The sequence below is a fragment of the Phaenicophaeus curvirostris genome, chromosome 14, assembly GCF_032191515.1.
Source record: "Phaenicophaeus curvirostris isolate KB17595 chromosome 14, BPBGC_Pcur_1.0, whole genome shotgun sequence".
Lineage (NCBI taxonomy): Eukaryota > Metazoa > Chordata > Aves > Cuculiformes > Cuculidae > Phaenicophaeus > Phaenicophaeus curvirostris.
In genome coordinates this window covers 13,769,423-13,841,511 of record NC_091405.1, presented here as the reverse complement: position 1 = coordinate 13,841,511, position 72,089 = coordinate 13,769,423, and the positions used below count along the sequence as shown (strand labels likewise).

Sequence of the window (72,089 nt, the reverse complement as noted above, 5' to 3'; positions counted from 1 at the left end):
TTTTTGTACCTCAGTTAACACTAAATTAGATTTGATATGCTTTGTACATACCAACCAAAGAAAAACTCACAAATGACTATGCTTACTTGCACTTTTTTTTGGAAAAAAAACTATGACCAATTTAAACAATGACGTTATTTGATATCTCGTTAAAAGAATATACACAAATATGACCTTACGCTATCCATAGGACTCAACCCAAGCTCTTTAAGAACTGGAAAGATGTACATGTGAAAATACTTGTATACCTATTTTCAAACACTTTCTCCATTACTGTTAATGGCCAACAGTGATAGCAACATGCATTATTGTCTCTTCCGTGCAAATGCTAGGTTTTTTTGAGAGGAAAGAAATATTATCTTTAAATTGGAAAAGAAAGCTAGAGATAAGGATGGCAAAACCAATGTGTATTCTGTGTACGTGTCCTGCACTAACAATTAAGAAAAAGTATCTTTCTCTGACCCAGGGGATGTTAGTCAACCAGGAGGCTAAAAAGGGCAACGTTGGCAATATCTCACATTACTTGTTTATGCATAATTCTCTTAGATTTCATTAAATCCAGGACAAGATTAGTCCGGAAATTTCAGAATAACAATGAAACAAACGGTCTTGCCATATAACACAAAAGAAAACTTAGAAAGTCTGCCAGTCCCCTTGTGGGAATGGAGGATATAGCAACTTTTTTTTTTCATTCCATAAAACATGTCCCTTAAATATTTACTGGTCTTGTTCCTACATGTGGCCACATCCTGAGCAAAAGCCCTTTCCTCTCTACTGAAGTATGCTTAAGAACATTCAGTGCATATGTAATAAAAGCACTAAATTATTCAGATGTGAATTAGAAAAACAATTGTCTCTATTATAGCTGAATTTCAAACTACTGGAGTAAGATCAAGGGGGAAAGTTGTGGTTTGTTCCAGAGCACCACCCACGCAATTCTCTGAGTAGGTTACCAAACGGCAGTAAATCTAACCAGTAAAATGGAAAACAAAGCTGTCACATCTGATTAAATTCCCAGTGACTGAAGGGACAATGGACAAGAGGTTTTCTCCAAATTCTTAAGCTTTCAGAATAAATGCTGTGTAGATGTACAGCCACACACAGCCTAAACCTCTAATTTACAACTATTATTTTCTTTGGCTAGAAAATATCACATATGATTGAACAAACCAGAGGAATACTTGCAGGACTATTGTGCAGGAAAAAAGTTAAAGGGTCTCTTTCAAAGCAGGCACAGTTTATTTCTGCACTGCGAGCCTGAGATGAAATTTCAAGTTTTGCTACAGGTGTGAGAAGAAAACACCTAAACAATGCAGGTGAAACTGATGATGTTGAATGAAATATCAGCAAATATACTTTTAACTCTGAAAGACCAGACGATCAGCATTGGGTTTGATTTCGAAAAATATTTTCTTGCATCGAGAAGCACCGCCAGGGAAACGCGTCAAATTCCACCACTCCCACGAGGTCCCGATTTCTACCTGAATTATTTTATAGCCTGTAAAGGACCATACACGTGTATTTGCCTCACTTTTCTAACTTGATGATGAAGGATGCGCTTCCAAAACTGGCCAGTTCAGGCACTCAGAGGGGAAGAGAGGGAGGGGGAAGAGAGGGAGGGAGGGAGGGGGAAGGGAGGGGGGAAGGGAGGGGGGGAGGGAGGGGGGGAGGGAGGGGGGGAGAGAGGGGGGGAGAGAGGGGGGGAGAGAGGGGGGGAGAGAGGAAGGGAGGGAGGAAGGGAGGGAGGGAGGAAGAGAGGGAGGAAGAGAGGGAGGGAGGGGGAAGAGAGGGAGGGAGGGGGAAGAGAGGGAGGGAGGGAGGGGGGAGGAAGGGAGGGAGAAGAGAGGGAGGGAGGGAGGGAGAAGAGAGGGAGGGAGGGAGAAGAGAGGGAGGGAGGGAGGGAGAAGAGAGGGAGGGAGGGAGGGAGAAGAGAGGGAGGGAGGGAGGGAGAAGAGAGGGAGAAGAGAGGGAGGGAGGGAGGGAGGGAGGGAGAAGGGAAGGAGGGAGGGAGGGAGACAGAAGGGAAGAAGGGAGGGAGAAGGGAGGGAGGGGGGAGCGCGAGAGGAGGGGGCGCGCGGGGCCGCTCGCCCCCGGAAGCCGCCAGCCCCTCCCGCCCCCAGCGGCAGCCGCGCCGCCCTCCGCGCCGGCAGGTGGCGCTGTCGGCAGCGCCGGGCCCCGCGCGGGGCCGCTCTGGGCGGCAGCGGCGCGGCCTGGTCCGCCATGGGGAAGAAGCACAAGAAGCACAAGTCGGACAAGCACCCCTACGAGGGTGGGCGAGCGGGCGACGCGGTTCGGACGCCCCGGGGTTGAGGGGGGAGCGGGGGCGTCGGTGGCAGAAGCGGCTGCGGGGCCCGGGGAGAAAACGAGCCGCGGTTCCGTGGCGGCCCCGGTGCCCCTCGGGAGGGAGAGGCCGGGTCGCGCCGCGCTCACCCGGGTTTGTTCTCTGCTCCTCTAAGAGTACGTGGAGAAGCCGCTGAAGCTGGTGCTGAAAGTTGGAGGGAGCGAAGTTGCCGAGCTCTCCACTGGAACTGGAAATGCGGGGCTGGATTCCAGCGCGTACGATGACAAATCCGAACATGAAAAACACAAGGACAGAAAAAGGAAAAAGAGAAAGAAAGGGGAGAAACAAGTTCCCGGAGAAGAAAAGGAAAAAAGAAAGAGAAAAGTTAAGGTGCGTGTTGACGATAGTGCGTTTTAGAAAATAAAATGCTTCAGCTTTCTCTAATCTTCACATCAAAAAGCGAGCAGACGTGACTGTAGCTTAAATTGGAATAAATTCAAACTCGAGATATTAGTTTTGCCGATTTCTTTTCTCTCTGGGTGCTTTTATTACAAAAAGGTGAGTGAAGTCATCTGAAATTTCTCATCTGTCAAAAAGTATTGGAAAGTATAAGAGCACAGAAAATAAAGAGGAAGAAAAATTCTGCATCTAAGTAAATCCGTTTGTGTAAAACAGAAAGAATAGTTTACAAGTTCTTAACTAAAAAGAAAAAATGCATTTCCCTCCCATAGTTCATAACATAACACATTTGTTTGAAATACTACAAGTACCTCGGCACAAATTTTAAATTTCCTGCCTATTTTTTACTAGCTTTTCTAAAGCCTTCAAAAGTCATCCTAGCGGCTTCACTGGAGACAATTCTTCTGTCAGACAAGAGTAGAGAGTCATTCCTGTTGGGCTGTAAGTGGCAGGCTGTCACATTTTAAAATAAATAGTACCCTACAATACGTTGCATTGTATAGCTGGATTGCTTTACTGCCCAGCAGATGGAGCCGGTACACAAAGAATAGAAAGGTTTTAACTACTTGGGTTTTGTTTTGTTTTTTTTTAAACAGTATGAGGTTCTTTTGAAACAATCCAGAGATCGTTATGTACAGTAATACTAGTTTTGTAGGTTCCCTTAAGTTCCTGTAGCAATTTTTCTCTTTCTAGGAGGATAAAAGGAAACGAGACCGAGACCATGTGGACAGTGAAGGAGAGCAGGAGGTGAAGTGTCAGACTCCCGTCAGATTGGAATTGCCACCAGAGAAACCACTGACAAGTACCTTGTCAAAACAGGAAGGTAGAAAAAAAAATTCTCTTGCCAATTCTAGTTTTCTTCAGTTGACTGGCATTTTGTTGTTCTTTGTTTCTATAACAAGTGACAACACCTTTTGCCATCTGTGTTTATCCCCATCTCATACAGAAATTTGAAATTATGTTACTTTGTGCACAGAATGGTACCTGTGTCAGAGAGAGCAGAATTTAAGTCGGGCCAATGAGAAAAGCGGATCCTCTGCATATGTTGTGGCTTTTCCCCTGTATTCTTTTCATTTATGATTAATGCTTAAGTTAGATGAGTTTTTTTAAGTTGATTTCTAATGTCTTGGAAGTTTAGTACCTCTTGCAGTCAAGCTCTATCTCACACCCTTTCTCCTCCTGCTTCTTTTTGGTCTAGAAGTAGAGCAGACACCACTTCAGGAAGCTCTGAATCAACTCATGAGGCAGCTGCAGAGGTAAATGTCTGTGCTACAGGCTTTCCGAGCTATCAAATGAAAATAACATACATTAAGGGAAGAGGCATGTGAAAAGCTGAGTGAGAATATTATTGCTGAGTACTTTGTTAACAGGACTATTTTAGGAATTTAAGTACTGGTTTAAGAATGCATACTTATAACTTCTCTTTAGCTTAGGCTTCTTATGAACACCTGAAGTTTCAAAAAGTGCTTTTAAATATCTTTCAAAAGTCGTACACCTTTCCATTAAAGTGATGCTTTGTTTTTAAGATCGTTTTTTTCAGAGAAGTACAAGAGTTTGGAATGAACTTGACGAAGCTTCTTTCACCTCAAGTTCTCCTATTTTAGCATTATTTACTATAAAAAGGAATGTGTAGCAAAACGCTTTTCACTCTTCTATAGTAACTTGGAGCAAAAATCCACAAGTTATAAGTAAGCCTCAGGAAAAAGGCTCGAAACGCCAAGGGTCTCACCCAGTCTCATGCTGCAGAATTCAGTGAAAACAAAAAAAAACCAAAAAACAATGGCTCTGGAGGAAATATTCTTGCCAGCTTAACAGGTGTCTCTGATCTAAAGGAGAAAATACAAACTGTCTTTAGGTTTAATGCTGTTAGAAGCATCCAGGAACATCAGTGCATGCTGGAGATCACCAAAACTCTTTTCAGCACAGAACAAAATATTAACATTATATAACCTGAAAATGAGCATAACTATAAATACATTGCTTCTATCAAAACTTTTAGCAACAAGCATTCCCTCTGTTAATTTCAGAGTAAACAATGATTGACAAGATTGACAATTCTTACAACATTTGTTCCCTTTATTTTTCATTTACTTAATCATTATAAAATTAATTCTAGCTTTCAAAATGTCAAAACCTTAAAAAAAAAAATGAAGTGGGCTTGGATTTTTGGGTTTTTTTTAATTTTCTTGGGAACACAGGTAGTTACCAAAATATAGAACTAACTTCTAAAATACGATTGTAGTGCTTTTTTGGTATATGGATTTGCATATGGGTCTTTCCAGACTTCAGAAGTGAAAGATTGTGCTGACACAAGACATTTCTAGCTTTGTGTTTCTGATTAATTTTCAGCTTAGTCCTTTACTTTCTTTTTAATTCGAAGCTCAATATGTTCTTTGTTATAAGTTGAAACATAAAAAACCAGTCTTTTCATTTCTTAACAGAAAGGATCCAAGTTCTTTCTTTTCATTTCCTGTGACTGACTTTATTGCCCCTGGCTATTCCATGATCATTAAAAACCCAATGGATTTTAGTACCATGAAAGAGAAGATCAAGAACAATGAGTACCAGTCCATAGAAGAATTAAAGGTAATTCTGTAAAATTTATTTTGACTAGAGATGTGTTTTGCTTGACTGACTTGAACTCTGGTATTTTATGAGAATACAAAGATGCCAAAAGAACCAGTACTTCTGCCTGAAGAAATGTTTCCTGTTGAATTTTTGTGAGCAAACAGGTTCTGGAAATAAAAAAAAAAAGCTTCTGGTTTGTAAAAAGATAGTTCCAGGTTTTATGCAGTATTAAATAGAACCTGTCAGTTTGTCCTTCATCGTGTCATTTTAGATCTCTACTTAGAAATGCTAACATTCTCTTTTTTAATGTATTGCCTCTCAAAAACAAGAAGTCTGGTGAATTTATTGGCTTTGCCTGTCTGTTACCTCTTTAAAGGTTTAATAAAATAGATTTCTTTAGTTCATTAATTGAAACTGTTCCTTGAAGGTCTTTTTCCCTGATGCTCAAGACCTTGCATTTGCAACAAGGATTTTTAAATAATGTACTACACAATTTTAACTGTCATTCCAAAATTATGTCTATACAGGATAACTTCAAATTGATGTGTACTAATGCAATGATTTATAACAAACCAGATACCATTTACTACAAAGCCGCAAAAAAACTGCTTCACTCAGGGATGAAGATACTTAGCCAGGTAATAGAAAATACAAACCAAAATATTTTAAAAAGTATGCTGCTTCCTTTTTGCTCTCTCTTTCATTCAAGTTTTCTTACAGGGGTCTTAAGAAAACTAATAAAAATATGTTTAATATTTATCAAGTGCTTGCATATTAGAATTTAAACAGTACATTTTTTTAAGGCTTATGCTTTAGTGCTGCTACCAGGTCAGTTACTGAATATTTGCATTTAAAATTTCATTTTCTAAACTGCCTTTGTAATCACTAGTGTAAGAAAGAAAGAACTGAAATAAAATTTTTCTCAATGGGTGGGTTAGAAAAAGATGAATTCAAGTAGCAAATAAAAGGATCTTGGTGTGTTTTAGGAGAGAATTCAGAGCTTGAAACAAAGTATAGAATTCATGGCTGACCTGCAGAAGACAAGGAAGCAGAAGGACAAGACAGAACCGCAGCAAAGTGGGGAAGATGAAAATGGTCCTGGGAAAGACAAGGGAGAACCTATGGACTGTGACACCAAGGCTTTCAAGACACCTAGCAAAGAACACAAAAAGTGAAGTATTATCTCAGTAACAATTTCAGATATACCCTTTAAATGCTGCTGAAACTAGATGAATTTTAGGGACCAGTGGATATGCGTTTCTGTCTTTCTGGTGCTACGTATCCACTAACTCATCTTCATCTCAAGGGAGCAACATTTATATAAAGTATCCTTATATGCCAAAATAACTTTAGAATCTTTTATGATACCAGCAGTTTTTTAGGTAGGTAGCCCTGTACTGCTCGTCAATTCCATGCCTTCAGTTATTTTGTTTTAACATGTATCAGTAGTAGTGTTTTGGAGAAAGCTTGCAAACGTGACCTTGTAGACGTTTTGATACTAAGAACAATGTAGCCAATTTCAGGTACCTTTTGGCTCTCTTGCAGTAGTAGTTGTATTAGAAACATGCAAATAGACTCCTACAGAATGGATACTTAATATCGAGAAATACCACTTTCAACTTCTTAAACACTAGTGACTTTATTTTTGCAGATTTGAAATAGCAGATAGTGGAATTCAGAGTGTCCAAGACTTCCTTCTACAAAAAAATACCCTTGTTAGTTTTGTGGGAGTAACAACATATAATCTGGCAATGTGCTCAACTAGGACATTGGTATGGCTGAAGTAAGCAAAATGCAGAAACCTTTGCCGTGCCTAACATAAAAAAAGCATTTGCTGATATAAATCGTTGTCATGTATTTTCCCCATCTTTATTTAATACAGCACTCTTTTTTGTCAGTTTTTTTGTCCACAAAAACAATGTGCATTGTTGGCAAAAACAATTTCTTCACTGTATCCTTTCATGTTACTCAGCCAATTGGTGCCTATTAAAGCTCATAACTAAGTTGTGGGGGTTTTATTCACAGGAAGGACAAAGAAATACTAGAAGACAAATTGCGAAACAATAGCTTGGAAAGGGAACAAGAGCAGGTTGATCGTATTGTTAGAGAATCTGGAGGGAAGCTAACAAGACGACTTGCAAACAGCCAGGTAAATATCTATATATTGTGTAGCTCCTTTTATTTTCTCACTAACCAGGCTTGCTTAGTGTTTTATATTAGTTGAAACTCAGTGTTTTTATTAGTTACATGACTAATCATCTATGTAACATTGTAAAATTTTTAAAAGACATATCAGTTGACTGCATGCTGAATTTCATCAGCAGAACAAGTTCAGCTTAAATTTTCAGGAGTCTTACATAAACTAGTACAAAAAGATGAACAGTAGGAACCTCAAGAAGATAATTCAAATCTGACCTGAAAAAAAAAGCACCTTAGTTCTGAAACAGCCACGTGTCTTATCAAAGGTTGTTAATATAACAGGAGAAGAAACCCAATTTGGCACTTCTTAAGGCTCATTTAATTTACTATGCGGGAATATTAATATTTATCATAATTTCTTAATTCCTCGTGCCTATACCAATAATAAAGGTTTAGTGAAAATATAAACAGAGCAGCACTCACCTCTGAGTGTGAGTGACCTTTCCAAATCCTTTTCTGGTTCCTAGAGATAGAACTGTTTTATTGGATGTTTTTATTAGTCCAAGGACCATGAATTTCAATGAATATGTAAATTGAAATAGTCTGATCTTATTTTAGTGTGAATTTGAAAGAAGAAAACCAGATGGTACAACAACTCTGGGCCTTCTTAATCCAGTTGACCTTACTGCAGGAGGTAAGTTGGTACAGTGCAGGTAACAAGCTGCTTTCACCTACCTGGTCTGCTGCTCCTTTGCTGAGGCAGATAAGCAACTGCTGGCTAAACACCTACTGCCTCTTTACCCTCTGACAGAGATCTGGATTTAAAAAGCTGCAGCTGAGTGAGCAGGTACATGGGGACCAGTTGTGGCTGTTGTTAGGAGCCACCTGGAGGGAGCCCTCAGTGACTGTTGTTTCTCCCTCTTTGGTGTCAGCCGTTTGTGGGAGCTGCAAGAGAAATGTTTTGTTATTGGAAGAGACTACCTGCTATATGCTTGGGCGTGTTCCTGGTCTCCCCTTAAGTCTGGTCCCTATATGTAGTGCAGAGTCTGCTGATCCAAAAGGTCACAGGTGATCCAGAGTTGGCCACTGTGACCTGTCTAGGTCCCAAATCATTTTATCATATCAATGCTGTTGCTGTAGTGCCCCTAGCTAAAAGGCTGCAGGTGCCTGATATTTAACCACCGGCTCATCTCAGAGCAGAACTGACAAGGTCTAGAATAGACAGAAACCAAGCTGCAAACTTTCAAGCTGCAGATTTCTTCCTCCCTGCTATTTGTGCAGTAGGAAATTTCAAGAAGAATAAATCAAGCATGGCCTTTCACATCAAGGATCAGATCCTCATTAATGATGCAGCCTCTGGTAGGGGAGGACACAGGAAGAAGAATGATACTGAAAACTTAACGTTTAGGTTAGGTCATCTATACTTAACTGGATTCCTGTTTACGACTACACACACTCTTTAGTATGAGGGCATTTGGAGAGGAAAACGCCCTTTGAAAGTTGTTCCATTGTATTCTGAAGTTTCTGGCTATGAATATTAAATGAGTTTGGGCGTCTTCCTATGTCACTTAACTATGCTGTCATTTTTTCTGTGTTTTGATATATCCTGTTGTAGAACCAGGTTACTGCCCTGTAAAGCTGGGTATGACAGCTGGACGACTTCAGTCAGGAGTTAATACATTACAAGGATTCAAAGAAGATAAAAGAAACAAGGTTACTCCAGGCAAGTGCTGAATTTTTTTGTTTAAATATAAATCTTACCCCTTGTATAAACAAAATGTTGATCTCATTACTAGCACACAAATAGTTTGTAATTATTTTTTACATGATAAAGCACATTATTGCAGGTATCTATCACAAAACTGAATAGCACACCCCAAAGCCTGGCTTAATTTGCATGTACAAAAGAGGAGACGTATTTAACAAAATGCTTGTCTGTATTGAGAATAGGAACTATAGCAGATAAAGGTTTTTGCTAGCTTTGAAAGAACACAGAATTTTTTTATTGTGCTAAGGCGTACAATACTGTTAATAAAATATTTACAAATAAAAGTGCATTTGATAGAGAGGTTGCAGTGTGAACAGATGATATTCCATGAAAATTTGTTTTTACCATAAGAACGGTGTTCCTAAAAGTTGCTTTTGGGGGAGATTGTTTCACAACCCCTTTTCATTTTTATCTGATATGTGTATATCATAGGTAATAATTAGTACTGTTGTTCTGCATTAGTGACATACTTGAATTACGGACCCTACAGTTCTTACGCTCCAACGTACGATTCTACCTTTGCCAACATAAGCAAAGAAGATTCTGACTTAATCTATTCAACATATGGAGAAGACTCTAATCCTGGATCTTCCAGGTAATCAAACTAAGATCACAGATTTCACATTCAGAAGCTTTATGTGCAGCTCTGCAGAATGGGCCGTGTCTTTTCTCTTGAATGATGTCACTATTATTATTTTGTTTGTTTGTTTTAAGAAACAAATACTTTATTTAATAAGATAATTTGCCTGTAATGGGAAATTAGCCAAGACTGAAGGATTTTGATGCTGCTGGTACTTAAGAATATAGTCTAAAGCTTAAGTATGTTTATGACTAACTCTGAAGGACTCAAGTTGAAAGCCAAAAAAATTTTGAGTGGTACAAATGTTCATACAAACTGGATTTTTTTAACATTAACAAACTTAATTACTGCCCTGAGTGAGATGCATCTTTGTTATCATCAAATACTGACCAAACTACTATGGTAGTAGTGGGTGAGTTGAATCCAGAGATAGTGATTCTTGGTTTCATTCTTAAATTGTGTGGGTACTGCTTGATTTTAATATTATTCACTTCAGTAAAAATAATTAATTCTCTTTGGGTTTGTCTTTCTTGATTATAAAAAAATCCAGCATTAAAGTCTTTTTGTTTTATGAGAGTCAAAAAAAGACTAGAGATTCATATAATTTCATACAACACAGGAATACTTCACATTTGCACTGTACTTAAGTGCCTGTGCAAGTTTGCTCTCAGTTTGATGCAGCTGCCAGAGTCACTATGCTTTTCCTAGTTTTTCAGGTTTAGTTAGGAAGCTGAGTGGGTTCCTCATACAAAAGGCATGGATAAACTAAAGCAACCCACTCAAATTAAATTCTGTGCTACTTTTTGTGTTTTCTGTGCTGTACATATTGGTTTGACTTTGCTTGACTTTTTTCCATCGAACATTTGGTATGAAAATCCTTACCTTATCTGTTTCTTGATCTTCTAGCATTGATGATTTTTTGATGAAATCACAAGATTATCCCTTCTTAATGGCTGATAGTTTGCTTGATGTCCTAACTAAAGGAGGACATTCCAGAGCTCTTAGAGAACTTGAAACGGTAAGAGTGGATTTGTGAAGTGTCTGGTTTTGGTTTTAGCACACAAGCTATAAACCTAGAGAAAGATGATGCTGATCCTGTTGATGGGCTGCCTTTCAATTGGTAAAATTCAAAACTGATCTTTGTCTCCAGCCAATGGCTTTTCTGGAAAGGGATTGTTCTGGCTTGTTAATTAGTGACATGTGAAAATTAACAAAATACAGTATGTAGAGATAGAGTCTTGCACTATCTGCTCTTTCACTCCCATTGGCACTGGCCCCTGTTCCATTTAGTAAGAAATTACCAATAAGAATTTGTTTAGAAATGAGGTGATCGTGGACAGGGTTTCTATTTCCACAAATAGTTCATTGTGTTTCTAGCAGACACTGTCCAATTTAGAAGTTCTAACTAGTTTTTGCTTTTACTCACTGCAGTGCTTTTAAACTCAAATATGTGCTATGTAAAGGTACTAAACAGCTGCTCTTCAAATTCTTAGGGGATTTCAGTACCTGAATGTGCCAAACATCACTGGAATCAAAGGGACTGACAGGAGTTAACCTAACTGACAATCCATTAATTAGTCGAGAATGTCCACCAGACGGTTCCTGTTAACTAAAAGTCTTGATCTGAGTTTCACATCGAAGTTGTTTATTGAAATAAAGAGATCATAGCCTTTTACTAGTGAGTCAAACAGTAGCTAAATTAATATTAGAAATAGTTCATGGCTCAAAAATCAACCTTTAGCTCCAGCTCAGACTTTTGCTTAGCATTACTAGTTTAGCCCTATTCAAGCACACAATAGTGGCAGCCACAGTTGCAAGTATTAAGAAAAGTACAGTTATGTGTGGAAACACAACACATTTCAGCATCTAATAAACCATTTTTGTTTTTCTTCCTGCCTCTCTGATGTGACCTCACTGGGAGAAAGCACATGAACTTCACAAAGAGCAACAAAATGTGTGCTGTAAAAATGTGGCTTAGTAAACATTAGTATCTGAAGAAAGCCCTCAAAAAAAACAGCTACTTTGTAGCTTGGTTTACAGGGAAAGCTCATTATGACCTGGTGTATTTACTTCACTTACAAAACTGGGGTTTGTGAGGTTTTACTTTGAACTTGATGAAGAAACTGATGTCATCTTTAACATCCTTTCTCTGTTTAGCCAGTGGAAGAAGCAGAAGACCCAAATGAAAGAAGTGACGCAATAAAAGATGTAAAGGTACAATTTTTCTGTAACAATTAAATACTGCCTAACCCTGCAGTTATAAAACTGCCTACATCCATAGGGCCTGTGCAGCCCCACTTTGACAGCTGTAAACGTGCAATGTGAGACTCCTGAATCTCAAAACAAGTTAAAACATAATACAAGAGTATATGTCGAGAGAATTGGAAGAAAGTCCTTATATATTTTTGTTCGTGTTTGTTTAACCATGCATTAAATCATCTAGTTGCCAGCTGTCATTGTTTTATTCCTATCTTAGTCTGATTTTGTTTAACATGAACTTGTAATATAAGTATAAAAAAAGATATATAGCTATATGATATATGGCTGTCATTGAGAAGGCTTCTCAAATACCTTGTGACCCTAAAGGCACACAATGCATCTCTAAAATCTTTCTACTCTAACGTTGTTCAATTAGAAGCAGCACAGCAGTAGTGCCAGGGAAAGGGCTGCTTTCCTGAGGCCTTCAGCTGCAGCCAGGCCCCAGGCTGGTTTTCAGTTTTGGCCTTAGACCCAAGATAAACCCTGATTTAAGTTAGCACAAGGATTTTTTTATTTTTTTTTTTAATTGGGGTGCTGGTCTTACATTCCCGCATCATTTGCACATGCCCCCAGTGTTTGTGGCCAATGCCAATTTCTATTTGAACATGAAGTAGAACAGGAACCTGAGTAATGGTAGAATATCTAGCAGATTTGGTGGGTGTCTTTTCAGCTTTTGCTCTATACGTTCGATTTAGTTGTAGAGTAGATTAATTTTACCTAACTTTGTATTTTGATTTTCCCTAGACAATTTTGTTGTTTCAAGGCTGATGTAAATATTATCTAAATTACTACCTACTGCTTTTTTTTTTTTTGCTTTTTTTTTTTAGATTATGGAAATGGATATTGCTGCCAGGTTGGAGTCTGCTCATAACGACAGACTGACAGCACTAAAAGCAGTTACAAACTTTGGCCTGCCTGTTGAAGAGTTTGATTCAGAGGGTGAGTACTCTTGGTACTTGTACTTTTGATACGTCTGTAACTGTTTCAACTTCTCAATACTTCCACATAGCCAGCCTTTTTTATATAAAAATGTAAGTAAATATAATCTCTTACCAGATAGGATTTTATTTTCTTTGTTAAACAGAGGCTGAAATCTTCCAGAGGAAACTTGATGAAACGACAAAGCTTCTCAGAGAACTCCAGGATGCTCAGAATGAACGACTAAGTACAAAACCACCTCCTAATATGATTTGTCTTCTGGGTCCGTCTTACAGAGAGATGCACTTGGGTAAATACACTTTTTCTCATCATTCTTGCAGAACTGATTGAGTCCTAACTTGTATCAACTCCAAGAAAGACAAAAGTTTAACAGTTACAGTGCAGAATATGGGCACTGTCAGGCCTAGAAGATTAATTTTTTGTATGTATGTAAAGCCAGATGAAAGTTTTGAACAGTAATTACAAGTACTTCCTCTCTATTAATACATTTCCCCAGAACTGATTTTGAGCTTTCTCTGTGCCAGAGAGCAGACTATAGCCAAATGCCTCTAACTTTATTATTTTTACAATGTCTTTGAACAGGGGTTGCTTAAGCAGTACCAGGTTCTTAGCGTAAGGCTGGCTTTATTCTGGGCTTGAGCTAGTTATCAGTCTCTTTTATTATGCCAGTCATACAGTCTTAAAAGGACTGAGTACAGAGGGTGTCTGTCATGCAAGTAAAACTAAACTTGTGCAGTATCAGATACTGCATATGTGGTGTAAAATAACCACCTCCTTATGATAAATGCCTTATTATTGGAAAAATATTACCAAGTTGGTATTATACCAAGTCTAAACCAAACCGAATATTACCTTTCTTAAATGTACAGCTTCTTCCTTGAAGGAAAAAACACATATTTAGCAACAAGAACAGTCTCTAGTTTACATACAGAACTAAATCCTGAAAGCCAGCTACTGCAAACCCAGGTGCCCTGTGGGTGCCACTGGTTCACTCCCAGTAGCTCTACTAGGGGGCCCCAATGCCATTAGCTTACTTGTTAACTTTGGGTGTTTCTTGATGGCAGCAAACCTTGGTCAGCAGCTGTTTCGTTCCTCCTCTTCTTCTCAACAGTCTCGTACAGTTCCTGGTATGTCTGGCATGATTGCACACAGCACGATGAAACTCTTCTGTTGCAGGAACGCTATTTAACATAGTTCCACTTGTACTTTATTAAACTGTTTACAGGGTGAAGGGCTGATTTCAGTGCTTTTATGTGCACATATAGCGTATAAATACGTCCACTTATCTTTTCTAGCGGAGAAGGTAACCAATAACCTGAAAGAACTTGCACAACAAGTGACTCCAGGTGATATTGTTAGTACATATGGAATCAGGAAAGCAATGGGAATTTCAATTCCTTTACCCGATACAGAAGACAGCTGGGTGGATTTGACAGAGGGTGAGTATACAAAAATGTATTGTAGCATCTGTTCAACTAAAACAAAACCACAGCTGTAGATCATTAGACTGGCTTGTGGTAGAACTTGTAGTAACTCAGTTCCAGCTTTCAGTTCTTCTCCCCTTCTTAAATGCTCTTTCTAATGGAAAGTTGCTGTGCTTGGTTTCAGTCCAAAATTAACCTTTTGCATGTGGGGAACTTTGGCTCAACTACATAAAGCAATTTTTTTACCATTCACCTTAAGCACTGCCAAATTTTAAAGCTTGGCAATCCATTCAGTTTTTTAGTTTTTCCATTTAGTGTGAAGCTACAAGAGTAGAGTTAACTTCCTCCCTTGCTAAAACAAGACATTTTGCTTCCATCTTCTCCAAGTTCTGGCTGTGCACTCCTTTTGCTGTATTTGGCAGCCAGCTGTAGTGCTTTGTAAGGTGACAGCATCAGTTTGACTGGACTGATCCAGCCAAGAGTAACTACTGGATTTGCTGGATTAAGGAGTCCGGTCAGTGGAAAAATCCAAGTGCCAGACCCAGATCTCCCCCTTGTGGCACATAAACGGTAGGAGCATACGCAGAGCTTGTGTTTGTCCCATTTTTAAGGCAGGTAAGAATTTCCTTTCAAGAAACTTAATTCGCACAATTACCGTGTTTTTTTAAAAGTTTCAGCTGAGATGTTATTTAATGAAAAGAGCAGGATAACTTCAGGAACTTACCTTTTTAAGGAAACTGCTCAAGAAATCTCAATTTCAAAATTATTGAGCAATTTCTTTTTCACAGCACTGTACACGAGGCTGTGCAAACCAAACCCGCAGACAGCGTTTTCTTGGACTGTTAACAGAACACAAGTTCTGGACTATCTGCACAAAGAACAAGTTACTTTAGGAGCGTACCCTGTTGTAAATGCTTTTCTCTCACTTACCAGTTATTTGTGCTAATTGACCTGGCATCTGATGTAACCTTTCAGACTTCCAAGAACCTGAAAAGACCATCACCATCCCTGAAAATGAGTGTGGTCCAGTCACAGTCTGAAGCTGCCATTAAGTTTACAGCTGTTTGATTCTGTTTAAGAACCAGATAAACTTCCTTCAGGTACAGTCACCGAGCATGTGTACAGTGTGTGTTAAACTACTTTTTTTATTACATTTTGGAACTGATGACATTTGAAATCGAATGGTTTGTATTAGTTACTTCTGCTACACAAATGTATTAAGTTATTCTTTCTGCATTCCTTTTTACTTTAAAGCAACTCTGCAGCATTGAAGTTTTTTTTTTCCTAGATTGTTGAGTGTCTGGAAAGGTCAAAGCATTAAGTGAGAAACTTGCCTGTATATGGTGCAGGCACTCGCTTAAGTTTGTAAAAGCAAAGTATAGACTCTGTATCTAAATTCGGTTTGGGCATCATTCATATCTGAACATACAAGTTTCCCTTTGTAAAATTACTGTGTAACTCTTACAGTCAGGAGGAAGACAAATAAACTTTTTAAATAAAACTGATGTAGCCTGATTGAATTAACAAAAGATCAGCTTTGTGAGATTTTGAATGCGGATGAATCTTCTCTCTGAGAAACAACACCCTCTGCTCAGAAACATGTCAGAACAATAAAGTGGGACTAGCAAACCCACTGCTGCTGGTAAGTAAAAATACCCCATGAATATAGCATATTTACATAGACAGACGGTATTACTAAACCCTCTCTAGCTAATGAGTTTAGACTTACCTGAAAGGATACCGTAGTTAGAACACTCGCAGCATTTAAAGTCAATTCCCTCTTACCAAAACTGCAGACAAAGCAGGCTGATGACACAACTGTCTGGCACAGAGGAGAGTGCCAGCACCTTTGCAGTGTTGTATATGGAGCCTGCAACTCCTGGACGAGTAGATGTTTCCCTATTTCCCATCAGTCATTCCCACACAATCCCACAGTGCTATGCGTAGGTTCTACCACACGCATCCCTAAGTGTTTTTAAATGTTGCACCTTTTTTACCCCATGGTTCCAGCGTAGCCTTGGACTCAAGCAGGACGGTGTGCGGTGTTGCAGTTCCCTCGGATTAGCAATTGCTCACGTGTATTGGCACGGAATTGAACTAAGAGGTAATTTTAGAGGCAAAGCATAATCGTGAGTTCCACCTTCTATGCCCAGTCTTACAGCCAACATCATCCTCAAGCGCCCTTCCTTCCTCCTTTTTAAAAACAGCTGCAGAAGTGGGGTTTTAAATCAGTTTTAAACTTTCACAAGTCTTAAAATTCATTCCAAAAAGGGTGACCTGTCAGCTTAGATTTTTCTCCAGTAGTTTCAATTTTCCAAGAACAGTTCTTTTTTAAAAAATTCACTAAAATTTTTTTCACCATTCTAGGCAATGGCAGCTGAACTATTACTCCAGGAAGTGATTTTTTCTATTAATATTTCAGTCATTTTCATGCTACTAGAGTAGACACCATGCCAACCACCAGACTGGCCAACTCAGGATGGGTTTTTCAGGATGCCTTTACAGCAGCCCCTTGCCCACCACACACCTTTCATGGAGGGCAGCAGATGACCACAGATGACAGAAAAGAAAGTACTGAAATTATTCTCTAGCTCTTGAACTCATGATGTCCCTCTACACACTTTCCACTTACACAATTTTTAAAAAAACTGCAAATACCAAGCTCATGAGTAAAAATCCTCTCATTAACGCTATGGTGTATAAGAAATATGGCTCCTTTCCATGGAAATTCTCATCAAAATAACTACAAACCCAAACAAGTTTCAGGAAGTTTTTTTATTTAACAGTAAAACCAAAAGTTTGTTCTTTAAAATAGATTGCTAATTCAAGACGTTATTAGCTCTTCAAATTGGATACAGTGCCATTTTCTCAGTTTAAGAAAACAAAAATGCTTTAAGGAAGATTCTTCTACCAGGGTCATTTCCTCGATCTTAAAACCTCACAGTTCACTCACAACTGCTGAAAACAATTATTTAAATACAGTTGCTTCTTAAATGGAACAGTTCTTCACATTGTACAGTTCCAGCTCTGATGAGAAATGAGAAAGTCACCCTCAGATACAGTCCCCTTTTCACTGCAGTTTCTAACCTCTCCAGGCGTGCTTCGCACAGAACTCTGGCACCGAGTGAGTAGTGCAAGTGCGTGGTCGCCTTTTTAAACTGCAACAAAACTCTTCTTCCTCCAGTTAGGAAGCTACAGCTCTTGATACCGCTTCTGTAAACAAGGTTAAGTTGAAGTTATGCCAAAGCAAGTCCCTAGCCTGACAGGCAACATCATGTAAACAAAAGCATTTCAAAATGCTGTTACAGTCGGTGAATTTTCTTTCGTAGATGACTTGCATCTGCATTCTACCAGTTCTGTGAACACTTCAGAGCCAGCTCTACCTACAGGCATAATGCGCTTCTCAAAATACATTCAGGAGGCAGTGACTTCACCTAACATATGACATCAAAGGCTGCTGAGAGGAGCCTTTGACACACACATGGTCCTTATAGAACAATAAATAAATTCTCACAACAAATGCTTGCTGAGCATCTGTTACTACAAATACACAACATACAAGAGGAGCAAAAGCTGTTTGAAATTTTATTCAACTACAACACTGACCTTATACTGACAAGACACCAAGTATGAAACTTCCTTCTTCAGCAGAGTCCATACATGAGCCAGGCAACCTCACACTAAGGTTTTCCACTGTGCCATTTTCTGTTGGAGACTACAAACACAGGTTTGACCTACCCCATTAGCAAAGGCCATGAGCACAATTTTAATCCACAGTTGGACAATATTTAGATTTGTTCCTGTCTTGAAACATAGTCACTTCATCTTCTAAAGAAATTACACAGTAATTAGAAAGTGGCAGTGATGCACAGGACTGCTTGTTAAACACTTTTCCAGTATGCTTTAGTACTAACCCAGAAAGATGAGTAAATGCTGCCTTGTTTGTAGAAGAGAAAGGCTTAACAAAACAGATGTTGAACTCGTGGATCACCACGCTTGTAGTCATGCTGCTACATGTGGTGCATATCAGGGAGAGGGGGAATCCATCCTTAGTTATTATATACAATGGGCACAAGATGTTAGCCTTACAAAAAGCTACCACCCGCACCGACAGAAAGCGGAGATTGATTGCAGTAAGTAGAAAGATGCTCATTCAGCAAAAGCCATTAACAGCTTGAAAACGTTTCAGACTAACCTAACTTCCAGCATGTCCATTTCCATGATCATCTTACTTATGCTCAACACATACTTTCAATACTGAGGCTCTGCTGAAACATTTCCATGATAAATACTTTTTTCCATATATCCTTCTGTAACCTTCAAAACCAGTTTGTTTCATGAACTGCATTGCCTTTAAAAAGTACATAAACCAGCCAGTGGCTGCTCAAATCAAAGAAACAAGAACAGGAAAAAAAAAAAAACCAAACAGAATCTATACAGTTTCTAACACTTATCTCATTAGTTCCATTCTTCCATTTCCAAACAATTCAAAACTGTTGTGTTTTTCATTCTGTAAGTGCCTTTAGGAACGCAGGCAGCACGCAGAATTCCTGCCAGGTGCCAGTGACGCAAGCTGTGAGCAGAGCGGGTATGTTTGTTGAAATTTAAAGCCAGAATTTTAAAGACATTTTCCTATGTGATTGTATAAAATACGCAGGCAGATATTAAATACTGAGGCACAGAGATACAAAGGAGGACATATAATATAATGTAAACACTCTGAACTAGGTGGAAGATATTTCTGAACAGCTGTTGGCGACAAAAACATTAGCATAACACAAGGTTCTAACATGGAGGAGAGGACAATAAAGTGATCCAATGCTGTGCAATTAATATTTTTCCCCCACAGGAGCTCAGCACAATGATCATAGGATACATTTGAATTGACTTGTCTTCCTCTCCATTTTTTCAGCCATCTTCTGCTATGAAGTTTGTTTAGCACTTAAAGCAGGATATGCAGTGCCCTGAGTATCATCTCATGTGTCTGTGACAAACGCAATACTGTAAGCAGGTGTGTGTCCAAGAAGGAAGCAGAGGTGTGTTTTAACATGGTAACCACTTCGACAGTGCATCCACATATGTTGTTACTGGAGCTGTGAAGACTCCGACAGTGCAGGTAAGGAAATGAAATCACTGAATATTCTTGAGGGCAATTCCAGGTAAATCTGCAAATTATTTCAGGAAGAGGCAAGTCTTTTTCGGACCAGTGGTCAGGAGTTTTCTGGGAACATTTCAGAACATCTTTCAAAAGGAAAACCAACCAGTATTCTCTTTTCTTGAGATGTAGAAGAAATAGGAACAGTATGCATATGGTTTTAGAATAAAGTCCTTCACATAAGGAGGGAAATTCTACGTCTTCACAGAAGGGAGGCAGTTCTAAGTCTATTTTCATTAATTTCATCCTGGCCTCAGTTCAGTCCCATACCTTGGAATTTGGCAGTCTCGGTGCAAACAAAGTAAGTCCTCAGTTCTCCCTTGCCTTTGACCTTAATGAGTCCCCTGCATTCACACGAATATCCCAACTCCTGTAGTATTTTACTTGTTTCTTCTGTGACCTTTGTGTGAAAAGAATTAGAAACTCCTGTGAAATTCTTCTGATTATTCACATTTTTTTAAAAAAATCCATAACCAATTAGAAATAATTTCTTAGACAATCCAAGGCTGCTATGTTTACCTGGATTTTCCCGAGCTCGCCCGTGCTCTCCATTCGGCTGGCAACGTTGACAGTGTTGCCCCAGATATCATACTGAGGTTTCCGGGCACCAATCACGCCAGCAATCACAGGACCATGATTTATCCCTTAGTATAAACAAAAGCAGGTGTCATTACTGCCGTAGAAAGTTATGTGATCTCTTGCTTCATTGTTAGCCCTAAGTCTTGATCTTCAGGGGAAAAAAATCCCAAAAGCTAACCCTGCAACCCTTTCCTAGCCATCAGTATTCCTGCTGTTCAATAAATATTAGTACTGAGGTGCAGGAGATGTGAAGCGACTCATTCATTGTGAAATGGAAAATCCAAGAAAGAGATAGGGCAAATTTCATGCCAAAGCACAATTCTTCCTTTTCTGCTTTTAATATATAGAAATACACAGTTGTATAATGACAATACTGTCTTTAACAGGGTATTTCCATTTTCACCGATGCCCATGGTTTTCTCCAAACTCATCCAGCTGCAGCCTTGTACCCCAATGATTCAAAAAGCCCAGCCTGAAGGAGCTTGGCATATTTACAAAGCTGGCCTAGACAACGTTACCTGTAGCTATTCCGCATTCTGTAATCCAAACACAGTGTTCAGAAGGGCCCCACAGCACTCAGCAATCGACCCAAGACCTCTGCCTAATTTTTCATTGTTATGGAGCTGCAGAGTTTACATTCTTCACAAACTGAACCTACCAATACGTAAGCGGAAGTTGTTAAAGGAATGTCGGTTGATGCCATCCAGTTTACTCATCAAGGCAATTCCATATTCCACCATAATCCCAATGTGAGCATGCTGTCTTTCCTTATCCTACACAATTCAAAACAGAGTATTAGATCAAATTAAAACAGAAACTTATGTCAGTCTACAATTCCAAAGCAATACTATTAATGAGTAAAGTATATATTTATAAGGATGAAATGATTCACCCTTATAACTGTGCAGAACTGCATAGCTCAATAAACATTCAAATATTCAAAATGGATTTTTAAAACCACCTTAAATTTAATTGGAATGGCTAGGAGGCAACAAGCGTGATATGATTAAATTTTATAATTACTTTTTGTCTGTCCTTTCGGATTCCTGATTTTACATGTTTTGTATATATTGCATATGTGCATCTAATGTCATACACAAACCTGTCGAAGTGAATGTGAGAATGAGTACAAAATTGATTTTAATTCTTCTGGGTGACAAACAGTTTCAGACTCGGATGTAACGTGGTACATAAGGATTGTGTTTTTATGCCAGTTCTCAGGTGACACAAAAAGCTTATGGTCCAGTTCTGAGATGGCCTTTTCTTTGGCTGCCTTTCTCTGACTCCCCTGTGATTAGGGCTGTGCTGTCATGCATCTGACATGTTAAGCTACTAGAATCAAAGATTGAAGATATAAAAATTTTGCTGGGGTTACAGACTTAATAACTGCCTAGGAAAAAATGGAACTAGGAGATAAGCCATGAATTCAAAATGAAACAATACACCCTTTATAATATTTTTCCATATTTCAGAACATCACTCTTGGCAATTTACTTTCTCTTATATATTGTGTTACGTTCTGTTACTTTGAAGGTTCTGTGTGCATCCCAAATACCGAAGGCAGATTTCAGAGACAACGTACCTGGCTGTTCTCTTGGCCTGGTGTAACGCTGAGACCAGCTGCTGCCATGTAAGTGCTTCCAATGGTTTTTATTTTTTCAACACCACTAAATTTAGGTTTTAGCAAGAGCTGTTTGAAGGGAAGGAAAATAGAGACTTGAGACTTTAATACCACATTTCAGTGTGAGATTTAACCAGAAATCTTATACTGTCTACAATAAGCATTAAACATCTATAGAAATACTATCAATCACGTGAAGGTTAGATAAGAAAGTACCAAGTTTTGCCTTACCTACTCATAGGAGACATACAGTGCTGAAAATTCTGGATTTTCAGATCATACTACTAATACACTAGATGGTGTGATTGAAAAGCCTCATCAGATAGGAATATATCTTTCACAACTGCAAAGCTGAACCCAGAATATTAGTTTAGCAAAACAGCCTTTTTTCTGCCCCTTTGTTTCTCACAAATCTAGTGACACATTTTCTTTTGCAGTAAATATGTAATCCAGTCCATTTTACCAGAAGCTTAATTACCTCATCAAAATCAGCAATGATTTCATTTAGCAGCCGCAGGCATTCCAGACCTTCTTTATTGACATCACATTCAGTATAAAACACCTTAAAATCTGGTACTGATGCAAACATGACACAGACACAGTCATAAGATTGATGGTACCAGTCCTACAGGAAAACAACACATTCACACATTGTCAGCAGTCACCTTCTACCACAGGTATTCAAAACTATGATCATTGTTTGTAACCAGTAATCAAGTTACAGTTTCCCCATGAAGTCAACAACAGTACTTTACAGTGGGCATCCCTGGTTCTATCAGAATCATTAACAAAGTTTATTTTCCTCAGGAAAAGCCAAGAGATCTATTTATCTTCAAGACTCATCTATTCTGGACAGTGTCCGTCTTCTGCCACGTACCATGTGAAAGCAGCAGTATTTACTCTGGCTGAATAAGATCTCTTTAAAAAAAAAAAAAACTTTATCAATGAACTTCTCACTGGGGTTGTTACCAAGGAGAAATTACAGTCTTTGGGAAGCAGTAAATCCTTTTTAAATATTTGCCAAACTCCAACTGTGTCACGAAGCCAAACTACTAATTCTGAAAACAGATTTCTGAGATTGACACTAGAAGTTTGCATTTTTTGAGGCCATCTGGATAGGAGATTCTTGGGTTTGCAAAGGTCTTGGGATACAAATAAGAGGCAAAGAGTACAGAACCTTAGTCTCCTCTGCGTGCTTACTAGCATGACGTTCTACATCATAGAAGTCCAAATTTACTGTCCTTCACAAAGCAGAGATAAAACATACCTCATTTCTTTTTTCACCAATGAAATAGGCAGCAACGTGTGCTGGAAGTACGTTTTCCAGCAAAAGCCTGTTAACATTCTCCATCGTTTCAAACTGTTCATGCTCTTTTTTAAACTTATTCTTCCACAGACAATCCAGTCGACAGTAATAGTCAATCTGCAAAGGGACCGTTATGTTAAATTAGATCCATATAGTATCTTGCTGAAAAATATTAGTCAATTTATTCAAAAAATGTGGCACCAATAAAGTTACTTCAAGAATTTTCAAGCCTCTTGTGCAAAATGTGTTGTGAGAATGAAGATCAGAAATATGTGAAGCAGTCTATATGAATGAATGCTGTTTGGGTACCATCAGGTGTATTTACCAAAACAACATATTAATAATATGGTGATTATTTTTATCTTGGATTACTGCCTTGATTTATGATTAATACAGACAGATCCAAATTGGAAGAATTTCAAAGTTCTGACTTCTGTAATACAAACTCTATTGAAAAATATTAAAATAATCCCAGTAAAAATTTTTGCATTATCTACAACTAAGTACATTATCTATAACTAAGTACAAGAATATTAAAAAAAGATAAAAATATATAGTGATTTAGTGCACAAGTACAACAAACTATTTTGGCATTTTATTTAAGTGAACTTGCTACAAGTAAAAGAACTAACCTATTGCTTTTTAAATACATACCTGTTTTGCAAGTAAAATTAAGGTTACATAAAATAGAACCAGATATAGATTAGTCATTATCCTTGGTTCTTTGATGAAAAGCCTGAAAACAAGAAAGCAATCAAAGTCATCTGTGTCCTTTAAGAAAATCCACATGATTAAGGGAGGAGTGTGAAGGGGAGGGGAAGAAGAGCATAGAAGAGGAGGGTGTCTTTGTTCAGACGTATACCCCAATGCCATTGTTCACTTCTGCCAATGGCTCTCTAGTCATAGACCCTATGCCAATAACAACATTATCATTCAGTTCAGCACATGAACTGCATTTCACATGACAAACATGTGCTGAAACCTCGTTAAGTAGCTTGCAATGAGATGTTCAAGAAAACGTGGCTTTCTCTTAATAAAGCCATCTTAATCTCCTTTGCACCGAGTTGCAGCTTTCCTCCCAACACTGCCCCACAAACACACAGCAAACACCACCTTGAGGCAGGAAAAGAAACTTTCTTATTTGTGGAAGGAAAGATAGTAAATAAAAACCAGAATTGCCAACACAAAGACAGCCATTAAATCATGCCTGAACATAGTTCCATACAAATCTGAGACGCCACTCATTCACAGGAAGATCAGTCTGTCTTACATCTATCAATTTTCACAAATGCATCAACCTAAATTCTCATTATATGAACAGCCTGGGATTAAAAGGCTAAATCAAGAGCTCATTTGAGCTTTTTCAAGTTGTGCTTCTTGCTTACAGTTAGCATCTGCAAAATAAATTTACCCTGTCTTTGTCTGTGAGACTACACTGAGAATCAGAGAGTGTCTTACGAATGAACAGTAAACCCTTTCACATGACTTTTCTTGAGTATTTTTATAGTTTCTTCAATTAGATCAGCTGAGTTGTTGTTACTTTTCTAAGTATGTGCAGTCAGTGAGACAACTAAATGAAGAGTTCACTATCGGATTGACTAGCAAGGTCTTGCAAGCACAGATTGAGCATCAGGCTTTTAGTAAGGCTTTTCTTCATAATTTAACAGAAGATCAACCTTACTATGAGATTAATATTCTATCTTCTTTTGTCTTTAATTCAGGCTAAGCTTCCAGAGATTTCAGAAGCTACATTACAGAATTTTTCAGAAAATATACATTCTTTTAAAAAAAAAAAATTTACATGGTGCAACATGATTTCCATGTCATTAACTTTACAGAAAGATGTGTAATGTCTGACTTACATGATAGATTTCAATATTCCAGTAAGTGTAGAAAAATCTAACACCCTCTTAATGAAGCATTATTGTCAGTTATGAGAATCTTTATACTGCACCTGGTACTGTTGCCAGAGAAGCTGTAGTTTCTATGCTGAAAGGTATTAAAAATGATGAGGTACACAGTCACAGAAATGGACAGGAGGAGAACTTTGAGCTCAAAGCTCATTTGAAGAAATACCGAGCAAGCAATGAACCCCAATATGCAGCAGTAAGCATAATACTGTAAAAGAAAGTAAAGAAAAATTGTATTATTCAGGTTTTAAGCATAAGAGGCTTAAAAACTGCAGCAAATGCTCTAAGTTCATGATCACTGTAATTTAAATAGAAGAAATTACAGTCACTTACTAAATACACTTAAAGCTTTATTTTTCATTGCCCTAAAAGGCAATATTTTTTTTAGTTTACTTTCTTGATTTGTTGAAGACAAAAAACAGATTTAAACAAGAAGTATCAAATCAACATAAGCAGTGCCGGATAAAAACTGAAAAGTATTGAGAATTTATTTTCTGCGGTCTATTAAGCAATTACTTATTTAAAGTTCAAGACTAACCTAAAAAAGGTTCGTATCCAGTGAATTGGCTCTCAACCAGTAACTCCAGCATTCTGGTCCCATTCTGAACAGTGCTCCCCCTTTGTAACCTTAGTAGATACCGCATCCCCATCTCCCACGCCTCTAATGTGAAGATCGTGGCCTGTTACCCAGCCTTAGGCACAGCTTCTTCATAGGATTATTTATGCTGATAACCATTATCAAGCTACAGCCATTATCCAAAGAATTTACTGAGAAGCCTCCCAGAGAAATCACAGTTCAGGTGCAGTGTCCAAGGTCAGCGTGCAGCTGGGAGCATTACAACTGTCAGGTGATACCAAGTGCACTGTGCAGGCAGGATTGCTCTCTGCAGCCACAAGTACAGGTACAGATGCTGAGCCAGCATGCTTTAGTCTACAAACGACTCCAAAAGTATCTCTGATTCTGCTTCTCAAGAGTTTGTCTTTACATATAAGCACAGTTTTTCACGCATAATAGCACAGACCTACCAGAGACCTGGATGATTCTTAGCTGAACAGTTAACTTTTCTGCTGAAGTGAATGAAACCAGAACAATTTATGGGGGCAACTCAGGATCAGAGCCCGTATAGTAATGTATTATATACCACCTCTGTCATCCTAGAGGCGTTGAGTCTAATCTCCAAAAAGGAATGAATACTGCCAGTTACAATCCCAAAGCCAAACCTCTGAAAAAGAAACCACTACATAAAGAATGCTGACAGAGGTCTGCTGAAAAAGAAACCACTACATAAAGAATGCTGACAGAGGTCTGCTGGCTTACTCTATCAAGACACTTTACTGGGAACCCGCAAGTTCAGCGCTCATCTCTTGGACTCGAACATAATCATCAACCTGTTCTTCTGCTTTTTCCTCTAAGTTTTAGATCTACTTTTAAGTCTGCAATGTCAAAAAAATGCAAAACTGTGTTTTATTCAGTGCAGCAACAGCTTAATTGCATGAAGAACTTTCCTGCTATCAGATACCTAAAAAATCTGTAGTTTACACAGCAGCAGAACCTGCCATTTGTCAGTAACCTATAAAATATGCAGAGATCTGAGTTTTAGAGTAACAGGTATTTGCTACTTACAGTTTCTTCAACGCAGGATTGAGTTGTGTTTCCAAAGGGCTGATTCGCAGACATGCAAGAACACAAAATTATCAGGTAAGTACAATGTGCATTATATATGTGTAACTTAGCATTTGTCATAAGGTCATGAACGAAAGGGCCCTACAACCTGCCGCACATTGTCCAAAAACCTGTCCATCATCTAAAGGAGCAGCCAGGCAACAAAGGAGCATTCCAAACGTTTGGATGATCTCAAAATAGAACGCTACTTTGGAATTAAAGAGATAAAAAGGAAATCCTTACAAATAATCATTTTGTGTCATTAATAAACGTTGAATCTGTCCTTGCAGAAATGCTAGAGAACATCTTTAAAAGATGCTGAGTAATCAATATAAGCTAAGACTTCAGCCTTATCCATGAGTACTCCAAGATTTTCGAAAATCCCTAAAAGATGCATAGTAGGGTCATAATGATAGAAACTATGCCTAGAACTGCCTTGTAGCATGATTTAATATTTCTGTTCAATGATTTTAAAAAAATCTATCTTTATAAAAAGATGAAAAAGCATCAAAATGCTGCCATTCATCTATATTATACACACCATCCAAAACTAGTTTTGTTTTAATCTTAAAAAATTAAGACAGTATTTTACTCACATAGGTGGTAGCACACAGGTCATTTGATCCAGTAAAGTTTGCAGGTTTGTTCTTTTCAGTAGTCTTCATTTATTGGGGAAAAAATAGAAAAGAATAAATGAACAAGAAAAAACAAAACCTACCTCTCCCTCCATACAAACTTGTTAGCAGGTAATCACCGATTTTAACTTTTTTCTCTATATATTATGCACTAAGTCCTGATCTGGTTGCCCTTTCATTGCTAGCACAATATAGATATTGAAATATAATGGTATCTCACATAATTTTATTAAACATAAATGCACACATGAGGTGCAAGCAGGTTAAAATTGCCAAGTATTTACTTATTTTTTACTTTAGGGTAAGGTTTCACTTTCTGTCTACACTAATCTAACAGCTAACTGGCACAAACGTGGTTCTGTCTCCAGCCTCCAGGTGACGCAAAATAAAACTCAAGTCTATCACATCAACTTTTAATTCTACATACCGGGCATTTTTATTTTACTGCTTTTCAATAGTACCGTGCATTATCCTTGCATAAATCAACTCATGTTGTGAATGAGCCATTAGGAAAAGCAGCAAAAAGCAAGGTACTTGAAAAGGATTCAGGAAGTTACTTAAACTGTGAATGTTACAATAAGTTGACAGAATAAAGATAATACTATTACTTACCAAATTAAAAACGGCTATAATCAGCAAGGCACCTATAGTGATGACTGCTAAAGGAAGTCTAAGTAAAGGCATTGTTTCCACCTTTTCCGAGATGGCACAAAGTCGGCGCAGGGAAGGCCGTTCTGAGCAGCATCTCTGTAAACAAAATTATTTTGTTTCAGGAACATAGATAATGCTATGATACATGGGAAGAACATTTATAAACATAAAACTTTCTCTGCATCTTTCTATATTACTTTGTATCATTGACCTCTGTCGCTATCTCCATGTCCCTGTATTTTTTAAACAGTAACTGTATACATATAATGGCATAAAGGAAAATTAACTACAAATGCAAAGTGTCCTAATTAATGTAATGGTGAGTCTGGAACTCTAACAGCTGTGAAATTGTTGCCAATAAATTATTCATATGTTCATCACTTTCGTGGGGCTTTATAAACAACTATGAAAACTAATTTTGCATTCAAATTTATTTTTATATTGTTTCCAGTACAGAAAATATCAGAGTTTACAACCAAAATTACTATCAAAGACAAACATAAAAACAAAAATAAATTTTAAAAGCCCACCCCAACTCAGCAAGTGCTAACATCTTCCTCCTCTCTCCTACCCATCTATTCTGACACCCAAGTAATTCTGAATTACAGTGAGAATTTTCAGACATGGAAATCTGTTTCAGGCAATGAAATCTTCTGGTAACCAGAGGTTCAAGGCTCCTGTATCTCCTACTGAAATTAGCAGCTTGATTCATCATCCTAAACAACAGACCAAGCTGCCGTCCATTTTTGAAAACGGGGAACTCTACTTTAAAATAAACTTACCATACATTTCTCAGCAAAGCACACAAACAAAATGAGTGCAATGATGACTGCAACAATGCCAAAGGAAATTCCTAGTTTTGCAGTTCTAAATAGAAGAGAAGGCATTAAACAAACCAGTGTAAAATGAAAAAAAAACCTTCAAACTTCAACCCAGACTCATGTTTGCCAACAGTGTTTTTCTAAATTTAAACAGAATTTTTTCTTCTAATAACACTGAGTGACCATAACACCACACAGGTTATTGTTGCGATGCTGCACAAATGCTGCTTTAAGATATTCTGCTCCTCACTACCAGCCTGAACCATTACTCTATGCATAAACCGCATGGAAACGGCACTGCAACAGGCATGAAAAACCAAATAGGCCATAAACTTCAGAATTATCAAACATCTGCTTTCTTGGAGGTGTGAAAATTTCCCTCTTTGTATCACTGCAAACTGAACGATCACTGAGCACATTTTAGCCAGCTAATCCTTTTTTTCTGTTGCTTGCTTAATATGCTTACAGTCAACTACTCTTAGAAAATACTACTTCTCACTTAACCAATCATCTCCCTGTGTGTACTAGGCAAGCACCATATTAAAGAAATATTTCTGTTTTCTTTTCATATATCTAGGCTCTTTTGCCAACAATATGAATCCAATCCATTATTACCAAATAAATGAGCCCTAAGAAGTGTATGTTTCTTAAATGTAAACCCTCAGGAACTACAAAAGACTTTAAAAAGTTTCATGCACATGAGTCTCACTTTAGATATTGGTTAATTTGAATTATAAATTCTTAGAATACTGACACTTACTTTGGCATTATAAACATTTGTATCAGGAATATGCAGAGGAACACAAAACTGGCGCATGCAAAGTAACTCTTCAGTTTTAGGACAGGAATGGTGCGATACTGAAACACAGATAATAATAAATCTTAATGATAATACCAGCAGGGAGTTAAATTCTATTACATTTTTGTGATGGCATATAGAAGCAAGTCTACACTGTACTATTAAAAATTGATGACCAAAAAGGATTATTTTGCTCTTACCAACCTCTTTTTCAAGACCGGGTTCTGCAAAAATCAGTGAAAATCCACAGAAGCCATCCGATTTGCCACACCACGGGCTGCATTCAGAGAGACACACGTTACAAAATGCACGCAACAGGCCAAGGAAAGTATGCAAGTGCATCATTATAGTTGAGACTCCACTGTATAGAGCGTGAGAGAGCCACTGTGCTACACATACGTCATTGTTCCACAAGGTCTTTAGGTTTCAAAGCATAACATATGAGCAGTTAGGTTTTTATTTTGCTGATGAGTAGATCCAGAACGCTCTCACAGACAGCAGCGTCTGCCAGTTACATGTATGCAACCCCAGACCTTCCCTACGGTTTACAAATTTTATACCTAGACTTAGAACTGAAAATGTAGCTTATTCTCAAAGAAAAAAATAAAATATTGCATACTTAGCTGAACTGAGGCCCTCAATGGTTGACATCATTTCATCATAAATATCTTCCTCTATCCTTCCCTTTTGAGATGAATTTCTGAGAATAAAATGAAGTCCACATCACAAATGCTATTAAAAATAATTTGTAGCTACAGAGAACTATACGTTCTTAGTACACAAGTGGGGTAAGCTACCAGGGAAAAGTTAAACAAGAACGCTCCAACTGGTGGGCATATACACCCATAAGCACTTTACTAAGCATTCTTCTGGTTACTCAAATCATGCATTTGTTTCACAAGTAAAAAATCATCTACATATTTAACTCAGTGGTACACGTACCTCTAGGCATTTCTAGATATAGTGTCAAGTTTTTATTCCACTAGAATGGGATATATTAATATCAATCACTAAAGACATATCTTGTAAGCATAATATATATCTACTTACAAGACTGCATTAAACTTTATTTATTTCGTACTATAATATTTACAAATAAATCTATGAGTAAGAAAACTAAAAGCTGAGGCAGCACAAGCAGTTCAAATACATAAGCGTATACAACATATGACATGTTTTGATTTGTTTTCCACTGCTCTTTAGGTCTCTTCCCTACTCCCTTCCATCCCAATACAGCCCATAATGCAAAATTCAACCTGAATGACTGATGGGCTAGAAAGATTAGAGTCTGCTAAAAAGAACAACAGCGAATTGGGAAGCCTTTTAAAGACCAAAGGTTTCTGTGAATGTTTCTAATGCAGGATTACCACACACACAGTGATCACCTACCAAAAGAACACATGGTTACGGTACACTGAACTGCAAGAGGAACATAAGATCATGTATTTTATAAAAAGAAAGTAGTCAACAAACCTGTCAGAAGTTCTCTGGCGCCCAGTGGAACACAAAGGTATTTCCTAAATCAAATAAGGAATTAAGAATAAGTTACACACTTAGTAAATGGCAAACAACTATTAAAAATAAACTTCAAGAAGCTGCACAAAAACATTTTTATTCACAAATAAAAATCAAGAACCATTCTGAAATAGAAAAGTTTATCAAAATGAATACTTTCAAGCAGTGTTTTCTGCTTTAACAAGTGAGCATTTTATGGCAATAATATTTTTAGAAAATAATTGAACAGATCTCCCCTGTTATTCTTCTCCACAACCCAAAATAACACCAGCAGCATGTTATATAGACTGGAAATCACTGCTAAAAATCTGAATGGATGGATACTTAATTTAAACCATATTACAGCTGTCTGTCTAAAGAGACTATCACAGCCTCACTGCGCCTCCAGGAGCACATCTATGAGCATGTATGTCTCCTCCTTTCAGCTTTTGGGAAGGGCAGATGGCAAGAAAAATAAGTTTTGTTAAATCTGAAAATCTTAAAAATCTTGAGAATTCTTAAACTTGAAAATTATTTACTGATAAACTCCTTTTGCAAGCAGTGTGTGTGGAGGCAACCATATTTTCTCTACATTTTAAGTAAATGTTGAGTGCATCCAGAGGCTGCGATAGATTATCTTTTTCCAAACCCACATGTAGCAAGCAGGACCCCAATATGGAAAAATATCAAGAGAAAAAAAAAGACAGTTTCAAAGCTTTACTTTGAAGATTTACTATGAGTGTAGCATGCCAGAGATCAGCAGAGTTTGAATACTGTGAAGTTCCAGAAGAAACAGTTGCTGCATAGATACCTTCCTCGTTCTGTGTACACATCTAACACCAAGAGTAACTGCAGAAATTCAGCCACAATAAAAGTCAGGTTTCAAGTTTCACACTATAGAAACAAGAAGCAGTTTGCAATTGTAGGATGAAAATCATTACTCAAAACCTCACCTTTCTTCGCCTGCCTTGTGAACTTGAAGAGTCACTGCTCACGCTTTCTCTGTGGTTCAGGTGGGCAAAGGGCCTGGCTGCTCCCCAGGACTCTAAATAACGCGTCATCCGAACAGATGCTCGCATCTTCAGCCCATCATTAACTCTTGTTTTAGGGAGATGATTATTTGACACACATTGTTTTGACTAACAGAAAACAGAAAAGGATACAAATTACAAAGAAATGAAGCTCTATATACTTGAGTAGTTTAGGACTATAAAAATCAAGCTGCTTAGTAGGCTTTAAACATCTACCAGTAATGTGTCAGCCAACCTTGATTCCTTTATCTGATTTAATTAACATGAGCTAAAGCAAATCATGACATAATGAATTTGCTTTGGATGCCTTTACAAGCCTTTGCTTGTAACACTGCAATGTTCAGACTTTCTGATTTATTTACGATGATGCAAGAGATCGTGGGATCTTATGAACGGATAGAATTTCCTTGCAGTCAACACAACAGCAGGGAAAAAGGATTTCCAATTCCTACGCTAGGGCGTATCAAAGAGTGCCTGGGAGAAGCTCCCACAAATTACAAAGCTGACATCAGATTATAGCCCTACATCACAGATGATGAGTCAGGCAGCACGTACAGGGTATACAGCAATACCCTTCTGGGTCCAAAAGTAAGCTAGAACTACAGAATAAACCAATAGTCCAAGTGAATGGTTCTCTAACATTGCACAGGTATCTTCAGGTGAGCAGAGACCATTTTAGTTAGTAGACTTAGATACTCATTCTAATGTGCTGTGTACATGCAGGGAGGGTTGCTGTGCTGAGTACATAAAACATGCAACGAAGATAAGATTGAGTTCTTGCTGATTAGAAGTGGCTCTGTTACTGTTCCTTCCTGTAAAGATCCTGAAGGAAAGTAGTTGTAATTTTCATCCTTTCTTTTCTTTTGAAATTTTACTCAACCAGAAGCACATTCAAAATAGCAACACTACAGGTGTTTGCTGTTAGGGGCAACAAACAGTTGGTAACTTTTCATCTTGAAAAGAAGGCGAGGAAGAAGGCGAGGAAGAAGAAGTCAGAAGCTAATTCACAGGGAATATTTTATCTTAAAGTGACCACACAGTACAGGTATTCTTTCATGACCTCATCCCACCTTTTGACCTGGATTTCAGAGACACACTGCATGGAAATACATAGTAAAATGACATATTTTGCTATATGTGGCCCACATAAGAGGTTTCAGCATAACACTTACCTTCAAGCTAATAGTCATCTCATAGAACAGAGGTGCTTTCAGATCTGAAGCTACTCAAATGACTCAGACCATGCTTTAATTCTGTTTCTGAATTTAAAAGGTGTGTGCAACACAGACACGTGTACTTAAAATGTATGTGTATATTTGAACAAATACACATGTTCAAAAAACATACACGTACCCTTGGATCAATGACTAAGTAGGTTTTGATATTCATGGATTCAAGGTAAGGATCCCTCAGGTGTCCATTTCCTTCTTCTACTTCATAAGCTTTGCCTAGGTGATTTAACGTTGCTTCAGTGATGTGCACGCGGCTGAGAAAAGGAGAAAGAACAAGAGACCCAAGCACTTAGAAAAGGTCACATTAAGCATTTCATTTACATTTCAATGGCTACTGCTGACATTTCTGCTTTTCAGCTATCTTGTGCTTTGGCAGCCGACTGCAAAACTCTGCCAGTACTGAAAAACTGTATTTGCAATCCTTTACTGCAGTTCCTCACCCATTTGTATGCTAAAAAACACTTCCCAGAATAAGATGCTATCAGTATAAAATTAAACTGAAATAATCAGAGACATATAAAACACAAGAAGAAATGTGATCAAAGGAGATCTAATGATAGACTTCACAGGCAGGTTGTTTCAGATGACAAGAGTTGCAAGGAAAGCTCACAAACAGAACACAAGCAGGACTGTCTCATGCTAGAAATGCATGCAGGGCAAGGAGATGGTTACAAAGCCTGGGGAAAAAAAGCTGGAAAAAGTTTTTGGTCAACTAAGAGAATAATTATGAAAGTGTCTTTTCTGCCCGAAACAGAGTGGATCGTAGCACAGCAACAGCAGCAACACAATTCTAAGACAGCAGCTGGTATTTTTTTCTGTATGCATTCAACACTATCCCTTTAACAGTTTATAACTGTTCAGTATCCTGGATCATGTATTTCAATATACCATCTTTGCATACAATTTCTCAACAGGGGAACTGAGTGTGTTCGTACCTTGATTATGTAGTTTTGCAACAGAGGCCAACCTTTAGACCTCACATTTTAAATTTCTGAAGTATCATTTTCTCCTATAGGGACTAAGACATGCTGAGTGAGATTTGTATTAACTGAGCTTTTAAACATAGTCACGTACTGCAGCAATTGTTCTGTGGTTTTCCACTTATCTCAAAGACAGTACATTTGTTCACTATCCACCATTTTCCAGTTTACCCAGCTTCCTCTTCCCCAAACCACGCACTGCCATACTACACATCAGATCTTACTGCAAAGGTCTTTCCATTTAAATTACCCTACCAATGATTTCTCAGCAGTTACTAATACTAACTGGATTCCAGGATCAGCACATCATCAAAAAATGCTACCACTAAAGCTGCCTCTCAAAGGCAAGCTGTAACACGCACTATAGCATTTACCACACGAGTATAGAATACCTGGCATACTGCAATTTCCTGTGCTAAAACGCCTGAGAATAACATATTCTCATCTTTCAGACATGTACATATTAGAGAGACTTGGTCATGAATGGCTTTTTATTTTTGGTTTGACGCTAGTCCTCTCTGCTTTACTGGTGTATTACATTGTTATGAACACCAAGAATTTTTAAAATCAGAAAGAAGATGAGCATGCGTGAAATTAATAGAAATCCTTCCACCCTGTGACACTCAGCCTTCCACAAGTATAAGTTTTCCTCTGGCTAGTTTTGAAACACAAGGTAAGCGAGTGCTAGACATGTACAGATATAGGAATTAAGTATAATGTTTCAGAATCAGCATGCCATTCTAAACCAGCTTTATTTTTAACAGATTATCAAACATAAGCATTAAGAATATAATGGAATAATCAAAGTTTTCAACATTAGGCAGCAGTCCTAAATGTGACTAAGAAAAGCATGGTTTTGTGCCATATTCAGAGTCACATTGTTTGCTTTACCAACAAAAGAAACTTTACAACTCTGTATTCTTGTTTAATCATGCTGAGTCAACACACTAAAACACTCAGCCTGGGTGGTATTGCAACTGTTAACCAAGCTCCAGTTAGGTTTCTTTCTGTTTCAGCTCCCAATGTAAGAAAATAAATTGATATTCATATCCCCTTATCACACTGAAGAAGTTAATTTTCAAGCTACAAACCATGAGGACAGACTGAATGGGTACAGACAGGGAAGATCCTCACCCAGGTACACCTGCCGACTCCATGCGGTTCGCTAAGGACACGTCGTGTGACCAGACATCGTACTGCCACTTCCGGAGGCCGATCACACCACACAGCACGTTCCCAGAGTGAATGCCAACCCTCATGTTGATGTCCACTCCTGTGGCTTCTCTCACCTGCCTATGGAGGGAGGAGGGTATTAGAACAAAAGTCACACTTTTGACTTTCTCCCCTCTTCCTGGAGATCTGTTAAGTCTCATTATACACTTATCACATAAACAAGAAACAAACTTATAACCTAATGCGTAACTATCCAGCTACAGCTAGCAAATACATTTGGAATGTTGACATGAAAACTAAGAATGACTTTATTCTATATCTTCATAGCCTCAATACATTAAAAAGTCTTTTGTGCACTACTTACTTTATTGCTTCACACATGTCGAGCCCCATTTTAACGCAGTTCCTGGCATGAACTGGTAAAGATACAGGAAGGCCTGAGACGCAGTAGTAACAGTCTCCCAGGATTTTTATTCTCATGCATTCATTCTCCTATGAAATTACAGTAAACATATTTAACAGGAAAAAATGAACTGCAAGCAACAAGCAAGCTAATGACACCAAAGCTTCCACTTGTCTATACAATTTTGAGAAAGTCACGCTTCATTCAATCCTTAATGAAGCAAAGCTTACTTCTCTTTTTTCACATCCAAATGCATGGATGTTGCTCACTGGAGATTAACAGAATTGACCACTTCAAGCATTTCTGAAATAAAATCATCTTACTGGTTCCTGACTTTATTATTGGAACAGTTTGCAATTGAGAAACTATAAATAAAACTATCACAGAATTTAACATCCAAAGGATGGAATCTAGTTATCCATCTTTTAATCTTCATCTTTATTAACACCTAAACTATATGCGGTTTTTTCACCTTTTCCTCAATTTTTGCATGGCAGCTTCATAAGTAATATTATGTGGTGTCCTAAAATCCACACTGGATTTATGGAGAAGTTAGGAATTAAGATGCCCAACCTGGCAGCTTTGCAGAAGCAAACTGTGTGGGTTTTTTTATTTCATATGTGGTTGATGAAGAAGCCAGCACACACTGCAGTTTGCTAATTGCTAATAAAAACCTCACAATGCTACGTGGCAGCAGAAAACTCTTTCTTAACTGTGCAACAGAGGAAACTGGTGCCTATAACCAGCCAGAGGAAAGGGGAAGAAGAGCTCCTCATACTATCTTTTGTTAAAACATTACTGAAGAATTTTAACTACAAAGCTTGCAAGTCAGCCAAGGCTAATTCTGTGAGGCTGTGTAGTGTTTGACTGATGAGTAGAGGTGGCTCAATTTGTGCCAGCCGACACCAACCCTCCCTCTGTGGAAGCAGCCCAGCAATTCTTCAATCAACTCCAAAATACCCTAACTTACAACCAGCCCTAATCAGCAACAAGTCAGCAAACTAAGCTGTTCTCCCTCATCAATTAAAGCCTTAAGAGAACATCCACCATTCTCTACAGTCTTATGCCATCCAGTAGATTCAGAGAGTTGCAGCAAGCAATGAGTTTAAGATAACCTTGTGCTTCAGTTCCAGAGATCGGGGGGAAACCAGCCCTAGGTTAGAGCTGTTAGACTTCAGTATGCAGCTCAGTGTCCACATCAGATATCAAATTTTATTAGGTGAACTGGAGCCTGTAATATTTTTACAGTATGGAAAAAATGACTAATACTCCCCAGCAGAACAGAAATAGCACAAAAAGCAGAAATCTCTTCTCACGGCTCAACCACAGAATTGCAAAAGACCTTGACTCACTAAGTCCAGAGGTTTTTAATAAGAGTGCGAGTTGTAGACAGGAATGAGAAATTAAAACATAACACTCAATCTGGAATGAAAAATTAAAACATGAGGAACAGTTGCAAAACCCACCAAACGTCTTTAACCTCGGTTTCTGCTATGGCATATAAAGCTCATGGCAACCAAGATGAGATGATTTATTCTGTGAGTTCCCAATAGCTGCTTCACAACAACACAGTTATACTCCTATTGGCCAGTACTAGAAGTTTCAACAGCAACTGAATTCATATAAATACAAAGATTAGCAAAGTCGTTTAGTCAAAAATGCTACCTAGGAATTTAGTCAGGCTTTAATCAGTGATATATGTAAGAATTTATTCAATGACATCCACAAAGGCTTGATTAAAGCAATTTCACTTCTATGCTATATTAATTTTTTACTTTTCTTGATGATTTTTCAGAACGTCATAAAATCAATATTTTCTAAGTCCATTCATTCTCTAATTTGCATCCAGTATATCCAAATATAGTCAATTATAACAAACCAACAACTTTAAACCACGGGAAGTTTTGGTAGGTCATCACTGGTCCTGACTTTGCCAACACTAAACTTCTAGAACTAGAATTTGGGTTGATATTTGGTTTTTTGTTGTCACATAGGATGCAACAAAATGGAGCATTTCTTTTCCTAAGGCTGTATTTGCCTTACAAAATTACCACAAATAACAATGAATAAAACAGAACATATATCCCAGATTAGAGTCAGTTTTAGAGAATGACCAAAATCATTACATAGTCAATCACGCAAATTTATATATGATGCAGCCTCTGTAAACTGAAAACTCTAACACTGAATTTGTGATCACAGTTGCAAAGAAATTAACCTTACCACTTCCAGGTGCTGCTTGAGAACTACTGCCAGCCTGAGGGGCCAGTAGTGAGGCTATGTCTTAATAGAAACCATTTTAATCTACTTCCCATTCTTATATTCTCTGTAGGTATTCTTTATTAAACATTATTTCTAAGCTAAAGAACTCCTTGGTCTGATGCAATGTGACTGAATTTACAAATTTAAATGTGTGCTGAGAGTTCTCCATTTGTAGAACCAACAAACAATCCTTCAAACTGAACACAGCAGAACTGAGCATAAAGCTTGCACTCAGTAGCTCTTACAGCCCTATTACAATCATTCATTGCCATTAGACAATTCCCTGAACAATAAACATCCAGATGCGAGAACTGGCATTACAGTTACAGCTTGTTAAGTTTCCCATTTTTTGTTTTAAATTCTGTTTTTAAAGCCAAAGTAGTATTCCCTTCCTGACTTCAGAAGCACTAACACCAACTGCCTTCTGCCTTGTGGAAAGACTTCCCCTCCCAGCAGCGGTGGCCTTTATCCCCTACTGCACAATGAACTGCAGCACCTACCTTTGCAATCTGATCAAACTTTCCGAAAAGTTCATTCAGCATCACTACCAGCTCCTTAGGAGAGCAGTCACTGGCAAGGCGAGTAAATCCTACGATGTCTGCATAAAGAATGCTTGACAAGAACAAAAGGAAAAAATAACGTAACTGAAATACGAAGATACGGCTGTTACACAGTCAGGTTAAATATTAAAATACATTTAATAGAAAATATGTCTCTTTCTGAAAAAGAACTCCAGAAAAAAAGACTCAAGTATCTGAACCAGTTTAGAAGACAGCACATCTGTTTGAGACATGTTCTACTCTTGCAACAGGAAAGAAACTCAGTTCAGCCTGAAAATCTGTCTCCAGATCTTAATTTCTCTAGAACATATACACCATCACAAATCATTACCTCATATTAATACAATTGCTTCCAGAGTTCCCTACTTACCTAACATTTTGGTGCCTTTTTACATATAGACTGTGGAAGTTGTTGTCATGCATTTGCCTATTATCATTAGTTTCCTTTAGCCGCTCTATGATCGCTAGCTTCATTTCCATTGAGATATGAGCCGGTAGTATGGATAAAAGCAAGTTTTCCTACGGAGAAAGGGGAAAAAATTTAGTGATGCAAAATTCTTAAGTCAGTAAATTTGAAACTGCAGGACTTGAGTAATTGCAAGAAAGAATTAAAAAAAAAATCTTTAATCACATAGCTTTTGAGTATCATGTTGGATTTCTACACTTAAGTATAGGTGTTGCATATTTTATACTTTTGTTCCTTGAGACGTAGATGTGACATCTCTCTGTAACCATGAAACCCAAAAAAAATCAGTATTCAGTACTGCAGTTTCTGGAAAAATGAAAACTTATTTTGTCCACCAGTCTCAGTGTTATGTTAGCTTTACATGATAAACCTTCTGGTAAAAATTTATATTCTTAATAAAAAAATCTACACAGTATTAAAATCCTTTGTGAATTCTCAAATGCTGGGAAAGCAGCAGCAGTTCCCAAAGCGTCAATAACATGCTGCTGTAGCTTAAATGAACCTGGAACTGGTGCCACTGAAAAAGTCTTTTGAACTGAGTGAGAATACAGTCTCTTCAAAAACCACTTACATTGTTTGACTATTCAGTGAACTGTTTTACACTGGCTTTGACTTAAAAGCTTGTTATTCAAAGAAGACTCTGCTAAGTTGCTTGGCAGCAGAGGAGGACAAGAAGAGAATACTTTTAACCCAGGAAGGGCTCTATCAGCCCAGAGACAGGTTCACCACAGAAGAGAAAATATCTCATGGAGCAACTACAAGCAGATGATATTGCCAGCAAAGTCAATGCATTGTGTAATTGAGTAAAACACTGTCCCTTTTGATCAAATCTTTGTCCCCTTTTACTGAATACTGGTGCAGCAGCATAGAGATGGCAGTAAACTGCCAGGGTTACTTAAACAGTGTCTGTCACCAAAAAGAAATTACTTGGTACCACAGTAGGGAGGAGGGAATCCTTGAGCATCGAAGTACTGAACTACGCTAGGTATAGGCAGCAGTTTAGTTTGAGACTACCCCCAGAAGCAACTCCTTCCCCTCCTCTAGCATTTTAATACTAAGATAGTCAACTTTGGGGAACAATTTAAACTGATAGCAGGGCCCCAACAAATGTAACGGGACCATTTGAGGCTCACACATTAAACAGTTTTCAAGGAAGTGATGATGAACACTGAACTGCATTTCTCTCATCATTTTCACAGAGAAAAACTGGGTGGCAAAAAAAAAAAAACAAAAGGAGACTCAAGATTGTGTGACAAATTACAACACAGATGAAAAGAAAGCTGTCCATAGACTTAAGTACATCTACACTTCAAACAAGCAACCATAAAAAAAAAACAAAAAACCAACCAATGCCACCATGAAAGTTACCACATCAGCCAAAGAATGCAAGCACGCTGCCTGTGTAAGCTGATTAGATACTACCCTTGCTGCTACATGGGGAATTTCTGCCAGGACTTTCATGCAGATTCATCATCTCATCTCACAAGATTAGCATCAGAGGACAGATCACACTAGCAGTGTTCTTTGCAATTCGATCAAGTCAGTCACTTCTCAGCCTCTTTCTTTTATCTTATAACTGGTAGCCAGAGAAGTCTGTACATACCAGCCTTCCAGAGCTGTTGTTCTTTACCCTGCTTACAGCAGGATAGAAGAGGAAAGACACTAGTTTCAGCTCTGATACTTCTTTAGAATCTTTCCTCCATAAGAAATTCATGCTTCTTGCTTACTCTTTAAATATCACTGAAGTTAATGGAAATAAACTGTGACATATTCAAAAACTGTAACCTATGATTTTTTTTCTTAGGCTCCAATTTTCCCCTTGTAACAAAAGAAAAATAGCTTGTGAGACAAGAAAATACAGGAACAAATACTACTTTGGAATTCAAAACAGAAGAATGTGACCAAGGAATTTCTTGGAATTACCTTACAAATATTTTTTCAGGGCATTAAGGGCACGCTCTTAAGTTACCTTGGGCCAGTCCCAGTGACATTTTACACTAGGAAAAAAGTAACTAAAATAACTGACAATTACATTCTTATTAAAAATACTGTGATTCTCATATAGACAAGCCACAGAGAACAGCTTCCTCCCTTTAACTTCCTTCTTTTGTTACAAATGGCACAGCTTTTACTTTTGGCACTAGGTGGGTATCACAAAGACTGGACTAAGCCTCTCACACATTAGCCACCAACCTTATAAAATCATAAGCTTTACACATGAAAACAAGCAATTCGTAACAGGAACTAGTTCACTTACTTGTTGCCTCTTTTCAATCTTCAGTTTCATTCGGACCTGAATGCACTTCAATGTGTACCTATACAAATCCCACGAAGCAACCTGCATTTGGCGTTTGTGAAATGCGCCCATCAAGTTACCACAAAGAAAAATGACAGCATTGGCAAGCAGCTGCACAAGAAGAAAGAATATTAACTATTGCAGAACAGTCATTGATACTTCACCAATACACACACAAAAAAAAAACCACCCTTAAAAACAATCCCAGATCACATGAACTTTTTCCCTCTTAACACACCAAATCATAGCATTGAAATTAGTCAGGACATACCTGGGAAATGCAAGTTAACTTTCAGTCGTGGGCATTTCTAAACAAACATACAGTAGGACAATGGAACAGAAAATGCTGCTATATCATTTAACATCTCTTTGCAGGCGCCAGTGTTTGATTAAGGGAGAAATCTGTCCACAAACTCACATCAGCGTGCTGTGTGAAGTCTGACACACACCTGCATCAAAAGACCTGGGGTGCTCCTTTGAACACACCTTAATAATAAGCATGGGGAGCCCTGAAGAACACAAGCCCTGCTGACTCCCCGGGGCAGCAATAGCCCTTTTGATCCACCCTGCAGCCAGTGCCAGATGAAGTTAGATAAATCCATCTGAAACTGCACAGATCGGAAAGAATGATCGTGACAAATTTTGTCATTTTTTTCGTAGCTTAGTTAAAAAAAGAAAATAATAATTCTGCTTCTCCCACTTAGGTCAGGAAACCAAAATGCATCATAGATTAAAATAACTGCAATTTTATGAAAAACATGCAAAACAGACTAGACATAAGGAAGAATTTCGTCGCTATGAGTGTAGTGAGGCCCTGGCACAGTTTCCCAGGGAAGCTGTGGCTGCCCCATCCCTGGAGGTGTTCAAGGCCAGGTTGGATGGGGCCTTGGGCAGCCTGGTCCGGTGGGAGGTGTCCCTGCGCATGGCAAGGGGGGCTGGAACTGGATGATCTTTAAGGTCTATTTTATGATTCTATGAAACATATGCGGCCCAAGCTTCAAATCCATGAAATGAAACATCCGTGTGGAAGGTTGGAACTTGCCTAGACAGAATAATTATGCCAATATCAAATGGCAATACGACTAAGGTACTTAGTTACTTAGCCAAGTAGGATTTCCTTACCTGAAATAAAACGGATTCTTTATTTTCCTGAGAAGTCATGCTTACCACGACGCTTAGAACAATAATATGGGAAAGAGCAGAAAGAACACTAATTATGACAGCATCTCTCATCCCAAAGGGCAGCATGGTATAAACTGTGAAGATTATGAAGAGAAAGAATGGCACCTTTGGAAAGAGAGAAAGAAGAAAAGAATCACACATACACGTTATTAGGTGCCTGCCAAAAGTCAGCATTAACGAATTAATTACCATATGACCAAAACACAAGACATTTGCTTGCAGCACTGAAAGCAGCAAAATCAAATCTTGCTTTGTTACATGTTTGCACTTATATAGTTAAGAACAGTAAATACTGTTTGGGTTTTGGGTTTTTTTCCTGAGGCAACAGCTTCTTCCTTACGTTAAAAAATACTGAACAGCAACTGTAAATCCATGGTGCTGGATCCAGGCCATGATACAAATCAGATTTTTGTTGTTTAACTGATAATTTTTATCTTCATTTGAAATAAAGAGGGGAAAGGGAAGAGTCAGTAAAACAAGATAAAAAGTCATTTTGATTTCATTAAAATCTCTTCTATTTACATTAGGAGAGTTTAGGAGGAGTTTCCTACACATTATAACATTTTTGGCATCATGAAATCACCAGTCTTCTGATCAGAGATACCAAGCAATGAACTTTAGACACACCCAGCTCTGCCAGGATGTGTCATTAATTCTTATTGTTCACTTCACCTCCTCTACTGATTTGAAAACACGCTCCCTAGGGCACACCCAGCAGTGGAGCCCTTTATACATTTCTTGAACACCACTTTGACCCACATAAATCGACAAAGTAAGTATTATTAATGAAAAATTCTCTCAAAAATGAATTCATTTAGTAAAAATCTTAAATAAAAATACACTTCAATTACAACTCCAGGATTAAATTCCCACATAGATTCAGGCAGTTGTCCAATTTTCTCAGCTGAACTGCATTTTCACTTTAATAAAGAATACAAACTAAAATTCACTATAATAAACCAATAAAACCAATTCAGGAAAGTGAATCTAAATCTCAAGGAAAAAAATTATTATGCAGTTCTACCATTCAGAAAAAAAAATAAAGCCCACAAACACATTCATACACACTGACTACCAGTTCTATGTAAGTACCTGAATGAACAAGATAGACATACCTGCTCCCACAGTTGATAATCATTTTCCTTTTCGAAAAGAGATACATATCCCACAATTAAGAAGCAAATCCAAATCATAACTCCAAATAACGTTAGCCATCTCCGAAAGAGGGAGTCAATACATAAAAGTAAGTACATGACTGCAAATATGACAAGAGTAGCAGATACTGCAATGATGAAGGCAAGATGATAATGTGGTTCCTGCAAAGGCAAAAGAAAAGTGTTATAGTTAGTCTAAATGTGCCCCTTATAAAAAGGACCTTTTCTGTCCTGGAAACAGCTTAGATAGGTTGGCATATTTCAAAGCTGAGTTCCTAAGTAGTCTAGCTGTGGCAGTATTAACACTTCCTGATATCCATATATACAGAGATAATATAATAAATACTATAATAGATACCCAGTCTACTCCGGCTCCACCATTATAATTTTCCAAACTAGTGGTTTGGGGTTTGTCTTTTAAGTTAAGTTCTAGCTATACTACCTCGTATAATGCAGATGTACGCAAAGAACTGCATTTAAGGAGTTCAAGATTTGCTAAAAAGAAGTGTAACAGGTCCTTTCCCAAGTTTTACAGAAGACAACTTGTGCAGTACAAATAACATTGCTACTTTTGTTTGTACTTTTCAAGACACAAAAGCTAAAAGGAATGCAAGTGCAATTGATAAGATTACATTTGTTGCTAAAGAGAGACTCAAAGACAATTTATCATGAAGAACAGTATTTGGAAAGCAGCATTAGAAGGCAATGAAGAATTATAGAACTTCCTTATTACCTTTTCACAACATCTTTAAATCAACTCCCCTTTTTGCCAGCTGTCAACTGGGCTGGCTTGAAGAATACCTAATTCCTTTACAGAAAACCATCTCGTGCTACACAACAAAAAATTCTTTAAGCTGCATCTTTCCTATGCCTATAGGATTCCATCTCTTTGCTAACTATTGATTCAGCAGATCACCTGTTGTACTGGGATATTTCTGTTCTCCTATTACTCCCCCCAAAAAAGGAAAAATAATAGGAATTAGTATCTACAAAATCTTAAAAAAAACACCCAAACAAAAAAAACCCCTCAGGAATTAACAACCAGTGAATCACTTTTATTATTTACTTTAATGACTCTGAAGAGAACACATTAAAAATGCAGGACATTTCAACCTACGTTCTTGTTTATTCCTTGTACCTTGTTTATTCCTTATACCTTTCATTACTTATTTACTATCATACCTACCATTTAGTACAGACTGATTTGTTCAGGAAGGAGACAACAATCTTTATAGTAAATGTGCATGTACCTGACAGCACTGTCTTTTCCCCTGTCCCATCAAAACCATACACAACATTATGTGCACAATTACTTGATTTGTTTCAACATTGCAACTTCAATACCATGTGGCTCAAAAGATTATTTAGCTAGAAAAGCTTTGTGTGCTCTTAGAGTGATTCCTCGTCATTTATGAAAAAAACACTGAACACACAAAAATAAAGTATACTCACATTAGTGACAAAAAAGATGATAATTAGAGTAGTCCAGAAGATGATTGAAATAAAGAGCAGCAATAGCAGGAGTGGATGTTGCTGGCTTGTGTAGTGGTACTTCTCATAGAGTGGGTCCGATATCCTGCAGTCGTCATTTTCGTTGAAGAAGTATTTACCTTTGGCTGGCATTTTCTCCAAGGCTGGTTGCTATTTCTCTCAGTTCCCAATGCACACAAGAAAACACAGCTGAAGCTACTACTTCAAAGAGAAGTTTTGCCTTTTTGCTGCTGCCTCTGAGAGCTTTAGGTGCACCACGTAACCCACGTTCTCTGGTTTGACTTCTCATGAGCATTAACTTCCAATCTCCAGTGCGGCCAAAAGCAAGAGTTAACCTCCCCAAAACCACAGGCCATCATCAGCTCTATACATTAATCTTTAGATCAACTTGTGCTTGTGCAGGTAGAAGATTTTGGCATGAGGTTTTCTTAATTATTATTTTCAAGTCTCTAACTCCTTTCCATAAGCTTGAATCTCAGTTCCTGGGATGAACTCTGCAGAGAGACAGTATTATTCAATTAATGTGTTCAGGTAAGCATACACAGTGTTCCCCAAGGATAAAAAAAATCCACACTACATTCTCCTATCCGCATGCTCTAACCAGCAAGCAAAAGCTGTTTCTCATTGGCAGGGTAGAAACCAAACAGCCTTGTGTGTGGGCAACGCTGCCCAGCAGCCGTAGAGGCAGTGCCCACCAATAGCTGCTCTGTGCACACCACTGCTCCTTTCTCTAGCAACTGAAACATTTTCATATGAAAAATGTACTAAAATTGTTTTATTTCCTTTTGAGCAAACGACAGTTTCCACAAGCAGGTCGTGTAACTGAGTATCAACAGCTCTTTTGAAGCAATGTGCGCACATGTCTGTATCTATATAAAATCTTTAATCACAATACATGGTGTCTGTACTCTTTTTCAAAACATGCATCTTAAAATTTAAGAAATCCTTCTTTTGTTCCTTTCATTCTTTTAGTTAAAAAGCATAGAAAATGAGAAAAGAATACTGCTGCATGAGCCAAAATTCATTAAAATTAATTTTTTTTAAAAGAGATACTTAACATCTAGTTCTATATATTTCATTCAATAGTGTTTCCAAGGCAATAGATGTGTTCTGCTAACAATGAACTTGAAGTAATGAATTGTACTGTTAATTACTAATGACCAATGTTTTTCAAACAGATCCATCAATCTAGTTCACTCGATGCCAAGAGATATAAAAAGCCATTGGGCATAGGATGGAGGGAAGCATGGAAAACAGGATTTCAGAAGAAGTCTTATTAAAACTTGATAACAGGACAACAACTTCTTTGCTACTTGACTGCCATCACCATGGTACCCAAGGCCATTGCTTAGGAGAGAAAGAACCCACTAAAACAAATGCAGAAAAGCCAAATCCTAGTCAGCTTTTCTTGGGCTACTTAATATCCACATAACAAAGTTAATGAGCTGTCAATCATCATCTTACAGTCAAAACCAGAAATCCAAACACACATATTAGTATAGAAATTGTAATTCAGCTCCCAAACCACTACAAATCTTTAAATAGCTATTTGTTGCTTTGCCTTTTTTTTCCCTTTAACATTATTAGCATTACCTCTTTCAATTAACATACAAGATAGTCCCGCATTTAAGAAACTTTAATAGACCTAGCTGAAAGTCACCGCTTTTTGTGCCTTTACCCCCTTCTCTGATTTTTTTCCAGCAACTTTTCAGAAAATTTAGAAGACAGACCAGAGAGAGGAAGAAAAAGATTCTGTCTCTCAGATGACATCACATGCTAGTAAAATCATCAATGCAACACACCCCTGTTTATATGTTTAAGGATTGTGTGAGCACTGTGCACCGCAGCATCACTTTTGCTTTTTTTTGATCATTGTTTCTTGGAGACTTGCTGTTTTGAAACCACAAGAGAGGTGTAACCCTGAAACAGCAACAGGCCACAAAAACCAAAAGCACCAGTGGCAAACACACCAAGCCAAACAGGGACTGGATATAGGCTGCTACCGCTAAGCCTTGGAGCTGTCATTATCTGTTTACGGAAAGAAAGCCCCATTTCTTCAGAAGCCTCCATTGCATTCTGAAGAATTAGAAAGGAGAATGAACAATTTACAACTACATTAGTACATAGAAGAAATAACCCCACCAGCGTGAGTTGGAAATGGCACTGAGAACCAACAGGAATATCTACCAAACGAATAAATATGATTTAGTCAGATCTGGGTGAGCTCCACAGCCATCTGCATGCCAATTCAAATGAAAAACATTTGGTCAGATAAAGAAATTTGCCCAATGAATATGTAAGAACAAACACTGGACATGTGATAGGCATAAAATGGGACAATATCATTCCTTCCAGACAATGAATCAGAACAGCTACAGCCTTCCAAATCTACACTGCTTCACACCCCTAGGAATAAGGTTGTTTCAGGTCCAGCAACAGAAACTTACCTAGGTAAGTAGTGGGCACACAGACAGGCACCCTTCACCTGCAAGCAAGAATGACAACATTTCTGTCTTCCACAAGTCTGGGTATTTCTGACTGTTTTACGCTTTCCTTCCCATAGGTAAGAATTCTCAAGCATCACTAAACTCTCTGGTCTCACAGAATCACAGAATCACAGAATAACCAGGTTGGAAGAGACCCACCGGATCACCGAGTCCAACCGTTCCTACCAAACACTAAACCATATCCCTCAGCACCTCATCCACCCGTGCCTTAAACACCTCCAGGGAAGGTGACTCAACCACCTCCCTGGGCAGCCTGTTCCAGTGCCCAATGACCCTTTCTGTAAAGAATTTTTTCCTAACGTCTAGCCTAAACCTCCCCTGGCGGAGCTTGAGGCCATTCCCTCTTGTCCTGTCCCCTGTCACTTGGGAGAAGAGGCCAGCACCCTCCTCTCTACAACGTCCTTTCAGGTAGTTGTAGAGAGCAATGAGGTCACCCCTCAGCCTCCTCTTCTCCAGGCTAAACAACCCCAGCTCTCTCAGCCGCTCCGTCTCCTACTGACAAAGCCATAGGATTTTTTTTTGTAACAAAAAATATGAAAGCAAACATTTCATTTGGCTAACAGGCTTGGACTGAAGTTCTTTTGTTCTCCTGGCCTGGCTAAAACTGTCCACAGTGCTTTGTGTCAATACACAACGTTTTCTTAAGACCTGGCCTGGACTCAACAGTTGCAGAATAGACACAACTGTACTACAGAGCTTACAGAGACCAAGTGTTTTGAAGAAAACTAACTGAAATACGATCTCATGGGCTGCACTAACAAGTCCTACTACAAAAGTCAGAGAAGCCTCTTTCTTTTGCAGTTTGCTCAAGATAAGTAGCTACAAAAAAGCAAGTCTCTTCACCAGGAAAACTAATCTGGGATCACGTAGCACACAGACCAGCCCTTTACGGAGGCAAAGCAGAAAGTTCAGGGCAGACAAGGCAAATCAGCCGATGGGGTGAGAATGCAATTCCTTGTACCTCCAAAGCAGCAAGGACTTAGCTCATTTCCTATCTCCAGCCTTGCCACAAACAGTAGGCAATATATCACAAGGTAACAGCCTTCCCCGCAATGTGTTTGCACTGTGGGCATATTGTCATAACATGGGTAGTAACTAAACAAAGCATTCTTCCTCACATCTTATTTTCTAAATAGCCTATTACGACAATCTAAGGTACATCAGCACCGTATTTTCCATTCTAACATCCAACTGTCAGCCAAATAATTTTGTTAGCTCAAATTTCATTCTCTGGTTAGGTGACCACCTGTAGAATAATATGTTTGAGAGATGGAGGTGATCTTTGCCTCCTAGCAATTCATTCGGCCCCACCTGTGCATGCACCAACCAGCATAGATGAAGCAAGCACCAAACAGTCAGGAAAATCAAGGTGATTTTTTCATCAACTTGAAATAGAACCACAAATTCTGTCATTTTATAGACCACTTGAATTTCTGTCTGTAAAGGCTTTATTTATCTGAAACAATACCAAATGGGCAAACGCCATGAAGTTCCAGACTCCTCAAGATGCCTCTCAAAATATATTGAGATTAAAACTTTGGCTTGAATCTTCATCCTGGTAATAACTGAAGGGTCTTGCCCTTGGGCCCCAGCTCTTTCAAGCACCTCTTTTGTTTCTGTTCCAGCAGACTTTCCTGCTCAAAGAACTGCCTCACCTCCAGTCCTCACTGCCTGCTTGGAGAGAAAGGTAGGAGTTGCTTTTCTACACACATGTGTCCCAATTATCTATTGGTCAGCTACTTTCCATGTAGAGCAGGTGTAACTGTTCAAGGCAATGCTTCATTTTTTTGGGTGTTTTTTTTTTTTGAAAGCACTGCAGGTCACACATCAGCCTGAGGGTGTTTATGCAGTGGGTTATTTCAGCACCTTCCTCTTCACCACCTGTCTGCAAGGAGCAATGTGAGGGCAGATGGAGGAGGGAGAAAGAACATTGAAAGCATTGAGAAAGCAGAGCAGAAAGCCAGTCACCACAGTGACCTCTCTCAAACTCTGACACAAAGAGCACTCTCCACCCCTCACCCTGGCAATGCAAGGCAGAGCAATAGAAAGAAAGTATGATGTGCTACCTAATAAGAAAAATCAGACCGATAACAACAAAGCAGTTCTTGGTATGGTCTCCTTTATACTTCTGTATTTGAACAGTTTTCAGGTGGCGGCTCAGTTGCAGGATGGGGAGTGGGTTTAGTAGACTTGCTGCACTCAGTGATCATGCCCTTTCTCCCCTCTCAAAAGAACTACTCACAGCAGCTACTGACCACGTTAATGCCTTTCCAAACAAGAGCTGAGTATGTTGCAGTTTGGTTCTTCGTTTCGTAACCACTGATGGATTCACAAACACATCCACAGTAACCACCTGGACAATTTTCAAGGTCTTTTTTTCACGTAGCTGTTCATTTGCCAACAGCTAAAGTCTTGCTCACCTAAAGCTGTCTGTTTACTAAAAGGCAGCCTCAACCATGAAATACCTCATAGCAAGAACCAAGTGAAGTGATATACATTGTCTTATTTCTCTCAATAACTGCTGCATAAAAGCAAGCAGAACCAGTTTTTCCATCTTTAACCACTAGAGAACCAAAGATAGAGGGTACAGTTTTGATTTCCATTCCATCTTCTGTTTTGCACAAATGACAACAATGATTCTGAAATTACTTTAGCAATTTAGCAATTTCCATGACACAAATGATTGCTGAACACAATTACACCCATTAGCAGATATTAAAAAGGAATCAGGAATCTATAAACATCCAGTAGAATAATTGAAGGAGATTAGTAGATGAATTATGAATCTCGAGAAAGAAAAATCTCCAGTGTAGTGGACTTGACAACTAATTCAGTCTAGGAAATGAACATTAGCAATCCAAATATACACCACAGGAAATACCATTCATGCTAAAGATAACACATCTTCCTTTTAGACTTCATTTTCAAATGCTGCCCTGCAGTCACCTTAGCTTTTCTGCTCCTACAAAAACATTAGATGGAGAACAGATGTGTTCTTAATGATCTGTTAGCAATGGTATATATTACTTGTACATGCATGTTTCTTTACAAAGGTAAACCTTTTTTGTATATGTCGGAGGTTTTTATGTGAAATTTCACCTTTCTTAACTGTGTTTAGTTTCTGAAAAGCTCCTTCTGCAATACAGTCAAAACTTAATCATATTTACTTTCTATTTTCTTACACAAAATAAGCATACCTACTTCAACATATCATTAATCAGAACCACATTTGCACAAAAAGAGCCAAATCAATATAAAGAAGTAGCCTATCATTTGAGGGAGGGGAAAGAAAATTAGGAGGCAGAAGAAATCCCACAACCTATCAGAACGATCAGAGTAAAATACAACACTACACCATCTAGACTGCACCCTTAACGACTGAGAACCACAGCAATGATGTTGCTAATATACTGCAAAGAAAGCACTGAAACTGAACTTGTTGAATTCATGTTCTTATTTCAGTGGATTGCTGCTTCTTGTGACATTTGTTCCACAATAGCTTTTAAAACAGGAATAACAAGTTACATAACTTGAAAACAGTTTTTTTTTGTCACTTGTAGAAATGGAAGATGTGAAATAACAGGCTGTGGTTTTACAGACCTCTGAGCCCAGTAACCAGCTCAGACCACCAAAGGGAGCGGGTCTCGCCCACTTTGACCCCTGATCCTGTGCCAGCTGCATGGTCTGCTGGCCTGGGCACCCAGTTTCTGCACCTACCAGGCTCTCTTTGGATCCTGTTCACCCAATACAACAGAAAGCTATTTTTGGCAGGTCACTTCTTAGCAAGGGTGGTGGAGTGTGACACTACAGGTATAGAGGAGCTCTAAGGCTGGCCCAGCATTTGGAAAGGAAAGGAAAAACAAAAGTAGGAACACAAGGGCAGCAGTGAGTTGTTAAATTGAGTTACCTCTTCTGACAGATCCACAGCCTAAGAAAATTAATATTAAGAAACCACTTGTAAAGCTGGTGGCTTTGCTGCTCATTTTTAAACACCACCATTATTACAGCATGTGCTTTGAGGCAAGAGATGACAATCACACAAAGAAATCTCTACAGTACTGATCTAGGTAGGACAGAGAAACAGTGATAGATGGCTCAGGAAACTGAAGGTTTGTAATTTAAGACTGGCTCACAAACTAAGTGAGCAAAAAAGAAAGAAGAATCCATATAACCAGATGGGTGCAACTGAATTACACAGCAGGGTTTCATACTGTTCTAAAGTAGTTTATCGTGCAAACACATGATGGTTCTACAACAAATCTACTAAGCCTTATAATTAACTGTTGGATCTGCCTCAGCAGGGGGGAAGTCCTTTTATAATACTGGTTTTCATAAGCAGCAAACTTCAGGGTGTAAAAAGATACATCACACCAGAAGGGAACCGAGCTGTGCTCCACACCATGCAAGGTCCAAGATGCATGATTACTTCTTGATTCCCAGACTCCCTGTCATGTCTTGTAGATAGATTTTCTGACTTTAGCTGGTTTAAAATTGAATTTACCACTACAAAAGTCAATACTCAACTTGCACTAAGTTTTCTGTGACCTATTTAAAATTCACGTCTTAGAACACAGCAGCCTCAGAAGTCAGCATAGCTTTTCATTGTGTAATTTCAGTTTCATTATATCAAAAGCAGAATGCTCGCGCAGTTATTTATAGCAACAAAACCCGCAATATTAAGCTATGTAAACTGCAGGGAAAAAAACTGAATACAGAATATTTAACTTGAGCACCACGGGAAAAACTAGTGTCTTCAACTGAAATAGGAATAGGAATGGAGTGTGTGTGTGTAAGCCTCAATTTCTACTGAAATACCCCTGACTTACAGAAATTAAAATCCATTATATTTTTCAGATTTTTTTTTAATTATTAAAATGTATTACACCAGGTAATACTCAGCCTATATCGAAAGCAGTGATAAGAAAACAATCACTTCAAGAAATCTATGTTTACACTGTCAAGAGGTTTTTTCCAGCTATTATCATTTAGGATACAGAATTATAAGCATACAGCAAACAAGACTCAGACTGACAAACTTCCTAAGCCCAAGATAATTACCTAGTTATTTCTAGAATTAAATGTCTTTCATTGGTGTAGCAGTATGTTAAATATGCCTCAGCTCTTCTAACTCACTAAAGCAATTAAGAAACGCAGATTGCTGATGTGACAGGTCCAGAGTACAAGGGCAAAACCTGACCCTTCTAAACACAGCAGGATGCCAGCTCATGTTAACAAAGAAAAAACAAAATTAAAAAAAAAAAATCACTGAATCACTGTGAAGAGGAGTGCAATGGGCATCACATATTATTCTTATTTTTTCCCTGTCTCAGTTATTCAGGGTTAGTGTTATGGTTTAACATAAAAATGCGCCTTTCCCATCTCTAGGACAAATAGTGTATTCACACAGAACAGGTGAATGAAATAATACAGCAAGGGATAAGGGCCACGCTATAGGCGGGAAGAAGAAAAAATCCATGCTGAGCAAGATAAAAAACATTTGCTGTTTAGGTTCAGTCCAGCTAAAACCAGTAAAACAGAGAGAGGCTCAAAGATAAAAAACTCTCTCCTAGCTACAATAATTCCACGCTACTGAAGTGAGTAGAAGTATATACGGGCAACTAGAATTCATCTAAAACACTGATGCCAACAACTTCATTTTCTTTGGCTTTGTATTTTTTTGGAAGAACTAACATTGACAAGTACACTGAAAATGTGTCACTGAACAGCATGTAACAGACCTCTAAGGCTGCTTAAAGCATACATCGGCACTATTCAGAATCAAGTACTTTTTAAACTGATTTTGCCAAGTGTCATAACCAAAATGCAAAAATAAACCATAAGGTAAGAATAACATCACTTGTGTCTGCTGCCAAAGGCCAAAATGGTTGTTTCTATCTGAATTTCTCCTTACTCAACAGTATCATCTGTAGCACTCTTCAGATTAGTGTTCCTCCTGAAGCAATCAGTCCTGTTGGCAATCCCACTTTGGAAATAAACCTCAGCCCAAGGCCAAGAGATGGACAAAAGAAAGAACACAATTGTGCATTATTATCCAGAGCAGTGTATGCAGGGTGATATCATTGTATAAATATTTTCAAGGCATAAAATGCCCTGTGAATATAAGAAAGCAAAGCCCATTTATGAAATAATAGGGAGAGGAAAGAGATAGATAAAATCTAATCCCCCTTACTCAAGAACAGGCACTTCAAGACTAAGTCCTACCAAGTACAAGTTTTAAAAATCTCATTTCTATATACTGCTTATTACAGTGGAATTTTAATGATCTCCAAATTTCTTCACAACATTTCTTACACCACCACATCCGTACTTCACAGCCAAAAAACCTAACACTTGCAACAAGGAAGTTGCCTCCCTTGGAGGTTAAGTATTAAAAACACTACCAAGCAGACATACTCTCACTTCTAAAAGAAGCATCGTTTCTATAGTCATACTCTCTACCTCAGGACACAAAGCAGTCAAGCACACTTCCAGAACGTAACAATGGGTTTAGGACAGGTCCTTTGCAGACTCATTCTGAAATAAAATAATGATAATGGGATGCAAACCTTGAAAACTTCAAAAATCTTAGGACCTGTATACATTTTTCACTACATTTCACGTGTGCCAGGCATTCATGAGTGCCTGGGTCTCTTGGATCATGGAAAGAGCTGAGTCATATAGAAGCAGCGAGAACTTTCCTCAAACAACCAATATGTCTCTCAGGATTTTTTTTTTTCCACACTAAGTTTTGATTGTCTACTAAGATAATGGAATGTCTGAACACAGACCTAATCGATACCTTTCTTCTTGTTTCATCTTATCTTTCATTTTACCATTTTCAAAGCTTTGCTTGACAGCCAGCCCTACTGTTCCCAACTCCAACAGGCTACTGGAAACCCACGCCACGTAAAGCACTGACTCACCAAGGGAAACACTGGTACCTCACCTGGCAACAGCAAAAATGAAGCAGATACTTTTCAATTAAATTTTCCTCAAGCATCTTTATCCTCTGATTTTGCTGATACTAAGTCCAGTTAACTAGTTTTAAAAGAGAATTAGTTAATACCAAAACCATTAAATAACACAATACTCACCAGAAAACTTCAGGATGTGGTAAAAGTCACTTTTCTATAAAGCTATGCAGTTCCTGCCTTAGAGCCACACGAAGTCCACAGAATAACTTTCCAGAAGAGTGAAGCACACAGCCACTACCCTAGTGAAGGTTATCCCTGATCGGTATCTAACCAATCCCGAGGGCTGCGCGCAGCCACTGAGAAAGTACTTTATACCTGGACTGTAATACTGAGCTTTGCATAACACTACTCTGGGGTTTTATGCTCCTAAATCTGACTGAGACTACCGATAAAAAACACATGTGCTTGTTGTTTGCTTACCATTACAGACCACCGGATCCATCAGCAAAATCAGTATTTCTCCACTCCACTGTGGTCTGTTCAATCATTTTGAAATTCCTGCAGCCCGCTCAGATGTGGATCCTTAACACTGAATCTTTTGATGATTCACATACACCTGCAACAAGAAAGCAAAATTTTACTCCAAGGACAACTATAAGCATTAACAGCGCTTCTATTTCTTCCCCTTGTAGCTCAAGGAAGAAAAAAATCCTCAGTTTCTGTCTCAACATATTATGAACTTTTTACCCAGACAACCAACAAAGGAAAAAGTATTTAACTATAGCATGGCAGGCAGCAGCACGAACATAACTTGATTGAAATCCTTAATGACAGGAGAAACGTCTGAGAAGAAGGCTGAAGACTGGTAAGAGGTATCATCTTTGCACTAACTGGTCTCAGTGTTTTTCAAGAAAAGCCTGTGTGACAGCAAAGGATATTCTGCTCAAAAAGCAAAGAACATTTTACTAACTTTTAGAGCATTCTTGATAACAAAAGCCCTAAGTTTTTCAGTAAGTTTTATTAGATGCAAGATCAAATACCAGCAATTAAAAAAAAAAACACTCCAAGAGGAAAAACTTGGATAAAACAGTGTATATTTCAAAACAGCATAAAATATTAGTTGGGACTTCGGATGACAGATCAGCAAATATGAAAATATGGAAGGAAAACCAGCTAAAAAACACCAAAAAAAAACCCCAAACAAACAAACCAAAAATATTCCTTCCCTGCACTGTGCAGCTCTGGATAAAGACTTATCTACTGCTAGTGCAGAAATGAAGAGATTCTGCTGACTAGATTTTCTTGTTTTGGAGGACAAGAAGGGCAGAAAGGCACATTCCTATGATGTCGTGAGCAGAAAATTTTATCTCCAAGTAGGCAGACAATCAGAAGACATGGCCAGGTTAGCATTATTGAACTTAGCACACCAGCTCTCTAGCTGGGGAATCCATATCATACATAACAGCTCTTTGCTTTGCCTTCTTCCCTTCCTATTTTATCATCCTTACTTGTATTGTGGGAACAACTGTTTAGGTATGACAGGACTCCAAAGTTCAACACCTCAGCAAAGTACCAAGCACCAGTAGGAGGCACGGTTACCCACTATTCACTGTTTGAATCCAGCACACACCACGGACAGAAACCAAGAAGGGGAGTAGATGGTTACACAGCAGGGTTGAAACAACAACCCAGAGAAGAGGCCCAGAGCAGGTAATTGGAATTAAGATGTCAGTGGGAAACCTGATACAAGTTAAATAGCTGTGCTGGGAAGGGAAAATATCAACATTAACTTTGTTGTTTACTAGAAACCCACTTTGGAAACTGAAAAGCTAGAGAAGCTGCCAAATAATCTGGCACATTTGTCAGAGAGGATGCAAAGTATTTTACTACAGAAAGATTTCAAATAAACCTATAGTACTTCCCTGTGAAATTTTTGCTATGATATACAAAACACTTCAGCCACCACTCAAAAAAGGCACTCAATTCTGTTACAGTGGGTTAAATGTCCACTTCATACCTCAGCCTTGGGACAATTGTGACCAAGTCCCATTACCTTTTGGTCAGGAGTTAGTTCCACCTAGCTGAGCCCAACGAGCATCAGTGTTTGTAAAAGTTAGAAAGAAACTGGAGGTGGCTCCTAGAAAAAAGATCAGGATCCTGACCAAGTCTTCTGGCACATTTGGAGACAGATGAGAGGAAAAAACATTAAGACATTTCTGAAAAGGCAGATGCAAATCTGTTGTGTCTGTGCGTCTGCAAAAGCAGATAAAAATAAGACTTTGTTTAACCACTATTACATGTTCAATCTGGAATGCCCAAATAAGCTGCTTCTTTACTTCCACCTTATTATGTACCCTTATCCTTATTAGGGATGAGCCTCTGGTAATCAGCAGAGAGATGCCTCATGTTCCTTTGAGGCAGGTCAATGATGTCTGGAGAGCACTACGGGGTGGCAATTTCCTGGTATTCAGCTGGGAAAATGAAGAGGAAGCCCAAATAGTTAGTCCCAGAAATTTCATAACGCCTTTTAGAAAGATATACTATGACAGTTTTTTAAAATCATCACACTAACAACACTCTTCTGGGGTTTCAGAAGAGAAGCTGAAGGATCTGGAACTGTTGTTCTCATAGTTTACAAAGGTGCTTAACTGTAGCAATTTGTATGTGCAATTTACCTAGTTATCTTTTGGAAAATTAATTCAAGGACTATGCCAAATTCACAAAGTTTCACTGATTTTTATTTTTTTTAATTATGTTATTTTTAAAGATATGCATAAACCCATAACTTTTGCCAGAGCCCCTGATAAACATCTACATGCAAGATTCTCTGCAGTTCCTGAGGACAATATGCTTCCTATCACACACAGATGTTAGAAACAAAGATAACAAGAGACAAAAATGCTTTACATTGGGGAGGGAGGAATAAAAAGAAATAAAGATCTTCTTTGTAACTGAAGCTTCTCAGAGACACAGAGACCAGGCTGCCGATAAGCACCAAGTTTCCGGAAGTAAAGTGATCCTCAGACTATGTACTTTGAGACATTTTTTAATCTAGAAGACAGACAAACCTCTCTGCATTCAACACTAACCACAGGGGCCTATTTCCCTAGCAACAGCTTGCAGGCCATTTTCATTTTGACTGAAGAACATTTAACCAGTTACATTATGAGTACTGAGCCTTGCTGCTGCAACAGCAGGTCCTTTTCACACCTCCTAAATTGTTATTTGCTCAGTATTGAGCTGATGATCAATGCTGCACCTGCAGCACAAATCTGCTTTATTGTGTTTTTTTTTAAAAAAAAAGTATCTTAACAGTATGAACTTGACAAAGTTTAAAGGTGAAAAAAAACTCTACAGTACTAAAAAAAAGGCTTCCTTTTGCTCCTTTGTAACACCTCCACCTGCTAATTTATTTTTTCAAGATTTCTCCTTTGCTTTAGGTTTGGAGTACCAGAGCATGGGCAAGAAAAGGACATGACAGCAGGTTAAATTTTAGGGGAACTTCCTTAGCTCAGTAGTTCACGCTATCCTTACTTAGACTTTCTGACTGGTTCAGTGGACATCTCCACGAACCTCTGCAAAGAAACACTGTGGTGCACCAAGGGTTTCTGGTTATCTACTTAGTTTATTTATTAACTTAAAAGTTGCCTTGTGTCTCCAGAGTTTACCCGGCTAGTAGGCATGGCAACAACACCAATAGTGCTGAAGCCCTAATCTGAATGCTCATCCTGAATATCCACAATTGTAGAAATATTTTTATTTAGCTCAAATTAATCCCACTTACATTGAGAAGTGAAATATACTGCAAGAAATATCTTGTATCTTTTTTAATGATTTCACTAATAAATATTCTGAATTGAAATACTAACATCCATTTGAAGTCTTTTGGGGCAAAATACATTGACATAACATGTAGCTTGTACAGGCCTGAAACTATTTTATATCAAATCTGTAAAAAACACGTTTCATTACAATAATTTTAACTGAACAAAAGTATTGTAAAACAGAAGGGTGATTTGTATTCTTAAAATACCGTGCTATACTTCAACTACATCTTAACAGACAGATCCTTCACACAACATTTTAGAACACTGCCAAAGTTATTTACTCCTCAGCTGCATTTAGACTTTAATTAAGAACCAACATTTCATAATGCCTTTTTTAAAATAAGCAAACATTTATAAATCAAACTAAAACTAATATAATACTAAGAGGCTTCTTTGGACTTTACTGCATTTTATCCTAAATGGTAGTAAGGACATATAAATGGAACTGATACTGTGCTTGAAGTTTACTTTATTCAGAAACGTCCAAGGCAGAAACAATAGAAAAGCTTAGAAACAAAAAAGAAAGTCAGAACAAAGCAAATAACATTAGAGAAAACTGGCACTACTTCCTCTCCCATACCGCCTTCAAAATTACATAGAAAACCACAAGAAGTGTCGAGAGTGTATTGATTTCTCCCATAAAAGGCATTTTAAAATTCCTAAACTACAACATGAAGGAACATGCTGACAGTAAGTGTTACAACTCACTGAATGGCTTTCAGTTCCCTTCTTTTTACCTCTTGCTGCATTTGAACTTGGCTACCACTGTCTTATAAACTCACACAAAATGAAATCGTCCCCTGGATTTCTACACAAGACTGGTTTCTAGACTCTTGGAAATAAGATTTAGTTAATGCAGGAACTATTTCCTGAATGCAGGAAGTTTGCAGTAAGAACACACACAGACAGAACTCATCTTGAAAGTAACAAGGTCTCCAAAAGTTTCTGATACAATCTCTCTTGCTCTGACAGGTCTAAGCATTACTACCACTGCTGGAGTTGCTTTCAGTTTCAGTAATTAGGGCTTTTCTACCTGGTACCAGAGGTTAATTAAGAACTTTGGAAACAGTAGTCCAGATTTAAACTACTTGCAACTTTTTAAACAAGCAAATGCAACAACAGAAACATCCTTACTACAAGGTTGTTTCAAAGAATACGCAGTTCCCACTCTTGCAGCTGCAGCTCTCCAGCTTCTGTGGAAGCTCTCTGGCAAAACTCAGCCTGGTTGTACCTAAAGATCTCTCAGCACCTTCGTACCGTCTGGTTTACTCCTGTGCCTTGGTAGTGACAGGGATTTACACCAAAACTAGCCTGAGTGAAAAGCACTACAGAGTTGAAACCATACAGGATCAACCAAAGGAGACAGAAAATGTGTCAAACTAGTAACACAGCAGTGGACTTCACCAATTCATCTATAAGCAGGTCAAACGGCATCATGAGACAAAAACTTAAAAGTGACAGGCAGTCAGAAAGTCTACGAAGTAACCATTCAAAACTGAGAAAATGCAATATCCTTTAATGACAATGTAATTAAACTGTAAAATCCATGGGTGTATCTTTTGATGTTGAGGGAGCAAATAAGTTTTTATGAATGCTATACCCCAATAAAGCACAAACTAATAATGGACTTGCATAGCTCTAAGATCTGAGCTGCTGGGAGTTTCCGGAAAGATATCCTCTGATTCAAAAGCTTCGCATTCTCCGTAGAAACTCAAGGCAAGAACAAGTAGTTAAACATAGGGAAAAAAATGTGCTATAAAGCATGTTGGAAGAAGACCTAAGAAGAGAACCCAGGTTTGATAGTTCACTGGCCAAATATCACCTGGAAGTTTAGGGAGCTCCTGGAGAAGTACAAATCACCCACTTAGCGTCACAGCCATCTCTCCTCTCTTCAAAACACTGGTTACTTCTAACTTTCACTGAAGTTGTTCAGCACAGTTCAAGAGCAGGCCTGAGATCCAAACATTGCCAAAAACCCAAGAACATTATTTCAAAACCCACATCCTGTGGTTAAAGCATAATAAATTCCAGAGGTATTTTTCTCGCCTGTAATCCCATCTTCTCCATCCTGTGCAGATACAAATTCACAAAACCTTCTGAAGTCCTTAAACCCCGTATGAGAAGGATGACAATTACAGCTAAAGTAAAGAACTCAAAGCCCATTTCCTTGCTTTTGGGTCTCCCACAGACTTTCTGCATGCTGGCTGGCTCTGAGTGAGTGGTATTCTTTCTTCTCTCTCAAGGGAATTGACCTAATAGCATCATCCACCCACAAAAGGTGCCAGCAAAATAAATGAATACTCACAAGACATTTTAGGAATAGAGTAGTCCCAAACTTGTAAGACACATAGAATTTTGAACTATAACAACGTATTACAGCAAATATCTTTATTGGCACTTAAATTTTTTATCAGACTTCTAATCTCATACTTCCAGAAACTGATGTAATACCTGGAGGAGAATGTCTGTTCAGCTGTGGCAGAAATCATAGTGCTGGGCTTTAAATATCACATAAAATAATAATTAAGTTATTGCATGGTATTTTAATATTTAAAAATAAATATATAACTAAATAAGTATGCATGATGTTAAGGATAGCAGAATGCCAATCCTTCGATTCCCACTGACAGATATGAGGGTTACAAAGGCACCACAGTGAAGTTACAGAAGAGGTGGAATCTTTCCTTTAACACAGATTTTTTTCAGTAGCAGCTGAAATTAGTGTCTCTGAGCAATGGCAAGACAGAACAGTGGATGAACTCATGAAGTTCCTTTCATTCCTTTCACACAGTTGTAACACGATCACTATGGTTTCACATAAGGTTCAAGCCGACACAAGTATCATTACCGTCACTTCCTTATTTCTAAAGCACAACTCATTGCTCAAGCAAGCAAATCCTAATATAAGGGGAAGAGGCCCACATGTGAAGTGACAGGCATCACCAAGATGGATGTATTCAAATACAAATACCTACTACAGCAAATGCATGTTTATTCATAAATCACCACCCTCCTCTCCCTGCACATGTAGTTTAAATTAGTTCAACGAATAAAAATCTAGAGAGGAAACTCTTGCTGCTCATTTTAAACAGCTAAACCCACAGGACCTGGCTTATGACTCTGCAACAGAGGCTTCTCCAGTAGTTTTTGCTCAACAAGTTTCTCCTCCTCTGCCCCTTGCCACCACCTGCTATAAACTGCACCACACCATTCTTTCATTATGTGCATGCAGCTGTTTCTAGGCAGTCGTATTTAATATATGCAAGCAAGGAAGACTCACCCCAGTCAGACTGGCTCACCTCATCGCTGAAAACCGGAGCTGTGAATGAGGAGACCCAAGATGCTTCCCAAGACTAGGGAGGAGAGTCATAATTGCATCATTTTTCTAGATTAGCAGTGTCAACAATTTAGGCTCTGAGTCAGTACTAAGCCAGTCAATGCCCTACAGCAGTCCCTGGGGCACTGTGCTATTAGAAGTGATGACTTTCTCAGCAGGCTGCTGAGCAGGATCCAAGCCGACTTCAGCTTATTAAAAAAAAAACCTGCTACTTTATTTTTCAGTAAGAGCAAGAACAGACTGCCAGTATTTTGGGCAACTTCCAGCAGCCAAATTACTGCTAATGTCCAGAACACTTTCCACTTTTGTCTGGGGGCCTCCAAGATGAGTAAATAAAACTTCACATACTCATTTCTATCAAAACTCCACAAAGCAAAAAGCCAGAAAAAAGTCCAACTTGCTAGAATCACCCCAGGAACATTCTTCACATCTTTTGACTGTCAGGTTTATGCTTCTACTACTAAATTACATTTCAAGTTTGCTGCCTGAAAACCCAGTAATTTCATGTTACAAAAAAAAAAAAAAGCATTCTCAAGTGTTCTTTACTTAAAACAGCTGCACAGCAAGATGCACACCAAAAGTTCAAATTTAAATGCAGGAAAAGGAGAAGGATTAATCTAAGGAGTTTTAAGAACAATTTTAAAGCACAATTAACAAAAAAACAATTTTAAAAGCTTAAATGATGCTTTTAGTCAAAAGGGAGCCAAGGATACAAATTAAAAAAAAAAAAGAACAAGCACTTCGTGACTATTTTTTAGCTCATAACGCACATCTTACACACCTACCTTAGGCTAATCTCAACACAAAGTACGTTTGCATTTGACTACTAGAAAGTCAGATGAGTTCCCAATGAGAAAGAAAAGGCCAAACTTTTGTGTGTGTGTGAATGTTTCTGAAGTAACATGCTCCACAAATATTTACAAATCCAGCAAGCACTTTTACACTACACTTTCCTCAGACATTTCTGTTGGTTTTAAGTCAAGTCATTTAACTGATTTTCATGAAGTTTCACTATGAAATACTACGATGCTTGAAAGAGAAAGTAGCTCCAAGGCAAAAATCTAACAAATTAAGCAGAAACCACTGAAATATAATATAATGCACAATATGACAAATCCTGTACTCATATCTGTCACTGAGCCAGCCTGCTTCATCCAGGAGCTAAAAGCATTTCCAGAGTAAGGAAAAACATAAACCATATACAACCCTTCAGTGACCTAAATCATGCATAAAACAGGCACGTCTACATTTTTAGCTACTCTATATAGTACATAAAGACAAAAAAATGCTCTAACATTTATTTAAATCAAAAATAATGGCTTACACCTAGACTGCTACTACTTTATCACCATGTTAAGCCTAAGCTTCCAGACACCATAACAGGTCAGAAATGAGGAAGGGAAAGCACAAAATGTAAGCGAAAATGTCCGGTATGGATTTTTGTTAATAAAAAAAAAATCTAAATGAGTCCTTAAAATGAGTGTAAGTAGTTACCATTTGATGAGATACATATTCAGGTATGTATACGTTGGACTATACCAATAATTTCATCACAGTCTCTTTGTTAAATATACATACAAGTGTATTCAAGCACAGTCGTCCATTTAGTGTGCTTGAAATCTAAAAGGAACGTTTTATTGTAGGGAAGTAAATGTAAAAATGTAAGTTATAGGCCCAAGGAAAGTGCTGAAAAGTTTGCCGACTTCTCCATTAAGACGGGAAGGATGTTATAAGAATGATTCAGCCTGCTGGCTCACAGGGTTAGTACTTTATCAGAATATTAATGATAGCGGGCATTTTTGCAGACACCAAATCACAAAACTCTCTTTTAAACAGAGCTTTTAGCACTTGACTGCAGAGAAAAACTGAACTTAGGCCAAAAATAGATCAAAATTCATAAGGCAAGTGAAAGATGAGCCTTACAGTTTTGAAATGCCTTTTTCTTGTTGTCGTTTTGAACAACTCACAACGAAAAGCTATGTTTAGCAACATGGCGCGGAGGGTGTCCCCATCCAGGTTACTACCTTGTGAAACAAGGCTTGGTTTTTATTTTTTTTAAACAGAGAAAGTGTGGGTGGGTAAAAATCACTGTTGCTTACCTTTCCATCATGCTAGCTATAAAACAACATAGAAAAGAATTAACAATAATTAATAGTTTATGGGAATACAGGGAGATATTCCAAGCAGCTTAGAACTACATAAAACTACATCTTGTGATCATTCTGACACAAGTATTGCTTCCAATGAAAAGGCAAACAAGGTACTTTGTGTTCTACAAACAGTCTATCCAAATTACCCAGATTTGAAAGGTTGGGATTTTTTTTTAAAGGCTACCATGGTAAAGGAAAGCTACTACCTGTTTTCACAAATAAATTAGTAGTAGATTGATTACAACATGAGGATGAATAGCATGTAAATCTCCCATAGTAACCGCCAATGCGCAAACTTATAGCCTCTTGTAAAGGAAAGTAGAATAACCTGTCTCACATTTACCTTACGTAGGATAACATTATACACAGGTAATAACTAAGTCATTTCAGCTTGTTCCCTGGCAACACTTTGTGCAGTCTTCCTCTTAAGTTAGAACACAGATCTGTTCCCTGTCCAATTATTGTCTAAAACCCAGCGTGGCCATAATTACTGAGGTACTCCCCTGATGCAAGTATATACATTTCTGTTAGAAGATATACAGGCAGCCTGACTCTACACGCTCCTGGAGTGGGTGAGGAAAAAAACTCTATCATAAGCAACTCTGCCCTGCAATCACAAATTCCTTAAGACTGCCACAGGAACCTACGCACTTATTCTGAAGTTCCTTAATAACTCTCCTTAAACATAATAATTTTTTGTTCAAGAAGGGGAACACAGTTCGGAAAGGCCGGTTGTATGGCATTGCATGGAGAGAGGAGTCGTGCTGTGCTGCTGAACAAGACATCTTTAAAGACCATCCACAATTACCTGGGCTGTTCCCTAGCAGAACAGGCAGTTAATGCCTGTAAAAACCCGTTTTTCAGGTACGAACTTAAATTGTGTGGTAACCACGCAACAGACCATCCCAGGGTTTGTGACTGACCAGAGGGTCACACAGCAGCAGTGGGAATGGCAAAAGAATCAAAGCCTGCTTAGATCCTTCTCTTGGAGCAAAGAAAAGCCTGGGGGCATCAAGTACAGAAATGAGGACATGGGATCCCTGGAGAGCATCAACCCAACAAACACTCCAAAGGAGAGAGATTCGGGGAACACACACAGTAAAGTTTGTTTTGCACTGACCACTCATCTCCAGCATCACCTGGAAAACTGCTTTAAAAATTGCCCCACAACTCACTGTGCATCTTTGTGACTGTCACCTCATGCCTTAAAGAGTTAAGTGTTTCTAGCAGATGGGACCCCAGAGAAGTTTGCTGCAAATAGATGCAGAGTGTCAGCAGCAATCCAGGGCAGCTGTTCCCAAGATCCAGGCTCAGTGAGTGAGCCCTGAGAGGCAGCACCTAGAACCCCAAAGTGCTTAAAACACTCACACATGGGGTGGACACAAATACATCCAGCTCGTGTTTTGCAGAGAAGGCACAAATCAAGGCAGTAGCACCGCTAACTAGCATACAAGAGTAGAACTTACTCAAATTCAACCATAACAGCGAAAAGAGGGATGCAGTTGTTCCCCACTCAGAATCTGCACGCTTCCCTGCTTTGAGGGCAGGATTCAGCTCACAGCAACTACATAACAGACAATTTGATATCCAGTGTGTTAACACCGCCTTTAACACACACCAAGTTTCTAGAAGATATATACTGCCTTCCCCCTTTATGGTATCTCCACCTCAACACTTGCCCTGATCTGGCCTGTCTCTGGATCAGGGCAAGTTTTTCCCAGGTCCACTGTAGTATCATACAGTAGAATCGTGTCCCCTCTGCCTGCAACCTACCGTTATCTCATTGCTGTGAGGGCAGCACAACAGCTAAAGAAATCCTTCCTCCTCCCCCAGCTTCTCACATTTTTCCCCTCTTGAAAGGCCTATTTCTAGCAAGAATGTTTTTATAGCATGTAAGAACTGCAACACCTCAGTCTCTTTCCAGCTACTTGAACTCAACACTGTTATTTCGACATGCTGAAAGCTATGCTGAACACACAGCGCTAGAGAAGTTCTGCCTCACTCCTTGCCTTGGTTTGAAAAAGAATGCAAATTAACTTACTCCCAGCTTTCCAATTCCCCTATTTCTCATACTTCCTAGAGCCAATGCTCCTTAGGAAGTTTGGTTGGGGTTTTTTGGTTGGTGTTTGTTTTGGCAAATGATTCTTAAAACATTGTTTATCCTCTTGTAAATGCACAAGCCCAAAGAATGGCACCTGGGATAGAGAGAAGCCATCCATAAAGATGAAAGGAAACAAGTGCAGTATCTTTCAGATTCTATAGCCTCCAGAAACGACACTTTAGTTTTCTTTATTCATACATGTGTGTATACATATACACACACACGTATTTTCATTGGCAGCATAAACAACTCCAAGCAAATCTTGGCCATCACTGATTAAGGTTCCATATCTCAACGTAAGTAATAAGTACAGCAGAATGCATTTCTAAATACATCAGCCTACATAAATGTAGGACAAAAAACTAATTCAACATGTAAAGCAAGTGTTTAATGCTGCTCTGGTAAACCAGTTTAGCTACGATGACATCCAGGTTCCCTATGTAAACATGCCTGATAAACAGTTACAGAATATACAGCCAATATAAGAAAAGACCAACTCTTTAATTCTTACCTAGATCCGCCTAGAAACTTGAAAAGCAAAAATTTCCCCTCTATTCTTCCAGTATCATATTCATGAATTGCAATTTAATCTCCTTTATCTAGCAACATCGTTAATTTATTGGTCTGCACCTGACCAGAAGCAATTAACACCCACATGCAGCTCTGCTCACACTGACATCCTGTGTCACTAAATCATGTTCTACAACTCTGCAAGTGAGCTCTGAACATGCAAGTAAACAACACATAAGCTTGCCAGGGAAAATAAAACTACTAGTGTGGATTTTTGCCTATCCTGGCACTGTAAGAACTGCATCATTTTTACAAAGCAACTACAGGTTTGGGGTTTTTTTCTACTTCATGAAAGCTAAACATCATGTCTACATTGTTACCAAATTCTCACTTTCTCAGAACAACTCTGAGCTTTGACTACCTTTCGACAGCTGCAATAATAATAACATATTATTATGTTACATGTAGTAACACTGCACTTTGTTAACTGAATCTCAATATATGTCAACACAACTGTTGCTATAGCACTGTAATGCTTCTTCTGTCTTATAAGTGCAGTATACTGAGGAAAAAGGGACTGGGGAATTTGTAACTCTTACTGTATTGCAATTCATAAACTAAAAATAAAAACTACTAAATCCAAAACAGGATGATAGTCGGGAACTTGCCAAAAATTTGATTTCTAAAAGCACTACAGTGAAATAGTTTCACATTCATTTCCTGCTGTACAAGTAAAGCAGAGGAGCAGAGCTCTTTCTTAAGAGGTACTGAAAGTGAGCTAACAATTCAGTTGGCAACACCTCAAATCAAAACACAGTCCAGGTCACTTTTCCAGCACATCTGTAGAAGCATAACTTACTGCTTGGATAACCAGGAGCACAGTTTTACAGCACAACCACCACTGAAGAGGAGGGAACCGTTGCCATCTGTCTCTCCAGAAGTTCAGCAATACGTTCTTGCCACTTCCTCTAGTCTGGCTGTTCTGTTCCTACAGAGGAAAAAAAAAAGGAAAATCAGACTTAAAAAACTGCTTATCCTATTAAAAAAATAGGGGTTTGCCCAATTAGTTTCAGCAGGTCAGAGAAGCACCAGTGCTGACTTCAGCAAGGGGTGGGAGCACAGGGGCAGGAAGCCAGCAGCGCTGCCCACTTTCAGTGACAGCTGCTTGTTGAGCCAGCTTAGCTACACCATAAAAAAATCACACCCTTCATTGCATTTCCTCTTGCATTTATATTCAAAGCTATAAAAAAATATTTCTGGAAAAAATATTAATTTACACAGCCATAATTACCCATTTCTATGTAACTTGTGAGAAGAAAGGAATTTAAAGTTCCTAGGACATTCCCAAAATGCACCCTCCTGTACATATATGAGCCCGTGTTGAAAAAAAATTATTAAAGTCATGTACTATATAGATACTTCAAAACAGAGCGAAGTCAGGCCCCATAATCCTGAACCTCACATAGAAAAATCAAGACAGTAAGAACTCGCACAATTGAAGTATCAGAATTGATTCACTAGATTTATTCCATGATAAACATTTTTTAAACATTTTCACCTCAAACCCCAGGTCCTGATTAAAATGTACTAGTAATGACTACATACATTTCTATGCCTTCAGGCATTTATTTTTGTTTACTCCAATAAATTTGTATCTCATAAACATATGTTTACTCCCTTGGCATTGAAATGACAGTCATTTTTCATGGCACAAGGCTAAAAATGCTGGCAAAGGAGGAGCAGAAGATCAAGCAGAAAGTGTCAGGAAGTGAGACAGTTTTGATAGTCGTACCCCAGCTTCCTTTCAAATGAGGAAATTGAAACAGAAATTCTGTTCTGCTACCGGAATTTAATTTTTTGATTTAACCCCACATAAGCTCAGTAGCAATAACACCAAAAAAGACATAGACACACAGAAAAGATCCAGTACCAAGTTCATCCTCTTCCAACTTGACCCAATAATTTTATTCCCCTCAGAGCCTGACTAAGTTTGAGCTTGTTTTAGCAAGCAGGTGCTGCCTGAAATACCATAACAGATGGAGTCAGGTTGACATGAGCCAGGTGCTAAGAATACCTGGAATTTAAATGACCAGAGTTTTATTGCCCATTTCCATTAATTTCAGCTGACTTTAAATAAACTTCAATGAGCTCAGCCTACTAGAATCCACCTTTGCCAGCTCCTTCCCAGGTGCACTCATTACCCAGCCCTTCCACATGCTTCGTCATTCTACTGGCACCCTTATTTCCTCAACAATTGGGTTACTCAGGTGAAAAACTGTACCTGAGTAAGAATTAGTCAACTGCTAGGTGGTTTGCTCAACTAATTCTTTAAGAGAACCCCTGTAGTATGAATATACTATATTTTTATATAAATAAATAAAGCAGAAAACCTAAAGTCACAGATTAGGCATTAAGCAAATAACTCAAACCCAGGCTACGATACAAATGAAGAGCATCTTACTGAAATATTTTATTTAACTCATTGAAATGTTATCTAATCATTATTAATTATAAAGAACCATAGAATCACTAGGTTGGAAAAGATCTTTTAGATCATTGAGTCCAACCATACCTATCTTCAGAGTGAAAAGTAACAAATTAAAATCAAAGTTATACAGACACGTAAATTATTTCTAAACTCATTTACTTACGAAACACTAACTATATTGCCTACTTCCTTGAAATAAAACATGCGGTCTTAAGACCTTACAATTAAAGCCCTTATAAACATTTTCATATAGATTATATTATGAGAGCATGCTTGCGGCTTTATAAGGCAGCATCAAAAAAAAAACAAGAGAGACATTTTTGTTGTGAACTGAATGACAACTCACATATCAAACATCACACGAAACAGAAGATGGTACAAAGCCCTATCACTTCTCTTAAGCAAATTGTGATGCAGGACACAGGAGAACAAGTCTGAAAATTATCTCATTCAATTACCTTTACCAGAAGGCCCTGCAAGGTATGTGAGCAGAGCAAACATATCTACACTACGGTGAGCAGACAGATGCGCACAGCACTGGGGCACTTCAGGGAGAAGCTGCCAGAACCAGCCAGCAGTATTCAGAGAAACTTGCTGCCTTTCTCTGACCGCTAGCCACAGCCTTGGTCATCTTTGCTATTCCTGCTTTTAACTACAACATGTTACTTATTCATTTATTTTTATGCCCAGAAACAGAAGTTAAACACACCATTTGTTCCTTCTCGCTAATTGCGGACCAGAAGCTACGTTTAACAGCTGTTCTGTAATCCTCCTTTCAGCGTTAAAGAGAGGAACACTTTGGCCATTAGCTGAGAAGGAAGCTCTTAGGAAAAATGCTGTGTTTGGACCTGCATCACCAGGGGCAGCTGTGACTTCGTTTTGTCTTTAAAGCACCAGCAGACCTGAAGCTTCTGAACTGCAGGGCCTACGCTGTAAATATCAGAACAGCATCTTGGCTGCCACATAAGAGAGGATTTGTATGAATTTCATAAAAATGCTACTGAAACAATGCTAAACAAAATTAATAAGCTTGAAGGATATGTTTTGACACAATCTCCTATCACACCTCCAAGTTGCTGAAATAAAGCTGTGGGTTGATTAGAAAAACAACAGCAGCCCCATTTTCTACCTAAACTTTGCCATTTATCTTTGAGTAACCTAGATGAAATTACTTCACCTCTTAACACCTTAATTTTACAAACTCTGAAGAGATAACACTCAGCAGTAGCAACCTACATATTATGTGCAGGAAATATTATTACAGCAAATTTACCCTATTGTATGTTACACTTACTAAGCAAAGAAAAACTCTTCCAAAGGAAAGATCAAAGGTACCTGCTTGCTCCTCTGCCTGCATACACAGACCACCCTGCTGCTTTGCACTGCAGGACAGAGCTGGATCCTACTCAAGGTGATTCAGGAAGACAGGATGGCAACAGGCATCCCAAATAACAGGATATCATAGGATATAATAGGATACAAGAAGCAAAAACCAAGCAATAGCTATTTGAAGCGATACACAATTCTCTGGAGACAACATTGATCATGATTTTTAGTATGTGATAAAAGTGCTATAAAACTATTTTTTTTAAAGACATTGTTTCTAGGTGAGAATGTTGTAGTTTATTTTATAAGAGTATGAGGAAATCCCAGATCTACGTCCTCACTGTTTTCAAAATGTAAAACATAAAATACATTTTTCAGCGAACAGAAGACATCGAACATTCACGAAGTTTACTGTAATGATCTAAGGAAGAAGTTGCACTTCCTTATTTTAATACAAGATGATCTAACTGCACAGTCGCTACAAACTATTTCACACTGTAACATCCTGTTAGCTTAGCCATTAATCATCTTGAAACTTTGCAGATGCCAGTTTAATAGATTATCTTCCTATCGCTTACAGATCCTCACACATAGCTAAGTCAATGCAGCGCTGAAGCAGACAACCCTCTAACTCAGAGAACATCACCAATTCCTTTGGCTATTCTCTCTTCCACATCTCAGCTCCCAGGTGGATTTCTTACGATCAATAAAACTGTCTTTGATTCATACACACAAAGTTTCCATACAGAAGAAGTCCCAAACGCCACTTTCAATACAGAAGCCCTGCAGATGCTTAGTACAGTTTGACCATTACATTTTATTATCTGAAACACTAAACAAATCCTTTCAAATCATCAGCTAGACTGGAGGTTTTCACAGGAAGATAAAACACAGCTTCAACACAAACCATGAGATTGAGGGAGGAATTGCTGGGTGAAGGATTTCAGCCTATATTTTAAATCGGAATGAGTAATTTTGATAAATTCTGTAATGTTAAATTGAAGTCAAACATGTAACCCAAGAAATAAACCTAAGACTTCAATGTAGAGATTTTCTTAATTCCACAAGGGATAATTTATTTTCTTTTCTTTTTTTATATAATCTAAGAGTGACCAGCAATTACACAAATACCCACATTAACAGAAGACAATGATCATCTGTCTCCAGGCTAACACCTAAACTAATTAGCTCTCAGCCAGCACCTGCTGTTTCACTTAGCACAAAACATGAGACCATAAATATCCACATACATTAGGGAATTAAGTATCTTCCTTTTGTAGTCTTAATGGTGTTGACATTAGCTTCATTAAGAAAAAAATTAAGAAGCTTATTCACTGCTTTACAAGAACCCCCAATGACCCTAACTGCTGTTAGTAATGGCTTCTGGAAGCATAAATAACATGCTACAATGGCCATGAGAAATCAGTATTAGCTTACTGTTTCCAGAGTGGTATTTCACATACTTCTCATTTTCCTTTCTACGTTTTGAGATAGGGGAAACTGTCAGTGTGCCGTGACTCTAGCAAATACTAGTTTTAATGTCACCTACTGCGATGAAGATGTTTTGCAAAAGTACATAGTTCACACTGCATCAGAGGTCTTGGTGCAGACACACAACACATTCACCTTCCATCTACAGGGGATTACA

General features: G+C 38.3%; 2 protein-coding genes across 3 annotated transcripts; one reads left to right on the top strand and one right to left on the bottom strand.

The window, feature by feature from the left end:
- Nucleotides 1-2,177: 2,177 nt before the first annotated feature.
- Nucleotides 2,178-15,918, top strand: BRD7 (bromodomain containing 7). Its single transcript, XM_069868735.1, has 17 exons — nucleotides 2,178-2,269; nucleotides 2,457-2,671; nucleotides 3,434-3,563; nucleotides 3,939-3,996; nucleotides 5,182-5,326; nucleotides 5,836-5,946; nucleotides 6,295-6,479; nucleotides 7,334-7,457; nucleotides 8,066-8,141; nucleotides 9,063-9,170; nucleotides 9,678-9,810; nucleotides 10,702-10,813; nucleotides 11,953-12,009; nucleotides 12,882-12,993; nucleotides 13,139-13,282; nucleotides 14,289-14,432; nucleotides 15,393-15,918. Exons 1-17 carry the CDS (start codon nucleotides 2,221-2,223, stop codon nucleotides 15,455-15,457), a joined length of 1,968 nt encoding a protein of 655 aa, XP_069724836.1. The 5' UTR covers nucleotides 2,178-2,220; the 3' UTR covers nucleotides 15,458-15,918.
- Nucleotides 15,919-17,161: 1,243 nt separating this feature from the next.
- ADCY7 (adenylate cyclase 7) lies at nucleotides 17,162-70,430 on the bottom strand. 2 transcript variants are annotated; one of them, XM_069868733.1, is made up of 28 exons: nucleotides 70,410-70,430; nucleotides 67,487-67,615; nucleotides 45,243-45,775; nucleotides 43,752-43,952; nucleotides 42,577-42,741; nucleotides 41,416-41,565; nucleotides 39,063-39,211; nucleotides 38,633-38,744; nucleotides 35,832-35,959; nucleotides 35,429-35,587; nucleotides 33,436-33,568; nucleotides 32,005-32,190; nucleotides 31,031-31,074; nucleotides 30,177-30,257; nucleotides 29,762-29,834; nucleotides 29,519-29,616; nucleotides 28,720-28,804; nucleotides 27,899-28,033; nucleotides 27,248-27,310; nucleotides 26,613-26,651; nucleotides 25,033-25,196; nucleotides 23,733-23,814; nucleotides 23,040-23,195; nucleotides 22,251-22,397; nucleotides 21,734-21,841; nucleotides 20,810-20,924; nucleotides 20,092-20,216; nucleotides 17,162-19,972 (listed from the first exon to the last, which is right to left on the bottom strand). In XM_069868733.1, exons 3-28 carry the CDS (start codon nucleotides 45,411-45,413, stop codon nucleotides 19,826-19,828), a joined length of 3,216 nt encoding a protein of 1,071 aa, XP_069724834.1. In that variant the 5' UTR covers nucleotides 45,414-45,775; nucleotides 67,487-67,615; nucleotides 70,410-70,430; the 3' UTR covers nucleotides 17,162-19,825. The 2 variants fall into 2 exon arrangements, with proteins under 2 accessions (XP_069724834.1, XP_069724835.1); XM_069868734.1 differs by lacking the exons at nucleotides 67,487-67,615; nucleotides 70,410-70,430 and adding an exon at nucleotides 55,183-55,283.
- Nucleotides 70,431-72,089: the final 1,659 nt, after the last annotated feature.

Coding starts and splice junctions, on each gene's coding strand:
- BRD7 (XM_069868735.1), top strand. CDS start 2,221: ATGGGGAAGAAGCACAAGAAGCACAAGTCGGACAAGCACCCCTACGAG. Junction 5,947..6,294: donor GGATGAAGATACTTAGCCAG/GTAATAGAAAAT, acceptor GGTGTGTTTTAG/GAGAGAATTCAGAGCTTGAA. Junction 13,283..14,288: donor TTACAGAGAGATGCACTTGG/GTAAATACACTT, acceptor TATCTTTTCTAG/CGGAGAAGGTAACCAATAAC.
- ADCY7 (XM_069868733.1), bottom strand. CDS start 45,413: ATGCCAGCCAAAGGTAAATACTTCTTCAACGAAAATGACGACTGCAGG. Junction 28,805..29,518: donor CAAATGTTTATAATGCCAAA/GTAAGTGTCAGT, acceptor TCTTCTATTTAG/AACTGCAAAACTAGGAATTT. Junction 20,217..20,809: donor CAACTTCCGCTTACGTATTG/GTAGGTTCAGTT, acceptor GTTTATACTAAG/GGATAAATCATGGTCCTGTG.